The 72,089-nt window shown below is 39.5% G+C and overlaps 1 protein-coding gene and 1 pseudogene across 2 annotated transcripts; both read right to left on the bottom strand.

The window, feature by feature from the left end:
* Nucleotides 1–28,318: 28,318 nt before the first annotated feature.
* Nucleotides 28,319–29,792, bottom strand: LOC306654175 (ribonuclease pancreatic-like). Its single transcript, XM_079127484.1, has 2 exons — nucleotides 29,662–29,792; nucleotides 28,319–28,880 (listed from the first exon to the last, which is right to left on the bottom strand). Exon 2 carries the CDS (start codon nucleotides 28,850–28,852, stop codon nucleotides 28,382–28,384), a length of 471 nt encoding a protein of 156 aa, XP_078983610.1. The 5' UTR covers nucleotides 28,853–28,880; nucleotides 29,662–29,792; the 3' UTR covers nucleotides 28,319–28,381.
* A 14,486-nt stretch (nucleotides 29,793–44,278) lies between these two features.
* On the bottom strand, nucleotides 44,279–46,550 carry LOC306654754 (heterogeneous nuclear ribonucleoprotein H2-like; annotated as a pseudogene). Its single transcript has one exon. The product of its transcript is annotated as a heterogeneous nuclear ribonucleoprotein H2-like (transcript).
* Between the last annotated feature and the right edge of the window lie 25,539 nt (nucleotides 46,551–72,089).

The following is a 72,089-nucleotide window of genomic DNA, read 5'->3' as shown; positions in this document are numbered from 1 at the left end:
GATAGAAGATTGGATTAAAAAGAAAGAACCAACAATATGCTTCCTTCAAGAGATTTATCTCATAAAAAAAGACACCCCCAGACTAAAGGTGAAATGGGAAAAAACATACCACACACATGAACTCAGTAAAAAAGCAGGGATTTCCATCCTTATTTCAGATAAAGTGGACTTCAAGTCAAAGTTAGTCAGAAGGGATAAAGAAGGACATTTCATACTGTTTAAGGGAATCATAAATCAGTAAGACATAACAATCATAAATATTTATGCCCCAAACAACAGCACATCCATGTACATCAAAAAAATCCTTCTCAATTCTAGGAATCAAATAAACCATAGCACAATAATTCTGGGTGACTTTAACACACCACTGTCAGAATGCATGAGAAAATTCTTTCCCCTCCAGAGTCCTACCAATACAGTATGTTAGCTAACTTTGGATTTTTGCCAATGGAGAGAGAGAAAATGGTCTTTCATCCACAGTTTTAATTTACATTTCTCTTTTTTAATGAGTGCAGTTAACTGTCTTGTTGTTTATTAATAGCAAATTTTATTCCCTTTTTCTATGTTTCAAAAGTGTTATGACTTTGTCAATTTACATGTTAGGAAGGATAGCTCTTTTTGATATGAGCTGTTAATATCTCCCTTAGTTGTCTTTTTTTTTTTAATGATTGTTTATGATGCTTCTTTCAATAAAAAATTGATTTTTTTATAAAAAAAAGCATTTTATTTTTATTTGTCTTTATTGTTTTTAGGTATACATGAAAATAGAATGTATTTTGACATATTATACATACATGGAGTATAACTTCCCATTCTTGTGGTTGCACATGATATGGAGGTATATGAACATAGGAAAGTTATGTCCCATTTATTCTACTGTCTTTCCTATTTCCATGCCCCTTAACTTCATTCCCCTTTGTCTAATCCAATGAACTTCTATTCATTCATATTTGTCTTCCTCTTTTTGTGTGTTAGTGTCTGCATATCAGAGTGATATTTGGACTTTGGGTTTTTTGGGATTGGCTTATCTCACTTAGCATGATAGTATCCAGTTACATCCATTTACTGGCAAATGCCATAATTTCATTCTTCTTTATGGCTATACCACATTTTCTTTATCTATTCATCTACCGAAGGACACTAAGGTTGGTTCCATAGCTGAGTTATTGTGAATTTTACTGCTATAAACATTGATGCTTATGTAATGGCTGTGTCACTATAGTATGCTGATTTTAAGTCCTTTGGATATATGCCAGGGAGTGGGATAACTAGGTCAAATGGTGGTTCCATTCCAAGTTTCTGAGGAATCTCCCTCCATCTTTAGAAAGTATTTTTAAAAGTATTGTCTCAGCCAGGTGCAGTGGCTTGGGAGACTGAGGTAAGAGGATCACAAGTTCAAAGTTAGCCTCAGCAAAAGCAAGATGCTAAGCAACTCAGTGAACCCTGTCTCTAAATAAAACAATATAAAATAGGGTTGGGGATGTGGCTTAGTGGTCAAGTTCTCCTGAGTTCAATCCCTGGTACAAAAAATAAAAAGTAATGCCTCAATAATTTTTAAAATTTTTGTAGGTTTTTCATTTCTTGAGTCATTTAATTATTTTCCCAGAAGAAGCTCCCCTTTGCCTAAATCAGTGATTCTTAAAGTACAGTGTTCAGATCAGCAGCCATCAGTATCACCTGGGATCTTGTTGGAAATGAGAATTTAGGATATACCATCTTAGACCTAATGAGTCAGGTTTTATCTATATGAACTCTGTAGATGATTGGAATACTGAAGTTCTAGATCTTCAAACTTATTATATTAAATTGTATACATTTACCTATGCTTTAAAAATGATGTAAGTCAGACTTCCCCAAGCAACCCGGCTCCCTCCGGTGGGAAATGCCTTTCTAGGCTAGCTTCTTGGAGCATACCGCCCAGTGAGAGTCTTTCTACACAGAGCCAGCCACAAGTCCCCAAGCCAGTGGACACCTCTGACTCACAAGCAGCCTCTGGGACCAGGGCAGGGCAGCCAGAGACCTCTCCAGGCGGCCTTGCCCCCCTCCAGCTGCAGGCTTTTTCCACGGGGCGATCCAAGATGGCGGACTAGAGGGTGACTGCATCTCGTTGCTCCAGAACCCAGGATTCAAGAAGGGGAGGCATTGAGAGACTCAGACTAAAATAGAACCACAGGGTGAGTCTCCCCCACCCGGTGAAGCTCAGATGGGCAGCAGGCCCAGATTCGAGCAGCTTATTAGAGTAGGGCAGGGCAGATAGAGTCTCCCCCAGGCAGCCCTGAGCACTCTGGTGGTGGGCTCCTCCCACAGGGCCAGATTCTCCAGCTTTGTGGAGCAGGCCCCCCAGTGAGAGCCTTTCTGCACAGAACCAGTGCGCGGCCAGCTCCAGCCTGCCCACAGGTTGTTTCAGAGACCAGGACAGGGCAGCCAGGGACTTCCCCAAGCAGCCCGGCTCCCTCTGGCGGGAAGTGCCTTTCAAGGCTAGCTTCTTGGAGCAGACCGCCCAGTGAGAGTCTTTCTACACAGAGCCAGCCACAAGTCCCCGAGCCAGCAGAGACCTCCAACCCGCAAGCAGCCTCTGGGACCAGGGTAGGGCAGCCAGAGACATCTCCAGGTCTCTCTCCCTGGAACCAGTAGTGGGCTAGGGGCAGCGTTCTTCAGAAGAACTGCATTATCAAGTTACTCCAAGACTTCAGGCTACCGAAGGCTGGGAGGTGATACACTGGAAATCTACAGGGACACTATAAGCAAATAGAGGAAATCTGCAATATCACAGAGTCCCACTGACATCTGACCAATATGAGAAAACAAGGGAAGAAAATGTCCCAAACAAACCTAGATACTATATCAATAAAACCCAATGACAGCACAGCAGAAGAAATGTCAGAAAGGGAGTTCAGAATGTACATAATTAAAATAATCAGGGAAGCAAACAAGGAGATGAAAGAGCAAATGCATGCATTGAAGGAGGAGACGAAAGAGCAAATTCAGGCATTAAATGATCACACCAATCAACAGTTAAAAGAGCAAATACGGGAAGCAAAAGATCATTTCAATAAAGAGTTAGAGATACTGAAAAAAAAAAAAAACCAGAAATCCTTGAAATGGAGGAAACAATAAACCAAGTTAAAAACTCCATAGAAAGCACAACCAATAGGATAGAACACCTGGAAGACAGAACCTCAGATATTGAAGACAAAATACTTAATCTTGAAAACAAAGTTGACCAAACAGAAAAGATGGTAAGAAATCATGAACAGAATCTACAAGAATTATGGGATATCATGAAAAGGCCAAATTTAAGAATTATTGGGATTGAGGAAGGCTTACAGAAACAAACCAAAGGAATGAACAATCTATTCAATGAAATAATATCAGAAAATTTCCCAAATCTGAAGAATGAAATGGAAAACCAAGTACAAGAGGCTTATAGGACTCCAAATATACAAAATTACAACAGACCCACACCAAGGCACATTATTATGAAAATACCTAACATACAAAATAAAGACAGAATTTTAAAGGCTGTGAGAGAAAAGAACCAAATTACATTCAGGGGGAAACCAATAAGAATATCAGCAGATATTTCAATCCAGACCCTAAAAGCTAGAAGGACCTGGAACAACATTTACCAAATCATGTCAAAAAACAAAAATGAGTCAAATGACTGGGAATACAAATCATATCACAATAATAACCCTGAATGTTAATGGCCTGAATTCATCAATCAAAAGACATAGACTGGCAGATTGGATTAAAAAGAAAAATCCAACAATATGCTACCTACAAGAGACTCATCTCATAGAAAGAGATACCCATAGATTAAAGGTGAAAGGATGGGAAAAAACATACCATGCACACGGACACAGCAAAAAAGCGGGAGTATCCATCCTCATTTCAGATAATGTGGACTTCAAGCCAAAACTAGTCAGAAGGGATAAAGAAGGACATTACATACTGCTTAAGGGAAGCATAAATCAGCAAGACATAACAATCATAAATATCTATGCCCCAAACATCAGCTCATCCATGTACGTCAAACAAATCTTTCTCAATTCCAGAAATCAAATAGACCACAACACAATACTACTAGGCAATTTTAACACACCTCTCTCACCGCTGGATACATCGTCCGAACAAAAACTGAATAAAGAAACAATAGACCTCAATAACACAATCAACAATTTAGACTTAACCGACTTATATAGAATATACCATCCAACAAAGAACGAATACACTTTCTTCTCAGCAGCACATGGATCCTTCTCTAAAATAGACCATGTTCTATGCCACAAAGCTACTGTTAGCAAATACAAGAAGATAGAGATACTGCCTTGTACTCTAGCAGATCATAATGGATTGAAATTAGAAATAAATGACAGAATAAAAAACAGAAACTTCTCCAACACTTGGAGATTAAATAATACACTATTATATGATGAATGGATAACAGAAGACATCAGGAGGGAAATTAAAAAATTCTTAGAAGTAAACGAGAACAAAGACACATCATATCAAAATCTCTGGGACACTATGAAAGCAGTACTTAGAGGAAGATTTATTTCATGGGGCGCATTCAACAAAAGAAGTAGAAATCAACAAATAAACGACTTAACACTACAGCTCAAAGCCCTAGAAAAAGAAGAGCAGACCAACACCAAAAGCCGTAGAAGACAGGAAATAGTTAAAATCAGAGCCGAAATCAATGAAATTGAAACAAAAGAGACAATCGGAAAAATTAACAAAATAAATAGTTGGTTCTTTGAAAAAATAAACAAAATTGATAAACCCTTAGCCACACTAACAAAGAGAAAGAGGGAGAAAACTCAAATTACTAAAATTCGTAATGAACAAGGAAATATCACAACAGACACGATTGAAATACAAAACATAATTAGAAGCTATTTTGAAAATCTATACTCCAACAAAACAGAAAACCTCAAAGACATCAACAAGTTTCTAGAGACATATGAATTACCTAAACTGAACCAGGAGGACATATACAACTTAAATAAATCAATTTCAAGCAATGAAATAGAAGAGGTCATCAAAAGCCTACCAACAAAGAAAAGTCCAGGACCAGATGGGTTCTCAGCCGAGTTCTACAAAACCTTTAAAGAAGAGCTCATTCCAATACTCCTTAAAGTATTCCATGAAATAGAAGAGGAGGGAACCCTCCCAAACTCATTCTATGAAGCCAATATCACCCTGATACCTAAACCATACAGAGACACATTGAGGAAAGAAAATTTCAGACCAATATCCTTAATGAACATCGACACAAAAATTCTCAACAAAATTTTAGCAAATCACATACAAAATATATTAAAAAGATAGTGCACCACAATCGAGTGGGTTTTATCCCAGGGATGCAAGGTTGGTTCAACATCCGGAAATCAATAAATGTCATTCACCATATCAACAGACTAAAAGTTAAGAATCACATGATTATTTCGATAGATGCAGAAAAAGCATTCGATAAAATACAGCATCCCTTTATGCTCAAAACACTAGAAAAAATTGGGGTAGTGGGAACATTCCTTAACATTGTGAAGGCCATCTACACTAAGCCCATGGCCAATATCATTCTAAATGGTGAAAAACTGAAAGCATTCCCCCTAAAAACTGGAACAAGGCAGGGATGCCCTCTTTCACCACTTCTGTTCAACATTGTTCTTGAGACTCTAGCCAGAGAAATTAGACAAACCAAAGAAATTAAAAGGATACGAATTGGAAAAGAGGAACTCAAACTATCCCTGTTCGCTGATGACATGATTATATATTTAGAGGAACCTGGAAATTCCACCAGAAAACTCTTAGAACTCATAAGTGAATTCAGTAAAGTAGCAGGTTACAAAATCAATGCTCATAAATCCAATGCTTTTTTATACATAAGTGATGAATCTTCAGAAAGAGAACTTAGGAAAACTACCCCATTCACAATAGCCTCGAAAAAAATAAAATACTTGGGAATCAATCTCACAAAAGAGGTGAAAGACCTCTACAATGAGAACTACAGAACACTAAAGAAAGAAATTAAAGAAAACCTTAGAAGATGGAAAGATCTCCCATGTTCATGGATAGGAAGAATTAATATTGTCAAAATGGCCATACTACCAAAAGTGCTATACAGATTCAATGCAATTCCAATTAAAATCCCAATGATGTACCTTACAGAAATAGAGCAAGCAATTATGAAGTTTATCTGGAAGAATAAGAAACCCAGAATAGCTAAAGCAATCCTCAGTAGAAAGAGCAAAGCAGGGGGTATCACAATACCAGATCTTCAACTCTATTACAAAGCAATAGTAACAAAAACGGCATGGTATTGGTACCAAAATAGACAGGTAGATCAATGGTACAGAATAGAGGACATGAACACAAACCCAAATAAATACAATTTTCTCATACTAGACAAAGGTGCCAAAAATATGCAATGGAGAAAAGATAGCCTCTTCAACAAATGGTGCTGGGAAAACTGGAAAACCATATGCAACAGAATGAAACTAAACCCCTATCTCTCACCCTGCACAAAACTCAACTCAAAATGGATCAAGGACCTCGGAATCAGACCAGAGACCCTGCATCTTATAGAAGAAAAAGTAGGTCCAAACCTTCAACTTGTTGGCTTAGGATCAGACTTCCTTAACAGGATTCCCATAGCACAAGAAATAAAAGCAAGAACCAACAACTGGGATAGATTCAAACTAAAAAGCTTTCTCTCAGCAAAGGAAACTATCAGTAATGTGAAGAGAGAGCTACAGAGTGGGAGAATATCTTTGCCAATCATACTTCAGATAGAGCGTTAATTTCCAGAATCTATAAAGAACTCAAAAAACTCTACACCAAGAATACAAATAATCCAATCAATAAATGGGCTAAGGAAATGAACAGACACTTCACAGAAGAAGATGTACAAGCAATCAACAGATATATGAAAAAATGTTCAACATCTCTAGTAATAAGAGAAATGCAAATCAAAACTACCCTAAGATTTCATCTCGTCCCAATTAGAATGGCGATTATCAAGAACATAAGCAACAATAGGTGTTGGCGAGGATGTGGGGAAAAAGGTACACTCATACATTGCTGGTGGGGTTGCAAATTAGTGCAGCCACTCTGGAAAGCAGTATGGAGATTCCTCAGAAAGCTTGGAATGGAACCACCATTTGACCCAGCTATCCCACTCCTTGGCCTATACCCAAAGGACTTAAAATCAGCATACTATAGAGATACAGCCACATCAATGTTCATAGCTGCTCAATTCACCATAGCCACATTGTGGAACCAACCTAGATGCCCTTCAGTTGATGAATGGATAAAGAAACTGTGGCATATATATACAATGGAATATTACTCTGCCTTGAAGAATGATAAAATTATGGCATTTGCAGGCAAATGGATGAAATTGGAGGATATCATGCTAAGTGAGATAAGCCAATCTCAAAAAACTAAAGGACGAATGATCTTGCTGATAAGCGGATGAGGACATATAATGGGGGGTAGGAGGGGTTACGTTATGGTTAGGGTTAGGTTTAGGGTTAGGGATAAGGAGGGTGGTAAGAATGGAGGAAGGAAGGACTATATAGAGGGAAAAGAGGGGTGGGAGGAGTGGGGGGAAGGGGGAAAAAATAACAGAATGAATCAAACAACATTGCCCTATGTAAATTTATGATTTTTAATAAAAAAAATGGAAAAAAAAATGATGTAAGTCTGTCCCACATATTTAATTGTATTCTCTTTCTAATTTATATTTTTTGGTATATTTAATCATTTAGCTTAGTAAGAGTTTATTTTTCTGACTTTTCAAATAATTTAGATTTATTTATCAACTGCTATATTATCTAATGCTACATATGAGAATCATTAATACCAACATTAAATAAACTTTAATTTTTAAAATGAAAAATAAAACAATGGGCAAGATTTGAGTACTCATCCCTCAGGATCTGGAATCTTATCTCCCCAGATAATAATGAGTTTCAACCTTTTTACAGCTACCCTCCTAAGTTTTAACCTCTACAACTAGCCTTGACTGTCAAAACTGCATGTCTGCAGTCTCCAATAAAACTATAAAATCCAGACTCCTTCTGTAACTCAGGGGTTAGCTCCATACCCAGAAAACGGACCCTCCTGTGCCTGATGGATGAACTTCACTACAGAATAAAGGAAAGCTTGCTGATCCGAGGTTTGCTTCCCATCTCCTGCCTCCATCATTTGTGGGTCATGAACCTTTGCCAGTGACAGTCCAAAGGAACCCTGAAGGGAAAGAGATAAGCCCTAAATGCTGACCCCCACACCCTCCATTCTTCTCCAAGTAGAAACATTGTCCAGTAAAAACAAATTTTCAGATTCTCACAAACCTGTTTCCTGAGTGCCCAAACTGACCCTCCCATTTTGCCCAGTAAAATGGACCCCAAATTCCTGAGTGCCCAAGTTGACACACTCATTAATTAAGTCACCTCTCAGTATAACCTATGTAAGCCTAGACCCCTCCTTTGTTCAGTGGTTCATTTTCCACCAGGAGAATGGGTCCATTTCCATGGGTGTAATCCCATTCCTGAGTTAATGGCTGAGATGATGAAGCCAGAATTGAGGACAGGCTGTTAGTGTAGAATAAGGAATCCAGTCGAATAGGGGAATGAAGGCCATCAGAGTCTGGTGAGTTGTTGACCGCCCTGGGAAATTGGAATGTGAGTGTCTCTAGAGTCCTTCGGATCACCAAGGTTACCTGCCTATACAATCCCACTCAAAAGGCTGCAGACAGGGAGTGGCTAATTAACGCCCCCTGGACCCCTACCTACCTGAATCACTCCATTTGGCCCTTCCCCCTGCCCTTATGTGTCTCACTTTTTTGCCATCTCACTGGCATCTCCTGGACCTAGTCAGTTAGGCAGGAAGGAGGAAGATAAGCGGGGAGAGAACAGGAGAACTAAGGAGACTATAAAAGAAGCAGGGTGCTCTCGCTTCTTGGGATATCAGAATCCCAGCCATGGCTCCCTTCTCCCTCCCAGGAGAAGTCTGTGTTACTACCTTTAAATAAAACCTGCTTTATATGCTTGCCTTGGAGTGCTTCTCTGATGTTCAAACTTCAACATTTGAGGAAGCAGAACTTGTCACCTGAGGTTGGCTGTATCAATGATCCATGAAGTTTGAGTCTGCCCCTGTCTTTCTGCACTAACATTTGGATCCCTGGCAGGGAAGGGGAGTAAGATGAAAGTAGCCCCCCCCCAATTCCTCCCCTTCCTCTGCAGTTAAATTAAATGACCTGAGGGACCTGGGAAGTGGCCAGGCACCCCCAAGGATCTCTGAGTTTGGGGAACCCCCAGCCAAAGCTCATGCAGCTACAGCTGAATCCACAGACTAAGTGCTTCCCTCACCTCCCTCCCCATCCTACAGAAAAAGATCCTTCATACCTTCTGAGTCCACTTTGGCCGAACAGCTGCCAGTAAGTGACTTATAACTGACCCCAACCCTGAGCTAGGTTTTCATGGCCTATGCTACATGGACAAAGCAAGGATTTGTATTGAATCCTTTATCAGTGCTGAAGGCTCCCTCTTTCTAACCCCCTTCCCCACCCCTCTTTCCCTCCCCAACCTTCTTTCCCTTGCACACCCAGCAAAACTTGACAGATCAGGGACCTCCTTGCCATTTTTTTTCTGCATCCACTATCAGTCTTCTCATCTCTCTGAAGAGGTAAGACCCCCATTCACCTGGTTTCTACCAAGTAGATATCCCGACCTTTTGGCTAACTGGGACCCCAAGTGCTCCCCAGCACTGAAATTGGGGAAAAGACATTTCCCCAGTCCCCAGTGGGAAAAGTCCTGTCTGGGACTAGCACACCTGTGGCATAAAGAGTGCAGAGTACACTTTACCCTTAGCTGTCACCTCTGTCAAGTCTCCATAAAATATGGGAACTACCTAGTCAGTTCCCAGAGACATCACCTTGGGTTGTCTCTCTACCAATTTTAAGACCCTCTATTCCTACGCTGACCTTGAAATTAAACACCTCATTAGACTCCACCCTCAAATTCGGCCACAATACAAATGAGATAATCGGCACCAATGGCCCAAGTAAGAAACCTCTGATCAAGAAATTCTCCAAAATTAAAAAATTACCTATTACTAGTTGGCAAAATTGTCTGAATATTACAGAATGGCAAGGCCGTCTGAGGTTCCCACCTCTAGGCTTTCTTTTTTCCTTCACTCAATTACCAAATATACCAAGCCTTGTCTCAACTGTGGGCAGCAGGGACTCTGGAAGGTGGACTCTTCCTGGGGGAAAATCCCCTCACAGCAGCCACCAGCACGAGATGCAGTGTGCACCCCAATGGCGGGGGAACAGTCTGGGGGATGGTCTGAGCCCCTTCCCAGCTTTCCACAGGCCCACCACCTAATGGGTGACACCCCTAAGGTCTTTAAACCACCAAGATGCACTCGATACCTAGAGGGGATGCCCCTCCCCGCAGTGCCGCCTGCTTCCCCAGTCTCCTGATACATCCTAGGAGCATGACATAACAGCCTCATTCCTCAAAGGTAATGGGAGATAATGTTTCATAATTTTCTACATCCAAACCTAGCCTGATTACCCACCAGGAAAATAAGGGTTAAAAAGTCCGAGGCAGGTGGACAGGCTGTGCTGAAGCTTGCATTGGAATTGCATTGCAAAGGGTAGACTCAGTAGGAGACAGAAACTAAAGGGAAAAATGTCAGTTTACTTCTCCCTGGCTTCCACACAGAAAAGTCATTTCAGGACTCTCTCTCCCTCTCTCCCTCTCACTCACTCTTTCTCTATTTCTTGCTCTCGCATGCTGCTTTACTGAAATAATTAACGGCCATGTCCTTTTTTCTAGGACCCTTTTTTAAAAAATTATATACATATATATATATATATTTTTTTTTTTTTTTTAAACTCATGATTTTGGTCCAGTGTACCTAGGTTAATGTGGTTTTCTGATCAGATATTTTATCCAACTATAGAGAGTTTTTTACATCTATTTTGTTCAGAGGCCAATTTACAAAGGTTACCTCTCAACCTAATGTTTTAATAAATATCTGTAACATTGCAATGGAGATTCACCTACAAAGCTACAAGGCCTTTGCCTTTGTCTATGTGTGCACAATTGTATATTGTGTTGTATGTCTATATATGTGCATGTGTCCAAATGTCACATACATGATATCAAAATTGGCATATAGCTAATGAGTACTTATGAATTAAATTTTTTTAAAAAGTGGATCCAAATACCTCTACTTCTCATGACTTAAAAGGATCAATTTAGATTGGATGGACAAATGAAGGTAAAGATGGCTTTAAAATTACTAACTCACAAGTTTCTCTGGGTGGTCAAACTAGTAAGATGTCTATTATTAAATGTTTAATATTCATTGTTTACACAAATGGTGTGCCTTTACGCCATGTATAAACAGAGAAACAACATGTATCCCATTTGTTTACAATTAAAAAAAAAAGATTGGAAGGGAATTCTATGGGCAACTTTGTGCCAGTGAAGTAGACACTGTGGATGAAATTAATCAGTTCTTAGAAATAAATTACTGAAACAAACAAACAAAAAAGATTATATAGAGGTACTAGACTGCAGGATGAGTGAAAGCAGAATCAAAAGAAGTTGGTTGTTAGCATGATAAAAAAGAGAAAGACACTCTGAGGAAACAGGTAAACAAAAGGAAAATAGAGTAAGAAAAATACAGAAATAAAAACTTCCAAATATTAAAAAGGAGGATAAAAAAAATCTTACTATAACAGTCATGTACTATTCAAACCTCCCAGTTTTCAGTAGCCTGATGCAGGAGGGTACTTCACAATGAGCTTCCAGTCTCCAACAGGCATCTCAGGAGGGGATTTGCTCCACCTGAAGGGCAGTTTCAAGATGGCTGCACTGGCTTCCAAAGTATTGGCAAATGAGGAGCCACAGCATGGGCACCAACCAGCAGCGGGTGCTGAGTCTACATGGGTATGGGTAGGACAGGAGTTCTGAAAGCAGGGTGTGGCCAGTTGAGCTGGGGGTCCTGAAAGTCCTGGTTGTCGTCCCAAAATGACGGGAACTGTGACAAAGGACTTCTAGGCAACTGTGGACAGCAGGTGATCCACTGGCAGTCTGTGGGTGGTCTGGGGAGCAGTCTATAGGCTACGGGTGGACCTCAGGCGGTGGGTGATAGGTAGGTGAAGGGCAGGTGATGGGCAGGCAAACAGGAAATGATGGATGCTAGGCAGCAGTCAGTAAGCGATCTGCATTCAAAAAGTAGGCAGTATGCTGGCAGAAGGCTGGTGACTGGGTGGACAATTTGGGAAAACAGCAGGGGATTGATGAGTACCAAAGACAGCCTCAGAGAGAAAAGATTTTCCTCTGCTTGAATCCAGAGTTATGGAGTGACAAGGAATGCGGCCTCCCTCTAGTCCACCTTCTTGAATCTTCAAGAGATTAATATTATAACACATAATACTCATCCTCAATTAACCATGAAAATAGGCATTTGTATTACTATCAATATGAGCCCTTCTCAAATTCTTTATTTTCAGGATCCACTGGTGCACCTTGAAAATTATAGAGACCTCAAAGAGATGTGCTCCTCTCTTTCAGAATATAGACATTTGCTATATGAGCATTTAAATGAGGAAGTTTTAAACATTTATTCATTAGAAGCACACATCATTGAAATGAAGTTATTACTTTTCACAATTAGGAAATGTAATAAAATGTAATTTCATTTATAACTAGAACAATAATAAACAAATATGATGTTTCCAAAAACACGTTGGAAAGTAAAAAATAAAATACGTTGAAATAAAAAAAAATATGCATTGTTTCTAGGACTTTTCTTCAATAAGGGAGAAATGACTAGTACTGTTCAATACACTTGTCTGATATCTTGTTTTTATAAGGAAAATTAAGTAAATTAGATTTGACATATATGGGATCAATCAAAATGTGTTTGTTAGAGACATTTGATTAACTTACAAAGTTAAAAGGCTAACTCTTAAATATAACATCAAGTACTTTTTAACTCCTTGAATTCCATAATGTAACATATTTAAATATTATTGGTGTTTTCATAGATTGATAAATTTTTTTAAAAATGGTTTAAAATTGCTTTCTGTCATCACTGAAAACCAGGTTACTAAGAGTTAAAAGTTCCAACAGGTGTAATTCTATATATAGAGGGATCCAAAGTTTCAACCGCATTTCAATTAGAGTACTGTAAATAATATAAAGTATTGCATTTTATTGAAATGGAGTAATTTATCTAAATTTAGAGATTTACAAGCGTTGTTTCAAAGTGTGAATTAAAAAAGGGGGTCAATAACTAAAGAAAATTAAAAGGTTCTAGGTATGAAAATAAATTTATTAGAAGGGAAAGGTGTTTCTGGATAAGAAAGTCTTTGTGTGATGAAATAAACACCATGAGGTTCTAAGTAAGTGACAAGAAAGTCTACATAAATAAAGAGCAAACTTTAACAAATGTATGTGTAACTAGGTTGATTATATGTATGTGGAACAATCAGTTAAAGCTATTTAATGTTTTTCCCTAAGGTCAAATACTAATGTACTGATATAAAAACCAAGGTTTAATCTATATATGAACCAGACAAGAATTTCTTAAAACATTAATTTACTCTAAACATTGTGTCTGTTAAGTTTTATTCTTTAAAGCAACTAGTCTTGAAGGAATTAGGATCTATACAACACTCTTTACACAGCAACAACCACTACTTTCGAGTATTACATTACATTACAGAGTCTAAATTTTCCTTTAAAAACTAAAGTTGATTAATATGAAAACATCAGTATAGCATACTAAATATATTCATGTTTTCCAGCGTACCAGTCTGTAGATTTGAAAGAACGTTTTAACCAAGCTGAAGTTCTCCAAACTTAAGTTGCCTGTAATGCTAATTTTAGACTTATAAGAATAATAAACCTAATGGGGGATTTATTTATATTATTTAATGTTCTATAACTGAACCTAAGCCTTATGTTGTTTTTCACACTGGGGTAAAAATGTAAACGTATTTCTGAAAGATAATGAGATTCTAATCTGTTTAAAAGTTAATATCATGAAACATGAAAGCATGTTGCCAGTTTTCCACATAAGAAGAAAATTAAAAGCTCTCTCAGCCTTTCTTTGATTAATGTTTCACAAATGTAATGTTATATTATGTTAACTAATGTTCATAGAGACTCAAGAAACAATATACACAAACTTTGTAAAATGACATTTAAGAAAGAGACAAATACCAGCTTCAGAGCTAGAGCACTTTGCCTAAAATTTGTCTAGTCCCACTTTACCTGAGATAAAGCTCTGCCTCCCACCTTACTACATGTTAGAATGGCTCCAAAATAGCCTGAACTTCAGCTCACTTAAAGTTGTGTTCAAAAGATTGATTCTTATGATAAAGATTACTGTGATCTCAAACAGAGGGTATAATGTATAACTCAGCCAAAATTCAAGATAGCTATCACACAAGCTGAATATGTTTTTACTCTGTTAATTTCACTTTATATTTTCCTTATAAACTCTATAACTATTGCTTATTAATGTTTTGCAGAGGCACTACTTCAAGGACACACAACCTGGGTCAATTTGAGATAATACTCCATCACATACAGGACAGATAGGATACAAGGCTAATTTCTAGTACTAATGCAGACCCCAATTAAATAAAAGGGATAAATGACTGTAAGGTTATAGGCATTAAAGTTAAAGCCTAATACTCTTACTTTAAGACTGGTGGGACTGGCTTGCTGGATGTTTAAGACCAAGGCTTTCGGATTAAGGTTAAAATAAAAGGGCCAAGGAAACCAATATTTGGCCCTTGCCCTCTGAATCAGCCTGAACCCAGAGAATGAGAGAACTTCTCTAAGGAGCTTTGCAACTCTGGGCCACATGACCTCCCAGGGAGGTCAGGGAGATTAATGACACCACTGAAGAATGGAAAGCCAATCAGTGCACCTGCTGCAAAGAGGAGGGTCACTGGGAAAGGGAGACTCCCTGATCTTCCAAGGGAAGTCACCTCATCAAGGAGACCCTAACCCATCCTAGCAAGTAGGTGGCACTAAAAGAGCTAAGAAGCTGCTCTCAAGTTCCCCATGAGTGTTCCCCATGGGAACTTAGCTGACTCTTAACAGCAGATAGGGACAAGGTCAGTTTGACCAGCTTGGTCTTGAACACGTAGCAAAAACAGTTTTAACCAAAATACAGTCATACCTGGGCATTTTAGAATAAAAACAATAGTACTTTTAAGTATGCTCGTGTCAGTCCCACAGCCCTGATGCCCCCAAACTTCTGAGTTTTTTTCTTTGTGAGGTTTATACTTATCCCTGCCTGCCAAAATTGAACTGGCTTCTATACCTTAATTTTTCTTTCTCATCAAACTGACATTTTACCCCACAGACAAAGTCCACTCACTCCAATAACAGCACACACCAGACATAGGAGAGCCCCCCCCCCAAATTACTCCCTTTTTCATAAGGCTAAAAACATTCACTGGGATTAACACAGGAGCAGTGGTATTAGGAACCAGTATTCACTATAAAAATAGTCAGCACGTGTTATTGTAGATGTCCAACAGGTCACTGATTTGGTACTGACTTTACAAAATTGGATTCCCTGGCACCTGTCATCCTGCAAAACCAGTTGAGGAAGATTGCTATTTCTATGTAAACCAATCAGTAATGGTAAGATATAAGGTTAAATGGCTCCAGGACCACCTGGAATAGGGAAAACAGATCAATTTACTATTCCTGTTAACAGGGTTATCATGTTGATTCTCATAATATGCACAACTATGAGCATGGATAATGGCACAGAGATTTTTGGGGGGCCCAAATTCCATAGCCCACTATTGCTCACCCAGTAACATAATTTGATATTCCCCTTTCAATCTGTCTTAATTCCACCACTTTTCATTGGATCCTTTATTAATTACTGGGTCCACCCAACAGTTTTTGTTTAATTACTCAGGATTGTCCTCCTGATCTCCACTTTGCATTTCTCTCACTAACTCATATTGTTACCACACCAAGCCTCAAACTCGGTTTCATTACGTCCCTAAAAAACAGGATCAAAAGGTCAGGCTTACTTTTCTCATGAGTAGAGGTTCTCCTGCCAGGCAGGAAGTTAATGTTAACTATTAAACAGACCCCTATGCTTTCACCATAATCACAAGGATCCCCCAATACAAATTGTTCAGATGGACTGAATATGTTACACATTATCTACAAAATCTTACTGTTTCAGGAAAACCAGTTATAGATTGCTCAATCTAGAGATAAAGGATGGACATTCTCTCATGGAAATGATTTAACTCATGTTCATAGAACTACCTTCACTTCCAACATAAACAAGTACTGATACAAAAGGGAATTATCACCTCCCATCCTGAGAATGGATTTGGGGCCAATTCAGGACTCCATATGGAAAATAGACTTAACTGAGGAGCCTTTTTGAGTCTATAATGGTAAGTCTTAATATGGGAAATCAAAAACTGGGTTTTTTTTTTTTTTTTTTTTTTTTTTGTCTTAACTGTTCCCTTCTAAAAGAATTCTACCTCACAGCATGTGTATTAAATCTTTATGTTTTATTATCTGGGTCCATCCAAACACAATATAATGCCTCACAAAATATATATTATATTAAATGTGAAAACTGTATGTTGCAGCACTGTATCAATTGAGCCATATGGCAGAACCCAGAACAAACATGATTCTCGAAAGGCCAATAACTACCTGACTTCCTGTAAAACTGAAAGAACTGTGGCAGGAAATATCTTCAGTAGCATTCACGCAAGAGTTGCTAAGACATTTAAAGCATGAGGCTAAATGATTTATTGTGTTAATAGCTAGGCATAATTGCCTCTGCCTCCGTGGCAGCAGTGGCCTTACATGAAGGAGCCCAAACAACACATTACGTTCAGCAATTTCATAAGAACTATACTGAAACCTGGCAAACTCAAGTACATATTGATCAGGAAATTCTGAGTGAGGTCCAACAACTTAAAAACTCTGTTATGTGCCCAGAATAACAAGTACAAGATTTATGGTGGACTCAGAGCGTTCAATGCCATTTTAATATTACTCACTTTTGTGTTACTAGAGTTCCATGTAATGACACTGAGATTCAATGGCAAAGTGTACACAAGCATCTAATGAAACTTCATCTTTTTATAATGTTTCTTTGGGTATGTTAAAATTACAATCTCAGGTCTGGCCATAGTTAATGCCAAAACACCTACTTTTGATAATGAAGGGGTTTGGGGCAGTTTAACTGAAGGAATTTCCTCCCTTAACCCTTTTAGGTACTTTTCTACACGTACAGCTGGATTATTAGCCTTAACTATACTGTTAATCATATTCTTGTTCTTGTTTTGTGTAATTCATTGAGAAAGATGGAAAAGACTAAATCACCAGGAAAATATGGTTCAGAGGTTACTCATGCTTGCTATGCTCCAAAGGAACCAGACTCCTGAAATCATGGAAAGAATACCACAAATCTGATTAGAAAACACCTAATCTTAATTAGAAATAATATAGTCCCCAGCTATATTACATGCCAAAAATCATTTTCCTATTACCAACAATTTAGTTAGTCTCCACCTTTCATGCTAGAATTATTCTCCTAACCCTATTAAGCTAATTAGTTTTCATCCTATATACTATGATTGTCTCCCCTAACCTAAAAAAACAGTTTATCTTCATGTTATTATAATATTTTTTCTTCTTCCTATTTTTAGTTTTAGTTTCTTAATAAAGAGATCGACTCAGTTACAACTGCCGGGAAACACCTCAGAGCATCTCCCCTCCTGCCACTCACTGCCTGATCTTCTGGAGCAACACAAAGATAATTGACATCACTCACAATGGCTTCAGAACTTCCCCCACAATCCACTTCTGCGTGACTCCCATTCTCACTTCCAGGACTCTGAAAGGAAGCTCCCCCTCCCTACATTAACCCTCCCAGCAGGAAACAGCTAGAGATTTTGGCATCCATTTCCCTCCTTCCTTTCAAAGTCTGGAATATTAGATATGGAAAATGACAAATCCAAAAATAGTGAGGCCTGGGAGAAGGGAGAGAAAAACAAAGCCATACCTTGATAGCATTGATCTTTCCCAAGTAAGTCCTTTCCCAGTGACAGTACAAGGGAACCCTGAAGGGAAAGAGATAAGCACGAAATGCTGACCCCACACCCTCCATTCTTCTCCAAGTAAAAATATTGCCCAGTAAAAACAAATTTTCAGATTCTCACAAACCTGTTTCCTGAGTGCCCAAACTGACCCTCCCATTTTGCCCAGTAAAATGGACCCCAAATTCCTGAGTGCCCAAGCTGACACACTCATTAATTAAGTCACCTCTCAGTATAACCTATGTAAGCCTAGACCCCTCCTTTGTTCAGTGGTTCATTTTCCACCAGGAGAATGGGTCCATTTCCATGGATGTAATCCCATTCCTGAATAAAAGGCTGAAATGATCCATGAAGTTTGCATCCACCCAGTCCTTTTGTGCTAACAATGTTCATGTACCATCATTTCTTTATTAATTGTAGAATTTCCAAATTTTCATTCAACCAGCCTCAACTTAAACAACTAATGTAGCAATGAAAATCTTTGCAATGAAAATCTGTAAGCACATGTGGAAATTTTTCACTAAGGTATATCTAGATGTAGAGTTACCAAGCCATACGCATTTTCAATTTCATCAAACACTGCCATGTTTTCTTCAAACTAAGCATAGCACATTGTACTTTCCATGTCCACACCAACAATTTCCATTCTTTCCTTTTTATAGTGTGATGTCAACACTCTTTTAAAAGGTACATCTATGTCCCCTTCCTCTGAGTGTGGACAAGCCTTAGAAACTCACTTTAATAAACAGAATGCTGTGAAAGTGACATTGCCAGACTAGGTCATAGAAGGTGATAGAGCTGTTTCTCTCTCTCTCTCTCTCTCTCTCTCTATCTCTATCTCTATCTCTATCTCTATCTTGGGACACACATTCTTGGGCCAATCTTCATGCTTTGAGAAAATGTATGCACCCTGGCAAGATCTTGTGTAGATATTCCAGTCAACAGCCCTGTGCCAGTCTCAGCCAGCACTAGCTATTCAGCAAGTGAGTGAAAGAACCTTTGAGTATTTTGGGCTCCCAGACTTTGACTCATCCAGTCACAGCCTCAGTCACTGGAGCAGAGACAAGCTTTCCTCACTGTATCCTATCTGAATGTCATAAAAAGTATGTTAACTGCATGGTTAGATTCTCAGTTCCTACCATAATGCTTGACACTAGTAGCTTTCCAAGAAATATTTGAGGGTAAGAGTCAATTGGTGTCTACTCTTTGCTGAGTTATATTCAAAGTGGTTTAAATGACCTGTTTTATTTAATTTACACAAATTGCAATGAGTGTAATCATCTTCATTTTATAAATATCAAATAGCTTCCAAACAATGAAGTGAGTGTGCTGTGAATTGGACCCAGGGGCACTCTATCACTGAGTTATATCACAGCCCTTTTTATTTTTTATTTTGAGACAAGGTCTTGCTAAGTTGCCAACTTGTGATCCTCCTGCCTCAACCTCCTGAGTCACTGGGGTTGCAGGCAAGCACCACCATACCTGATTCCATGTTCATTTTGTAGTGGTTCCCACCTATTCTCTGTCGCATCTCTGATGGATCACCAAAAACTGATATACGGGTATTTAATGTGGTGATTTTGTAACTCCAAAGGGAAATGGAGTGCGGTGTACGTTCTGTGTCTTTATGACAGTAGATAAAGGTAAAACTAAGCAATGAATGGTGTCAGTATACAAAGGATAAAGATTTTCTTTTTGTAACATGGCTCTCTCCTATCCTCCACCTCCCATAAGAGTTTGCCTAGGTCCCTGTCCCCACACCACTCTGACTCAACAGTTGTTTCATATTTTGCCTCAAGAGTAGATTCAAGCTGTTCTTCCTCAGCTGCATCAAGGTGCTTAGTTCTGAGGAACCTAAAGCCACACTGGAGCAAGGTCATTCTGTGAGACCCAATCTCCCAGGCACCATATCCTCTCTCCAAGCTCTCTTCTACTCTCCCTCAATCTGCATGACAATGAGGTGAAGTTCAAGGAGGCTAAGATCAATGTCCTCCTTAGAGCAGTTGGTGTGAATGTTGAACCCTTGGACCTGATTTGTTTGCAAAAGCCCTAGCCAACAGCCACATTGGGAATAGCATCTGCTTTCGGGATCAGTGGACCGACCAAGCAGCAGGTGCTGCACCAGCAGGAACTCCCCCACCCCCACTGCACTCACTGAGGAGAAAGTGGAGACAAAGAAAGAAGAATCAGAGGCATTTGCTGAGAACAAGGGCTTTGGTCTTTTTGTCTAAACCTCTTTTGTAACATGTCCAATAAAAAGTTGAACTTTTAAAAGTAAAAAGTAGGTTCAACTGTGTTTCTTTGGAGATCAATACAGAAGTGCCAACCAAATTACTTTTTCTACCATCTTTCTCCAATACCTTATCCTAGAGAATGTCAAGACCCACTCCTGGGTTCCTATCACTCCCTAAGCCTGGAGGCTGCTCATCTCCAGGAGACACACTCCCTCTCTGCTCCATACATTTCCTTCATTCCTTCTTTCACAAATACTAGATACTCTTTCAACTTAAAAACTTCTATGTTCAGACATTCACTAGACCTAAAAAGGGCAGATTTTCTGGTAGATCTATACATTACTCTATGTTTACTAATAGTAATATATCAAGAATGTCTGAATTGAATTGTGTTCTAACAGTGTAACTGAGAACATAAACAGCTCAGAGCTTAGCTGATGGTGAGGGAAAGGTCACAGTGGAGGAGTGAGGACTACTGGACACTCTAAGGGCATCAGTAAAATTGTATTAGCGCCCACCCTAGCATAATCATCTAACTTTAACCTCATTTCATTTTTAAAGGCACTATCTCCAAATACAGTCACATTTTGAGCAGTTGAGGGTTAGGGTTTCAACATATGAATTTGTGGGAAGCTCAATTTAGCTCACAAGAAAAGATATAAAGAGAAGTATTTGAAAAAACCCCTCCAAGGACTCAAACAGTGTTGTGAGGCATCCATATATTTAAATCTCTGAAACTGCATTTTGGCTACTTTTATGAGTTGAGGGTATAATGGATAACGTTAATCAGTCCCCTGGTCTTATGACAATTGTTCTTTGGAACCCACCAGTGGAGTTGGGTGTTTCCCAGGAAGCTACTACATAGAGAAAAGTACTGAGAAAAGAATTAATGGTTTTATATCTTCCATTTTCTTGAATAACTGAAGAAATTGCAAGAGTACATGGAAACTGTAAAAACTACAAGTGCTAGACATCAAATTGTTCAGCTTAGGTAAAATATTAATGTTTGCAATAGAGTGGTACTACTCTAAAGCCCAGGAATAGAAGATGAAATTCTGTAAGAGTGGAGCTGCATTTCCTGTGAGAAAAAAAAAAAAAAAAAAACTAAAAAAATTTTCTCTTTCTGAGTAAGCTGATTAATTATACATCCTATCAAACCAGATAGCTAATAGAACCAAGAGAACTATGTCCAACTAGGTCATCCTTTCCAATCTCGTTTTCCTGTCCTTTTTTACCTCTGGGTTCTATCCATACTTAATTCCTTGACTCCATGACCATAAATCCCTCAATTTCTTCCTTGCAATCTTCTCTGCTCTCTTCACTGCCTGCCCTATTCTAACCTCAAGGTTCTCCCACTAGTTCAATCTCTAGCTCAGCATGTATCCAACTGGTGGGCCTGAGAGTTAGAAGCATCTCACAGGTCTCTCCAGGGATAGAAGCTGCCTCTGTGGGAAGAGTGGGCAGGGGAAGAGATTTGAGGACTGAAAGTCTAGTAGGGAGGGATGTTCATTTGCTCCAATACCATTTGTTGAAAAGACTACCTTGCCAAAGCCTATAATTCCAGTGACTTGGGAGACTGATGCAGGAGGTTCACAAGTTTGAGGCCAGCCTCAGCAACTTAGCAAGACCCTGTCTCAAAATAAAAAATAAAAAAGACTAGGGATACAGCTTAATGATAAAGCACCTGTGCATTCAATTCCTAGTGCCAGAAAGGAAGATGGAAAAAAGGAAGGAAAAGAGAGGAAATGTTTACAGCAGTTCTCTCATAATCACACAAAATGGAAAGAGATGAGATGTCCTTAAATTGGTAAATAGATAATCAAGCTGTGCAACATCCTAGAATATAAAGAGAAATAAACTATTGATACATTCAACAACATAGATGGATTTCAAAGGAATTATGCTGAATTTAAGAGTTAACAGTCTTGAAAATGTTTACAGTGTGCAATTCTATCTGTGCAACATTTCAAAAAGAAAAAAATACAGTGAAGGAAAACACATCAGTGGTTGCCAGGCAACAGAGGCAGGAGGATGGAATGACTAAAAAGAGACAACAAAGGAGATTTTTGAGGCCAAGTAATTGTTGTGTTCTGATTGTGGTAGTGGTTACCACACATGTTAAAATTCATATACTTGTATACCAGACAGTTTTACTATATGATAATTTTTAAAAATGAAAAAAAGGAAGAGTCAACTTGGAGAAAGAGAACTTGGAGTCATGCATAAAACCACACACTCTCAGAATCAACAGACCTGGTTTTGGTTTTCTTTCTTCTATTCTTGGTTTTACCTCTTTTTTTTTTTTTTTTTTTTTTTTTTTTTTTTTTTTTTGGTACTGGGAATGGAATCCAGGGATGCTTTACCACTAAGCTACATTCTCAGTCTCTTTATTTTTTTAACTTAATTTTTATTTTGAGAAAAGTTCTCACTAAGGCTGAGGCTGGCCTCAAACTTGCAATCCTCCTGCCTCAACCTCCCAAATCACTAGCATTATAGGCATTGGCAAGGTAGTCTTTTCAACAAATGGTGTTGGAGCAAATGAACATCCCTCCCTACCAGACTTTCAGCCCTCAAATCTTCCTTCCCCTGCCCACTCTTCCCACAGAGGCAGCTCTCTATCCCTGGAGATACCTGTGAGATGCTTCTAACTCCCAAGTCCCTGGTATCACAGGCATGCGCTATCATACCTGACCATTGTTTTACTCGTCTTTATGATGAAGATTTTTTCAGTCAGATCACAAAAGGCCATTCCCAGATAGATGTTTCCTGATTCCACAGTTCTACAGACAGAATCACATGTATATCCAGTCACGTGTGCGCGCACACATTCCCATGGAGATTGTGTCCCTATGTTGTACGATCCCAGGTCTCCTGGTTTGGTGGTGTCTGTGGGAGAGGAAGGGGAGGTGTATTAATCAGGGTTCTCTAGAGGAATAGAATCAACAGGAAGTATGATTATAAAAAGGGAATTTATTTGACTGGCTTACATGACCAGAAGCTAGATAGTTCACAATGGCCCTCTGCAGGCTAGAGAGCTGGAAGAAACAGAAGCTGCGCAGTCCAAGAGGCAGAAGTCCCAGAACAAGAAGGATCAACAGTGCTACCCGAGTCTAAGACCAAGACTTCTGAAAACTACCTGGAGAATCACTGGCAGAGTCTTCTTTGGAAGAATGAAGAAGCAAAAGTCTGATATCCTCAGACAATCAAAGCAGCAGTCAAGAACCCTTTCAAGAAGAGCCGAGTTTGCATCTGCATCTGTTTCCTGTTCTTCCCACTTTTATTCCATCCTATTGGGCGGTGCCTCCCATACTTAAGGAGGGTCTCTACTTCAGTTCACTATCACACATGCCAATCATTCCTAGACAGGCCCTCATTGACACATCCAGAAGCCTCTTAATCATAGGCATCTCTTAATCCAAGCAAGTTGACAATTCAAATTAACCCTTACAGGAGGTGAAGAAGAAAGACTGCCTTCCTGATCTGAAGCAAGGCCTAGTCCTTCACTTCTTTAGACATGTCTCCAATAAAGCCAAGGGAATTCCTGATCCCCCTTCTGCACTTTCTCATTGCTGCTCTGATCTCACCTCCACATCAGACTCTCCCTCAGTGAGCTTTGAGCCAAATCAAACTCCCTATGGGCTCTGGGGGACTGGAAAGAACTACAGGCCCTGAGGGAGGTTAGTTGCCAACACTGACTCAGAGGCTATCTAAAGTCGACTGAGGAAAATCTGCTCTGACAGTGTATTTGAAATCTGCTAGAGTGATCAAGTCCTCTAAAGTGGCTTTGTGTTGAGATGAGCACTCTGAACTAAACCTATCTCAATGATGTGACTTTTATAGAAATGACTAATCCTATATAATTAGAAATTCCATACCACTGCCCAACACTGGTAAAAAGTAGGTGGACCCTCAATTGGAAAGTCATAAGCATAAGGGGACTTTGGGATTATCAAGCCTCTCCCCCTGGATTAGGAGTCGTAGTCTAGGGAACTATATGGCCTTGCCTTAGGAGCACAGGGAACTGATAGTAGGGCTAGAATTAAACCAGGGAACCTGGCCTAATTATCCACATCATGCAGACTCAGAAGGTGGAAGGGGAAGGAAACAGACCCTGGGTTTAGGCCCTTCCCAAGTTTGTAGCAAGAAAAAACTAGAGAATGAAATATGGGTGTTATGAGCTTTAAAATACAGGCCCTATGCTTACTAGTACAACAAGCTCTATCCATTCAAATTGACCACTCATTTATTGTTAATTATGAAGACAATCATGGACTAATTAGCATGGGAATCTAATACTGCTCTAAAGAATAAAGTGTATTTTATTTATAACAAGGGAATGGAAGGAAGCTAAATCTGAAGGGAAAAGGCTCTACACTTCCACAAAAGAAACCCCAAATATATCAAAACATATTGAATGATTTGCAGAGGAACTATGCAATTTGTCCCCTAGGAAGCAGTTACTAAGAAACAGTTTTAAGATATTTAGAAGTGTACCTGTGGCTAGTCTTAGCGTTAGGGAGGTACACCTTCATTCTGTACCTTCTATTTAGGACCTCCATCATGAGTCATGCATTATGCATGCATTATGCTTGTGACAAGAGCTGTGTCACCTGTGATACCTCTATGTCACTGAAAGTGGAGGGACAAAACAGCACCAGAGAATGAGGGAGGGATGAACTCCCTTTTATAATAAATCCACTCCATGATATGACATTAATCCATTCATCAGAGCAGAACCCCCATGACCTACTCATCTCCTAAAGGTCCCACCTTTTGACACTGTTGCACTGGGGATTCAGTTTCCAACATGTGTACTTTGGGGGGCACATTCAAATAGCTCCTGTTCACTGAAAATGCAGAATTACAAAAGTTTATTTGGTTTGAAGAATCTTTTGGAAAAATCACACTGTTCTCAGAAGACTTTTTTTTTTTTTTTTTAAGATTCAAGATATTTTATTAGTAGCTACTACAAAGAGTAAGACAGCTCAATTGGATTACCAAGTACAAAATCAACATACAAAAATCAGTAGTTTACATATATTCAAACAATCTTGTGGAAGATTTAATGGAAGAAAAGATTTCCTATATAACAGTAACAAAAAATATATTAATATGTTTGTCAGTAAAAATGTGAGACCTATTAAAAACATAAATTAAAATACCACTGAAGGCAAAAAATAGCCTTTCTGCAAATAAAAGTACCATATTATTGTGTAAATAAATTTGTAAATTTAACAAAATCTCAATGAGAATTTAACAGTTTTAAGCTACATCACCTGATGCTAAATTTGGTGAAAAAAATAAATAGAAGTGGGACCAGCACTAAAACACATGAAGGCATTTTTAAAAACCTAAATAATTTAAGAGTATCATACTGGTCTATTAGCAAAGCAGAATGCCCAGATGTAAGCACACTCAGATACATATAAAAATTGAAAGTATAAAGAGGACATCATCTCAAATCCCTGGGAAAAAGAAGTAGTCAATAAATGTTATAGGGATAAATAAAGTAATATCCCTGCCTTACCTCATATACCATGATAAATTCCATATGTACCAAAGATATTTTTTTAAATAACACAACCATTAAATAATAATAAGAAAACTTGAAAATTTTTTCTTTACAAATCTGGAGTTAGCAAGAACTATCTAACCTTTCATGATTCAAAATTCCCAAGTCATAAATGATTTCACTGATATTTTTTGTCACATAAAAATCAATTTTTTTATGGAAAGAAGCATCATAAACAAGCTTTTTTAAAAAGATAACTAAAGGAGATATTTACAGCTCATATCACAAGGAGCCATCCTTCTGTCATGTAAATTGACAAAATCATAACCCTTTCAAAACAGAAAAGACAATAAAATTTGCTATTAATAAACAACAAGATAGTTAACTTCACTCATTAAAAAAGAGAAATGTAAATTAAAACTGTGGATGAAAGATCGTTTTCTTCCTCTCCATTGGCAAAAATCCAAAGTTAGCTAGCATACTCTATTGGTGGGACGCTGGAAGGAAAAGCATTTTCTCATGCATTCTGACAACAGTGTGTTAAGCCACCCAGAACTCAGAAGACTCTTCTGGCTTCAGGCAGATACCATTATTAACATGTTAGTTCCTCAACTTTAAAATCAATCTACGTTGGTTAGTCTCCTGAAAGTGTGTGTGGGGGGGGTGCTCCTCTATTCATGGAGTGGTAATTGTCTCCCACTGATCAGGGACCTCATTTTTCCATGGACAACTGAGTTATTTCTCTTTGTGGTTGTGCCTGGCCCTCTGCATGATAGGATTCAGTCTCTCCTCCCTGCATCCTCCTGTTCAGGAATTTTCCTGTCCCATGGGTCCCCTGGCTGCACATTCTGTACCTGGATCACCATCTTCACCTATCATTTCATTCCCCAGAAGGAGCCCCCAACTTTCTCTAGCTGGGAAGGTATGGGGAACCTGGAAAGCAGAGTTAGTGAAGGTGTAAATATGTATGTAGCAAAAACCCAAGTGTTCTTAAAAACTCCACTGAAACATTCTCTTAGGACTAAAGGAAAGCAGGAGCTGGAAACCAGGTCGAGATGAATTTAAGAAAAAAAATTGATTAAAGGAAACATATTTAGAAACTTGAAATTTCCTTTTCCTCCCCAATTCTCATTCATAACAATTGAGATTCTCCACTACCCCACTACATGCCGGCAGGTCTCCTTCCTCTTTCAGAGACTTTAGGGCTAAGGGTTCACAAGAAAACCACAGTCACTCCCAACATCTACAAGTGTAGCATAAAACGGAAATGACACAACTGGCGCCTTTAGTTCTATGACCCTGTCTAATGTCAGATGCAACAGTAAATAGAGAAGTAAATGTGATGATTAAGAGAAGACAGAAGCTTAGTCTAGTCCTTTTAATGGCTCTCAGGGACCATTGCCAAGAACCATGAGGGTCAATTCACAGGCCAAGTATACTAGAAATCTGTAGAAGAGGTACCACAGCATTTAGCAAAGTTCATGTCAGTTTCTTCCTCAATTAGACTCCAGAAGCAGAAAGAATAATGCCAGGGAGGCCAGGAACCTGGATTCCAATCCTAGCTGTGCCACTAGCAGTGAGCCATAAACAAATCCCTTAAAAAGTCAGGGTCACGTTAGGTCAGGGATGGCCAGTGTGTAGTATGTACATGACAACTTCTCTCGTGCCTCCAGTAGAGACTGTGGTTCAACTATAGTCCAGTTTAGAATATTTTTCTACAGCATTTCAGTCAGGCACTTCCAATTAGGGTTGGTTCACAAGCTGAAATAATTGTTATCCTTCAACTTCAAGACTTTCAAAGTCCCTTCCATTTCTATAGTTTAAGGTTCTGTCTTTTCAGGTAAGAGAATCATTTTTCTGACTCAGTAATGGCTCTCTCAACAAAAACATAAATGAAAACTTTAGGATGATAATTTCATAGACTCCTCCTCCCCACCCTGAGGTTAAGCAAAGTCTTCCTTCCATCACACTCTCCTTCCTTCTGTGCCAGAGAATTACAATATTTGAGCTTGATCCTCTGTCTGTCACCCAGCATGAGAGTGTCCCAGGCTGTAACTCCCTTTCATTTAAAACAGTCCACACTTACAAGTTTTACACTTGGCATCAAGGAATCTACAAGGAAAGGAATTTTCCCGGGCCACTGAAATCCAAGAGTCAGAAGGGAAGGTATTTAACTACTCTATTTGCTTCTCACCAGTCAGATTTAGTTCTTAGCTCCCGCTGAAAAGTAACCACAGAAACAGTCCCTGGATAAAATACTTCAGAAATCAGGTGGTTTTGCAACTATGTTTTATTGGAAGAAGCAGTGAAGGAGTTAACATGGGGCCACAAACCACTCCTCACCCCCAGAGTCATGCAGGAATAAGACAGCAGAGAGAAGCAACCAAGTGTTGGATGGAAGCCCAAACTGGAGTTATTTCTTTTAGGACAAGGAAGGAAGAAGGGAGAGGCAAGAACCATGAGGTGGTGGGGAGGGGGACATCCCACTGCTCTGTCTTAAGTGGACTCCTCCACAGAAGCATCGAAGTGGACGGGGACATATGGGTTCCCTTCACAGGCCACGATGATGTGTCTCTCTTTCTGGCTGGTCTTGTATGCACAGTTGGGGTACTTGGAGCCGCGTGTCAGGCGGCAGTCTGTGATGTGCATGTTGGATCTGCTCTGGTAGCAGTTGGTCTGCCCATTCTTGCACGAGACATTTTCCTGGGTGCAGACCGCCTGGACATCTACCAGGGACTCATGCACAAAGGTATTCACCGGTTTGCAGTGGCCCTTTGTCATGTTCCGGCGCCTCATCATTTCGTTGCAGTAGGTGGGGCTGATGCCGGAGGAACCGCTGGAGTCCATGTGCTGCCGCTGGAACTTGTTGGCCGCGGATTCCTTGCCCAGGGTAGGCGGGACCCACTCCAGCACCAGCAGCACCAGGACTAACAGTGGGAACAGGACGAGGGACTTCTCTAGAGCCATGGTGGCCTCACTGCCTGAGAGAGCCTACCTGGAAAAGGAGAAAGAGCACGACCTCAGAAAGAGACCCCTAGCTCTCCCCTGCTGCTGTCCTGGTGCAGTTTCCTTCTCAGGTCCCACAGAAAGACATTCCTTTTCCTGAGAGATTCTCCACATGATGAGGCACTCATACACACACACACACACACACACACACACACACACACACACACACACACCTTCTCCAAGTGTGTTTTACTCCCACTCACTAGAGAGAGGCCATCCTTTCCTCTGCATGGTGATCTATGATGCCGCCCCAAATCCTGGCAGTACTGTTTGAATACAATAGTTTCTTTCATCTAAAATACATCTGAAAAATGAAATATGTTTGTACCCCGAGCTCAAGTGGCTCATCAGAAAATCATTTTTTAATAAACCATGAGCCAAATTATATTCCTGCATTATCACGTGACATCCAGGAACATGACTGACAGAGGCTTGTTGTCTTGTAACACAAGGGAAACTCAGTCCTGTGCCTGACACTGGCGTCATAAAGGGATTCCATTGTATTCCAACAAGAGATGCTTACCTCCCCCAACTTGGGGGGGTCCTTCTTTTCCAGCCTAATGTGTTCTTTGCACCTGCCTGCTCCTGCAGTCCCCTCCCCAAACTCCACTGGTCCCCTCTGCCCCAGCTAATATTTGTCTGGCCCAAGTTTTTTGATTGCTAGTGTCAGCCCAAGCATTCTCAGTGCAAGCATCACCCATCTTGGCCCCCTCCTCTCTGACCCTCAAGCAGAAGCATATCCTGAGACCACCTCTTAGGCCACTTACCTGATCTCCAAGTTGGGTTCCCTGATAGAGTGGAAGGCCAGTTTCTGCAATCACCCAGTCCCTGGGCAACCAACCTTATATAGATTGCAAAAGGGTTTGGCTTCCAAGAAAAGTGGGAGGAGCATCTTGGGTCTCGTTCAGATAAAAACAAGGACATTGTGAAGAAAAGCTGAGGAACCACCCAGACCAACCCCTTTCCAGGATTGCTGTGGAGTGAATCTTTGCAAGAGACCCTTTCTACTATGTGAACCTCATCTGTCTGCTGATTCACAATGAGCAACAGAAACAGCCACTATAGCACTGGCACCCAAACCCTGCACACCCCAACAAAGTTCTTGTGACATCCTTGCCTGACATTTTTACCAAATAGTCCTTTTGTTAATAACCTGTTACTGCAGGGCTGGGATGTAGCTCCGTGGCAGAGCACTTGCCTAGCATGTGTGAGACTCTGGGTGCAATTCCAGCAGTTGGAGTTAACAAAGGGCACATAAGATGACCATGGAAGAGGGAAGCCCTCTTGCCCCAGAGTCCTGAAACTACTTTGTCAGAATTCCACATTTCTCAACAGTATCTTTCCTGGGAGGAAAGTGGGACAGAACCAGCTATCTGCTCCCAGTTAGAAGAATTCTAAATCTGGGGAAGAAAGGGAGAGGTTCCTAAAAAGAGAGAAGTCCTCTAGATGAGCTCACCCAGTTCTGGCCACTGCCCACCACTCTCCACCCTGCTCTGGGGCATTGATGATACTTGCCAGTCCATAACCACAAGGACCACTGATCCTGCAGGTGAGAGTTGAGTCCAGTTAGAATTTGTTCATTCATTCCTTAAACAGTGGGTACAGAGATAAACGAGGCTCAGGTCTTGTCAAAAGGTGCCATACGGTATGATCAGTCAGATGAACCCTGATATGGATGGAATAAGGGTGAGCCTGATGCACATAGAAGCCAATATTCTAGCACTGTTTTTTGCAAAAAAAAAAAAAAAAAAAAAACTTTATTGTGCAGTTATCATGCCTCAAGAATCACATATTTCTTCCACATGTTTCTTTCTGGGGGAAGTTAATTGTGTTCTCTGGGGAATTTTGAGCTTGTGACATCAAAAAGTCATTGATCAGATAAGCTGGTTTCTTCTGCATATGTTCATTCTTAAAAAGTAGGTTCCTGAAAAACAACTTAAGCACTTCATTATTCAAGGAATTTTTGTTCAGGTGTATTCAGCCCTTAGCTGATTTCAGTTGCACCAAGACACTGGCAGAGTTGCACAAAAGTGGCCATTCTTTTTTTTTTTTTTCCTTAACACTTCTGAAGCCTTTACAAAAGCTTTAAAAACAAATAATACCCTCTGTTTTGCAAATAATGTTTTGTTTAAAAAGGACCACCCAGTTACAGCATTGTAATATCATGAATAAAGAATGTACAAGGGAAACAAACAAATGTGTCTAACGTTTGAAGATTTGCTAATATTACTGATTGAATTGTAGATAATGCATTATAACCCATAGTCCATCACTTTAGGGTAGAATTAATGATTACCAAAAGGTCTTCCTACACATGTTCTTGTCTGGTCACACACACATTCTGCATGGCTAAATATTTCACAGTTTCTTTTGTCAATATATATAAAATAGACTGCTAAGATATACACAAAAAAAATAAACAAGCATTACACTTCTTAGGTAATTTTATTGGCTATATATATATAGCCAATAATATATATATATAGCCTATATATATACATATTGCATTTTGTTGTTTTGCCCCAGATCTCTCCAGTATTTCTTTGTAGCAACTATGAAAGCACAATTTTTGTCTTTTAATTTGATACAAAATATACCTAAAGACTTGTTATCTTTGGATTTCAGTGAAATTGATTTGTATAATCAACAAATCAAGAGCATCATAAGTATGGTTACAAAATAAAAAGGGTTACCAGTGATGAAATAAAAAGCAGATCAAGGGAAGTGTGCTGTCATAAAACAAGTGTAACCTCGATCTCTTAAATGCCAGTTTCCTGGCAGATACTAAATATCCAATCATAAGGGGTTTTTTTCCCTGAAGAGTGTAAAGCTGGTTTGAAAACTCTTCAGTCACAGAGCAGCCTACATATGCCAATTAGACACCAACAGACACTAGAAGTGCTTGGAAGATTAAACAGTACATACAGAAACAGTAGTTATTAAGCTCCTCAGTAGTTTGTTGTTGTTAGTCTTGCTGAATTGACAATTTGCATAACACCTGTGCAATTATATTCTGTAGGTCCAAAACAAATACTGTAGAAAACTGGCAGATGGTCGTTTTTCTAGCTAAGAGCAAGAAAAATCACAATTTCTGATAAAGCAGAGAATTGGAATCACTCTCTAAAGTGCACAATTGATGATCCACAATCTCAAACAGCTAAAACTCCTGCAGAATGGAAGGGAGAGACACCAAACAGGGAAATAAATTACAGTCAGTGATAGTTAATTTAGGAAAGGGGCCCGTGGACAAGCTCAAGTAGGTGAAGTTTACCAAGTTTCCAAAAGTGGCCATTCTTTAGGCACCTTCCCACTACCAAAATAATTTCAGGAAGTTGGCCAGCAAGATCTCAGAACCACAGATATAAACAGACCCTCTGCAACTCCTATAAAATCTCCTCAACAGCCTCCTTCCTAGGCATCCCTAAACTACAAGAAACCATGTAACTTATTTCTGCATGACAATATAACAAGCCCTCAAAGTTTTAATTCAACTTCATGAGGAACCATCAAAACCACTATTAACCTAAAAGGCTAGTTGTGAGAACAAAGAGTTTATTTCAGCCAAAATGAGGATGGCCATCGGAAAGATCAGAATAAGTTGATCAGAATAAGTGCCCCTAAAATGGTGTCCAAGGGGTCTGGCATTTTATGGATTTTTTTTAAAGGACAAGAAGGAGCCTAGAGAAAACTCGTTGTTATAAGGTTGGGTGTGTGGCTCTGGGTTCAATTCCCAGGACTGGAAAAAGGAAAAAAGAAAAAAAGAAATAAAAGCCTGTTAATTTCTCCTTCTCACATTACTATTTACAGTTTCCATGGTCTGAATCCACCACTCTCCTGCCCCTACCAGAAAAAGGGGAATCTCATGATAGTCTTACCTCAGTTAGGGAACATCCTCTATCCTAATCAGATTTGTTAGCGACTCTGATGAGAACCCTGAACTAATATTATTTGTTGATGGATGGGACCTCAAAATTGAAACCTGAGGTTATTACAGGGAGAAGAAAAGATCTTCTTTTTCTGCCCTCCTATATTTTAAGATTGCTACCCTGCAAATTATACTAACAAAAGACAGGTTAAACAGGAGGTGTACAAATTTTATTTATTAATATTTTTACACAAACATGAAAATCCTCTTAAGAAATGAAGACCAAAGATGCAGTTAACCTGAGAAATTATGTACACTTCAACAAAGAAAACTGGGTTGAAGTGAGAAGACACACTTTCCACTGGGGAGGTTGGGGAATGGGAAGATGACTAGGAAATGCATGGTAGATGGTTGTTTAGTAAGATCTATTATGCAAACTCAAGTTGGTTGCCTTTTTCATCTCTCTATTGATAAAGAGTCTCCTATGAACTAGAAAAAGCAATCATGAAATTAATTTGGAGAAATAGTAGACCCAGAATAGCCAAAGCAATCCATAGCAAGAAGAGTGAAGTAGGGGGCATCAAAATACCAGACCTGAAACTATACTACTGAGCCATAGTAACAAAAATGGCATGATATTGGCACCAAAACAGACACATAGACTATTTGGTACAGAATAGAAGACACAGAGACAAACCTACATAAATACAATTATCTCATATTAGACAAAGGCACCAAAAACATTCAGTGGAGAAAAAAATAGCCTCTTCAACAAATGGTGCTGGGAAAACTGGAAATCCACATGTAGCAAAATGAAATTAAATCCCTATCTCTTACCATGCAATAAATTCAACTCAAAGTGCATCAAGGACTTAGGCATTAGAACAGAGATTCTGTGCCTAACAGAAGAAAAAGCCCAAATCTTCACCATATTGGCTTAGGACCTGACTTCCTTAACAAGACTTGTAAACCACAAGAAATAAAATAAAAAATTGATAAATAGGATGGATTCAAACTAAAAAGTTTCTTCTCAGCAAAGGAATCAATCAATAACATGAAGAGAGAGGTTACAGATTGGGAAAAAATCTTTACCACATGCACCTCAGACAGAGCATTCATCTCCAGGATACATAAAGAACTCAAAAAACTTAGCACCCCCCCAAAAAAATAACCCACTCAATAAATGGGTTAAGGAAATGAACAGACACTTCACAGAAGAAGAAATACAATCAACAAATATATGAAAAAATATTTAACATCTCTAGCAATTAGAGAAATGTAAATCAAAACTACTCTAAGATTTCATCTCAATTCAGTCAGAATGGCAATTATAAAAAATACAAGCAATAATAAATATTGGTGAGGATGTAGGGGAAAGGCACACTCATACATTGCTGGTGGAACTGCAAATTGGTGCAACCATTATGGAAAGCAGTATGGAGATTCCTCAGAAAACTTGGAATGGAACCATCATTAGACCTAACCGTCCCACTCCTTGGTTTACACAAAGGACTTAAAATCAGCATACTGCAGTGACAGTCACATCAATGTTTGTAGCAGCTCAATTCACAATAACCAAACTATGAAACCAACCTAGATGCCCTTCAATAGATGAACGGATAAAGAAAATGTGGTATACATACACATGGAATATTACTCAGATTTAAAGAAGAATGAAATTATGGCACTCACAGATAAATTGATGGAGCTGAAGAATATCATGCTAAGTGAAATAAGCCAATCCCAGAAAAACAAGGGCAGAATATTTTCTCTGATTTGCACATGCTAATTCATGATGAGGGATTGGGGGCTAGGGAAGAATAGAGGTACTTTGGGTCAGACAGAGGAGAGTAAAGGGAGGGGAGGCAATCTGGGAGTAGGAAGGATAGAATGAATCAGACATTATTACCTATGTGTATATGTGATTATACAACTGGTGTGGCTCTACATCATGTACAACTAGAAGAGTGAGAAGTTGTACTCCATTTATGTATGATGTGTCAAAATGCATTCTACTGTCATGTATAACTAATTAGAACAAATTTAAAAAATAAAATAAAATAAAATCTTTATAGCAAAAAACTTAAAAAAAGAAATTCCAAATTAAATATGCTATTTGTGGTGGTTATATCATAAGGATGTTATGATTTTAATCTTTTTCCATATTTATATAAAAAGCAAAATATCTTTAATACTTTATTTGATACCCTCCATATGCTAGTCATGATTAATGTTGGTATGTATAAATTGTTTATTTTGCATATAAGTTCACAGAAGCAATAAGGAATACTTACAAGATTTAGTTACTCAAACATAGCTCTCTCTTAGACAGAAAGTACTATTTGTGGCACTATTGTAATCATCCCTCTTGGCTCATATATACAGTTTTCAAGGCAGAATGTAAGGTCACTTTGAGACATATCCAAAAGGATTAACAAGTGAAAGATGAATTGAAAAATTATTCAATCATTCAGTATTAAAAGTGCCTGATTCAAGCTGTCAGTTGTTTAAGTGTGGGACTTTATGCAATGTAAAATTACTCACATAGGATTTTGATTTTACAAAAGAGAACAACAAAAGGAGAAAAATCAATTGAAAATAATAAAAGGGTTCTTTTGGTACAATGCAAAACAAAAGTCTCCTATCATTAAGTCCTCCTCTTCCTGGTACAGAAAATGGAGACATCATTGCAAATGGAAATTTCCATTATAAATTTAAATTCCTCCTATGAAAGAGCAATATGTGCCCTGTTTTTAGAACTTTTCTTATGTTTGCTGTTTCCCAAAATAATTGACTCATATTATTGAGCCTGCAATATTCTAATCCCCTACATTATCAAGTAGGATGTGCTGCCACTATCCTAGACTCTCCTTCAGAATATAGCCCACTACCTGAGATAAAATCAGCTCAGACTGCAAAATTTGTTGCATTTACACAGCTTATCAACTAGATAAAGACCAGAGAGCCAATATACATATGAAAGCAAGTATGTCTTTGGGGTAGTATATGACCTTGGGATGCTTTGGAAACAAGCATCAGAAATAAACAGCACGTTAAAGAACTTCCAGGTGACCATTCCAAAATGGAGGTACATGCAAAATAGATAATATAGAAGCTTAAGGAAAGGCCCCAGTAGATCATTATGCCAAATGCCACACTGCTTTAACCAAGATTATGATTCTAAATCCTCAAAGGATAAATCTCTGGAGGGATTCAGAAGCCATTATAAAAAATCAACATTTAGTCCCTGATTTTGTAAAAATAGAAGATTTGGTTGTACTCTTCATTCAAATAATCCCCTCAATAGCAGCTGCTTAGTTACACCAGATGATTTCATGTGGTGAAATCATCAATTATTTAAGGGGTTCAGAACACATCGCTCCACCCAGGTGTGGTGGCACACACGTGTAATTCCAGTGACTCAGGAGACAAGCAGGAGGATCGCAAGTGCAAGGGCAGCCTCAACAACTTAGCAAGATGCTATCTCAAAAGATTAAAAGGACTGAGAATATAGCTCAGTGGTAGAGCAAGCACTCTGGGTTTAATTCCCAGTACCAACAAAACAAAACCCATCACCCCAAAACATGCCACTCTAGCATATTAGTTATGTTGAGTTAAAAGCAACTGAAAACCAGCAGATACAAGAAGGTACTGTGACCTTCCTAAAAGGAGATAAAATCCCTACACAAAAGGTATCTCCCTGCATTTGGAGGAAGGAAAACATTTTTCTAACCAGAGACGATGGAAGAACTGATGCTGAGAGAAATCTGTACAAACCAATCTTGTTAAACCAGCCCTATCTTCTTCTCCATGATTAACTGCTCTAGCCCATACCCCTTTGTTTGACTAATCTTTGTCAAACTTAGGGTATGCAGATCCAACTCAAACAACTTCTTTTCCTTCTCCTTCTTCTTCTTGGTGCTGGGGATTGAACCCAACTTCTTGCACATGCTAGGCAAGTGCTCTATCACTAAGCTATACCCACCCTGACCCATGTGCCCCTCAAACTGCTTCTTTGGTCTTCATTTCCTTAAGAAGGCTCTCATGTCATGTAAAACTTACATTAAATAAATTTACATGTTTTTCCTCTTAGTAATTTCTTTTGTTACAAAACAATTGAGTAAGAAATTTTTCCTCCCCTACATTTTTTAAATTTCTCCATGAAATACTCATCATGGAATAGACAAATTGACTACATTCTTAAATCAACATTGGTGGGAAAACTTTGAAAAAACAACGCAGGCTATTTTTTGGTCATGTGTCAACTGTCAAAAATATAATCCTGAAAAAACTGTAAAAGTTGGAGATGTCCAGGAACACTTCTCAAGGACTACCTCCGGATACCTCCCGTCACTTACCCAGCTTCTACCTTTGTGATATTTGAATATGACTTTGGTATTGTATGTATGTGAGTGTGAGTTGAAGAATTTCCTTGCCAAAAAGTTACAGCCCTTACAGTCACTAAAAGGTCACTTAATTTTGCGTTTTCAACCTGGGACGTTCCTGCTTTTATATTAAGTGATCTAGGTACACACTTTAAGGGAACCATTTTGAAAAAATTTTTACTCAAAAACTATGCTATCCTTACAATGCACAATTTTTTGGAAAGGCTGAAAGGACCAATTGCATCCTTAAATTAAAATCAACAAAAACTTTCAGAAACTCTTGAACTCCTTGCCCAAAGGTACTCCTACAATCCTTTATTGTCACATTGACCTTCTTGGGGACTCATAGGTTTATACCCCTGCTTACTGAGGAATGTCTATTCATGGAAGGTCCATGCATTTAATGATTTTACCTCCACATTCTATCCTCCTGCGTGCAGGCATAGCAAAACATTGCAAGGGATATCACATACTATATACTAAGTTCTTTCACCAATAGGTTAAGCCACCTTCCCACATCTTCCTGAACAATTTCTTCATGCTCATTAGAAGGGACCTTGTGAAATGCTGTTAGCAACAAATCTCTAGAGAGATAATCCTTGGGTTCATTATTGACACCAATGAGGCAATTCAGAATTCCACAAATTGGAAGGCCATTCCAATTGTGTCTATGCCATTAGTAACACTTCTTGTGGTACTCAGATCAAGAAAACACTCAAGATTTTTAAAAAGACTATACTTTGCCTTAAAACAACTCTTTGGATCTGTAAGCTTGATTCTCATGATTTATTCCCTTAGCCTGAGTTGGACAATTGAGACTCGTGGTTTTGAAACATCTCAGAATGACTACTAATTTTTCTTAATTTTGTGATAGTGATCATGATGCTGTTCTGTAGCATTTTTAAAATTTCCAGAATTTTAAAAGTTTCTGTGCAGTCATTCTCTCATCACATAATTGACATAAGGATACAAAAAGAAAAGATTAAAAAAAGATCTTGCAAATCAGTCAACTATGAAGATGACTGAACAATTTCCAAGCAGTGAAGATGTGGAATTCCAGTTTTCCCCAAGTAGGTCAACCTCTTAGGAGTAAGGGAATGACCAAAAGGGGGGAACTGAGAGACTAACTATATAAATGGACAATAGTCAGACCATTTATGCAGATAAATCTCTGATCCATAATCTACAAGTCCAAGAAACCAATTCACTATGTACAGCAAGACAACAATCCCTGTAGCAATTGGTCCAAAACAGCTAGGATTTGATTAATAATTGAAAATTTCCCTAATTTTCTCCCCCTTCCCCAACTACCAACAAAGAGAAAGCCAAATTTGAATCCCTAATCAATCACATAGAATGCACTGCTGCTCATTAACCTGCCTACAACTCCCCCACGCTAACAGTCTCCAGTCAGAGAACACCTAGAGCCTTCCCTTTTTCTACTCTGGAGCTCTCCCACCTCCCTGCCTTCCTTTGAGTCTCTGTCAAATGCAAGCGATGATGGATGATGAAGAGTACTTCTTCCTCCACCTTTGACTCTCCCTCCTCTGCAGAAAGCTCAGCCATGACTTGCAACGTCCTCTTCCCTGATTCTTCTGCACTCGGGCTACCTCCTGGCTAAAATTGACCCACCACAAGGAGCAGATGTGGACAATAGGCTGCAGGAGAGAGAGGTGAGTCTGGAAATTGACTCTTCCTCTTTTCTCCCTCTCATTGGCCTCAGACACTAAAAGAATTTGGGCCAGGTAGTTAAAAGTTGATTCTCAGTCACGCGTGAAAAAGTACTTCTGAATCTGAGGGCATTTGGAGACATGTGAAGAGCAAAGAAGCCACTTCAGCAGAGCTGTGCTTTATCTTCAGGTCTCAGTCTCTCCTTCCTGAACTTCTTCCCCTCATCTCTTCCACACATCTGCACACAAGCTCCTACCCCTCCTAGCCCACTAGTGTAGTGTTCTCTCTCTTTCTCTCCTCTCTTCTTCTTCTTAAGAATCCAGAACTACCTAGAATGCAGAACAAAATGTTTCATTTCTGGTTATTATCTCACTCAGTGAAGACGGACTGTTTTCTTTGGAAGAGAGGGAAGCATTTCCTGTCTCCCTGAAATCTCTCTAAGGAGACTATTGATGAGTCTGAATGTGACAGGAAGGGGAGAGGGGGGACATCCAGTTGCAGGCAGGTGAGAAACAAGGAGGTGGAGTCCATTGTGTTCCAGAGGGTGACCAACTACAAAGAGCAAGAAGCACAAGTCTATGCTGGTTATCATTCCTCTTGATTTTTCCTCTAAGACTTCGCACAGCAAGGAGGAAAAGGAAAAGGCTTGACAACAGAGTTCCTAGTTGAGATCAGTCAGGCACAGGCTCTGCTTTCCCAGAGGGTGGCCCTGACTGGCCTGTGAGCCCAGCAGGTGCAGTCAACAATCCAGCTCCAGAACACACAGAACAAGACAGCACCCGCCCTTGGCACCGCCACACCAGGTTTCTGACACTATCAGTTTTCCTCAGTCCCAAGAACAGGACTCATTCTCTGTGTGTCCTTTCCCACCTCTGTACCAACTCAGGGTCTTCTTAAATGGAGAGCAGATACTGCCCAGGGGTCTAAGGAAAGATAGAGTTTTGGTTGTCTGTGGTTCCTGGATTATAGAAGGACCTAGATATCTTACAGCCTAGTAGTTCATCGGTCTCTTGATTTCTTCCATTTTAGAAGAAACTTCCCTGTTTTCCCCCTCCCATATTCTCTCCAGTCCAGGCACAGGTGCCTCTCATCCCTTACCTCTGGGGTAGCTCACTTGCCCCACCTCCCAGACAACTTATCACTCAGATATAAATATTGACCAGGACTCCTATGTGAATGAAAACAGCTGTCAAGAGAAGGTAAGGCAGCTGAGGGACCTGGGAGCCTGGGCCACCTTGTCTTTCTCCCAAGACATAATTAAATCCAGGATTCTGAGAATTCTGGGCAACAAAAGCAACCCATAAAATTATAACACAAACCAGACTCTGGTACAAGGTACAGTAGAGGTGAGCACAAAGGTATAGGAAGCAATATGTGGAAAGGGGTGGGGGTGGAAGGAAATCAGAAAGACTTGAGAGCAAGGATATCACCTGGAGAAGGACTTTCAAGGATAAATACATTGTTATGGGAAAGGCAATTTGAACAGAAGAAAAACTAAAAAGAGAAGCAGAGGCACTGAGCAGAGAACTATGTGCCATGATGAGGCAGCGTAGATACACACACACACACACACACACACACACACACACACACACACACACACAAATGCAGAGAGAGAGAGAAAATTGAGGCCAAAGGAGAAGTGTCTTGAATGTCATGCAAAAGACTTTTAATTTCAGCATATAAAAGATATAGACATTTGTCTCTGAACTCGAGCAATGGAAGGCAACTTCTTCCACTCATCCCACTCTACACACAAAGAGACCAGGGCCAGAGCAGCTCAAGGTCAGACAGCACCTTGTCCACAGAAGTAGAAACCAGCCCAGGGACCTCAACTTCCACAGGCGATATGCTTTTGCCACCTGCCTGGTACTCCATGACAACTACTTCTGGAAGGTGCATTCAAAGAGCTGCATTCCTCATCCTGAAACTGACCTCTTCTAGTTCTGGGTATCTCTTCAGAGTTCTCCCACTAAGGGAATGAGTGCCTTGGTCCTGAAGTGAGAGAATCAGACCATGCACTACAGCATCCACTACACCTTGTCCTATCACTTCCTTGGCATAAACTTCTAGAAGCATTCAGAGAACATGGTATTTTGACAATGTTTAGGTCAATTTTCCTCAATGTAGGTTATAAACATTTCAATTTTAATAGATCAAGAGACCATTTTTTCCTCAGCTAAAAACAGTACATAATGTGTACTGTAAATCCCTGCCTAATCCTTTATCTGTGATTTCACAACATCTTACCCATACTCTATTATACCACTTTCCACATGCGATCAGAATTCTTTCCTCTAAATGTCCTCCATTATACTGTGTGCTTTTGAGAACAGAGACCATGTCTTAGTCATATTTATGTCACCTGATCTCATGCCATGTCCGCAGTAAATCTCCAGTAAATGCATCTTAAAAGAATTAACACCTTATCATAGAAGGCTAGGGAGTCATGGGAGAGACTGGCTAGAAACAGAGTTGTCAGCCTGATGCAGAATCAAAAGGTGACTGCAAGAAATGAACTATGTTTTAAGGAGGAGGAAGGTGTCATGATATTCACAAATAAGAACAAATAAAAAGAAAAAAGAACAAATGAAAAGTCCAATTCTCCAATAAAGGCAATAAAATATGTAGTGGTTACTACTGTTGAAGGGGTGAATTATCAGATGCAGAGAAGTGGTAAAGTAGATACAGCTCAGATAACAGAAAAGGTCAGAGGAAGAGTGAGTTTTTCCCCCAATTCTGCCACTTAAAATCCTCTGAGATTTTCAGTAAACTCCTTTGGAAGCTGTTTAAAAAATTTAAAAAAAAAAAAAAAAAAACCAATACCTGGATTCTACCATCAGAGATTCCAGAAGTAGAAGTCTGGGGTAGATCTGGTAATCATTATTTTTAAATCTCTCTTGGTAATTCATATTGTTCAAATTGAAAAAAAAAAATCTTCACTAATGTGTATTAACTCTCAATATTCTCATTTGCAAATGAAAGAGGGAATAAAGGAATTTATAAAATGAGGATTTTATTTGGGATCTTTAAATTCTCTTAAAACCCCTTTGTTCCCCAATTCTTTTGACCTAAGAGAGAAAAGAAGCAAATTCCCAGATCCATAGAGCTGCCTTGGAGCTGGGTTTGGGGAGACAATCTGACTTAGGTTATATCTCCCCAAGTCCTCCCTCTACTGAGGGAACAGCGAGCTCATATATCAAGTTTGGCCTATCACAGCAGAGCAGGATTCTGAAATTCTTCCCAGCACCACACAAGACACTGTGAGACTAGAAATAAAACCCATCCCACCAATGCTTGGTGAAAGAAAAAAATGAAAACAGGTTTTAGAAACACAAAGACATTGCCTGGTGAGAGCAGACAAGTATAAGTGTTGACAAATATATTTGTATTGTTTCAAGGCTCTTAATGGATATGATTTCTTGAAAATAAACTTTTCTCTTCAGTTGACATATAACTAAAACCATTGCTACTGATTATGAAAAATGAATCTTACACCAAACTATGTACTTCCCACATAGGTCAAATACAGTTGTGAAAACAGAGTGGGTGGTGCTGGGGATGTAGCTCAATAGTAGAGCATTTAAAAGAAACCAAATGGGTAACATACTTTTTTCAAATTAAATTGAAGTTTACCTGTAAATGCAACAGAGTAGATTAGAAGTCAAGGTAAATTATGAGTCAGACAATTAAACATGGCAATAGCTGTAGTTTAGACCAATTTAGTTTTTTCTTTGTTTTTCTCCTTTGGGACACTAGCTTAGTATGGTTTCTGAAATTGTATTCTGGGTAGGGCTGGGTTGTATTAATGATGCTCTGTGTGAGCTTCTCTGAGGTCCTCCCTTTAATAAACATACTACAGGTAGCACTTGATTAACAGATATTATTGACCAGTTCTTTAAAGGAATTGGGGAGTCCCAGGAGTTCATCATCCTCAGAAAAGACAAACTCATCTTAGAGTACTACATTTGGTCCTGATTTGTCTACAAATCTCTCCTCTCGAAATGTATAGTAGGAAGAAGGCTTGTTTTCTCTCTCTCTCTCTCTCTCTCTCTCTCTCTCTCTCTCTCTCTCTCTCTCTCTCTCTCTTACAGTACTTGGGACTAAACCCAGGGGTGCTTTACTGCTGAGCTACATACCCCCAGTCCTTTTCATTATTTATTTAGAGACAGGGTCTTGCTAAATTCCCCAGGATGACTTGAACCTGCAGTCCTCCTGCCTCAGTCTCCTGAGTAGCTAGGATTACAGGCATGCACCACACCTGGCCTATTTAACATTGATCTATCTAGACATACCCTCTTGATGTTAGAAGCAGATAATGACACCAGCAATGTTTATTATTATATGATATTGTTTTGGAAAGCCTCTTCAAATTAATAAGCTATGAAAGGAAATGATGGTTAGAGAATTTGAAAAGGAAGAAACTGTTATATGTTGCCTATAAATGATGAAGTAGGGAAAGAAGAAAACATGGATCAATTTAAAACTTGTAGAATCACAGCAAGTGTTTAAAAATAGTTTGATATAAGTGTGTGTTTTATTACCGTTTTAAAAATAGTTCTATATTTGAAGTGGTTATACATCACCTAGGGAAGAGAATGAACACACATATACACACACAAACTAAATGTGACCTGTGTTATAAAAATAACATTTTATTTGGAAATTGCTGATATTTGAAAGCAAACAAGATAAGCACAGCCAATGAAAATGCCTGCTGACTCAGTGCTGATCATACAACACAGCGTGTACCTTGGTGAATTCATCACACATCATGGACCCCAGGTTGGTTAGTTTGAAGTGTGATTTTGTTTTTAGAAAAATAGAATGTGACTTCAACCAAATTCATAGGTCACCTGATATAACCCAGGATGATAATTTTTAACATGTTAAGGATATTTAAACAGTCACATTTCCTGATGTGCAAATGTCATCATGACCAATGCAACCTAACAAACCAAATCATAATTAGTAGGTTGCTTGGGGAGTATAGAATTAGAGAGAAAGGCGACCATGGAAACATTGAAATGTCTATAGTCATTAAGCAATAATGGAACTCTGACAGGTGAAATTTTGTGTCAAGGTCCAGCATTCAATGGACACTTAGTCAATTCCGCCTTTTGATTTCTTCTTTTTAATGTTTCATTACTGACTATCTTGGCCCTTTTATTCACACATTTTTTATTTACTTTATTTTTTGTAACTCAGGGTTTAAAAACAAATAGTGTACTATAGGAGAGGAAAAATAATTTTTTCTTCATCCCTCATAAGTTCACAGTCAGAACAGACCACCATAACAAAAGACAGATTAAAAAGAGAAAACAAAAAGAAATGTATTAATATATGCATTATATATGTATATAGGAAATACCCAGAGAACAAGTTATTTCTCAAAGAGGTAGCTTTGAATTCCAGCTTACATAGCACCTTAAACAAAGAACAATATATATTTTTTTCCAGTTTTTAAAAGGAAGATTTATTTAACAAATTTCACTTAGTACAATACATCTAAATGGAAATCACAATACAAGGAAATATTTAAATCAAAGCCTCAGAATTTCATACAAATGACATGACCAAACTCCTGAAGTATTGTTATTACAGCTCAAAATTGTCCCAGATCTTAAAAAAAAATAAAATGAAATAAAAGTGTATACTCACGTGTCTTACAGGATATTAAATCAAAAGCTAGAATTAACAAACATGCCAAATGTTTTCACTTTGAATCGTAGATACAGCTCCTATATTTGAGTTTTACAGAAAAGCATGTTTCTCAACATGCATCTGAAGTTTTCAATATACTGTGGTATAAGAGCAACATTTAACATAAGTGAAACTGCTTTAACCTAAATATGCTTACTTCTTAGGTATACTCCTACAACATAACTAACTTGAGGAAAGCTGAAAGTTGTTTTAACAGTTATGGTCAATACTGAACTTTGTTATTACATCCTAGATGAATGTTTCAGTGTTCAAAATTACTGAGCTTAAAGTTTGAAAACAATCTTGACTTCCACTTTACAGTAAGCATGAATCACAAGCCTGTAATGCAGAACTGTTAAACTTAACTTTTGTTTTCTTAAAAAAGGAGAAAGAAAGGAAGAAATGAAAGAAAACTGACCAAGAGTGATCAAAATCAATTTTATTACCCGTTTACCAATCATACTGGATATACTAGACATCCCTCCCATTCTATTCAGCTCCCATAAATGCACAGCTTTTATTTCTGCAGTAGCTGTTTAGTACTCCTTCTTTACCTAAGCAAGGTTTGACTGATAGTCTCTGGAGTTTTCCTGCAGAACTTGGCCATAACCACTCATACTGCTCTGACCACCATAACCACCTCCATAACCACCACTCAGCTGCTGGCTAGCAGGACCCCATAACTAGATTGGTTGGATAAGCCCATCCCTCCCATCATTTGGCTACCATAAGCATCACCACTTGCCCCTGCTATAGAATTCAAAAAATGTTCTACATAGCTGTGATGATAAGCCCCTCCACTTGTTCCTGCAGTAGAATTCAAAAAGAGCTCCACATATCTGTGTTGCATATTAGCTTTATCTTTTGCCACAGCTGCCACAGCATCTTCATGAGTAGCAAATTCAATGTCTGCCTCACCAGTAACTCTGCCATCTGGTCCAATTTCAATGTCTACTCTCATGGGGTTAAGAGGTGAGGAAAATTGTAAATATCGTTCTCAGTGGCTCTGTAAGGTAACCCCCTCATGTGTACACAATGCCCTGTGGTGCTCTGGAAACTGGACCCACCATCTCCATACCTATGATCAGACATTCCTGAGAAACAGTAATTGAGGTCTCTTCCAAATCTATCAGACCCAAAGCCATACCTGTCATTATAGCCACCATGGTCATCACAGCCTCCATACCCTCCACCATATGCACCCTGCCTCATCCTCTCAAAACGGGCTCCTCTGCCAATGCTATTATACCCTCTGCCAGCTCCTGGCCTGTCATAAGGACCTGGCCGCTGCATAGCCATGAGCTTTCTAGAGGGGTCATAGTGGGTTCAGACTTCAGCTGTGCTACTCTTGAAGATTTCAATGTACCTGTGCCCTATCCTTTCCTTGTGTTTCTTTAAGGCCTTTTCAGCTATCTCCTGTGAAGCAAATTGCCCAAAAGCCTCCCCTGTGCTCCGCCCCTGAAAGTCCACCGGCAGTGTCATCCCATTTGGCACAATTTTCAACCCTGAAAAGAACTGAACAATCTCTTCCTTGCTACAGCCAAATGGGAGTCCTCTAAGCAGGACGAAGCCATCGTTGGCAGTATCAGGACTATTTGGACCTGTACGCTTCAACATCCAATCCATTTCAACACTGTTGGACTTGAATACTTCAACATATCTATGCCCCATGGTTTCTCTGTCCTTCTTCAAAGCCAATTTCTCTTCATCTTCAGATTCAAATTCAACAAATGCTTCACCACTTGGTCTGCCTTCTCTGGTGTAGATGAAACGAATACCTGATGTGCCATTTTGGATTTTGCAATCAGAGAAGAAGCACATCACTTCATCAGCTGAGCAAGACCAGGGTAGGCCCCTGACCTTCACCACGAACCCTTCTCTGTCCTTCGGTGCTCAGCATCATGGTGACTGTTGGGCTCTTGGTGGCAAGCTTGGCTCAATGCAATTTCAATGTGACTCTAACAATACCAGGTAATTTTCCTCCTTCTTCCCTCAAACAGCTATAGCGAGACAGTAGACAATGACCAGAACTACTTCTCAGAACAATATATTTTTAAAGGAGTGACATGACAAAGGAAACGAACTTGAGCCTCTAGCCAAATTGTGGAAAAACAAATAAATGACAACTAAAAGCTATTTAGTAACACTTATTAATGTAGTTTCTTATGGTACCATCTCCAGGACATATAAGATGTTTTCTGTGTTTATCTTTGTCCTCTCTGGTAGGGAGGGGAGGAGGAATACCTTGTGTCTTTCTAAGTTCACATCCTGATTTTACTCAAAAAAAAGGGAGAGTTTTCCTGTATCTGCTGCTTCTCAATATTTTCAGCTCAAAACGATCCTTATGCCAAAGAGGATCTAGTCTCCCACAGGAGATATTTCTCTGATATTCCTATCAAAGATGCAGCACATGAATTTAATCATGAAGAAGCATAAAACCCTAAATCTACAAAAAAAAAAAAAAATTGACCTGTAAGATTCAAAAGTATCAGGAAATGAAAGTCAAGAAAAGACTAAGAAAGGCCGGGTCTATAGCTTAATGTTAAGGTGCTTAGCAGGCACAAGACCCTGGGCTCCATCACCAGCATTGCAAAAGCATAAAACAAAAAATAAAACAAACAAACAAACAAACAAAAACTAAGAAATCACTCCAGACTAAAGGAAAATGAGTAGATATACAACTAAAAGCAACATGTGATTCTAAACTGGAATCTTGTGCTATATAAGACACAACTGCAAACTTGAATATGAGACCTGAGGATTAGATGGTAGTAACATATGGATGGTCATTTCCTGATTTTTTTTTTTTTTTTTTTTTTTTGACCAGGGATTGAACCCAGGGGCTCTTAACCACTGAGCCACATCCCCAGCCTTTTTAAAAAATATTTTATTTAAAGACAGGGTCTCACTGAGTTGCTTAGGGCCTCACTATGTTGCTGAAGCTGACTTTGAACTCGTGATCCTTCTGTCTCAGCCTCCCGAGCTGCTGGAATTACAGGCATGCACTATTGCACCTGGCTTCTTTCCTGATTTTTGATGGCTGTTTCCTAATGTTTCATTTTGCTCAACTAGAGAAAATGCCCTTGTTTGTATGAAATAGATAGTAGTGCATTGAGGTCGGGAGAGGATAATGATACCATCTGTTAGGTCAGAATTTGGGTGACTATATGACAGAGAGCGGAGCAACTGAGGCAAAGTGCAGCGCGCCGCCTGGAGACCAACGGGGCAGGAAAACTCCACTGACCCTTACCTCCACCTGTCACTCAGCAGGACCCCCGCCCATTCCAGCCTATAAAGACCCTGGGCAGCTGGGGCCTCGTGCGATTTTCTCAGGCTCTGTACCCTGACCTGTACCCTGGGGGCTGGGAATTTCACCAGAAATTCCAATAAAGCTTGCTTCAGCCGCTTTCTGTCGGATTTTATTTGGCCACTAGCCTGCCCCGAGCTTATACCATCGGTTATCAGAACAAGTTCTGCTTCCTCAAATGTTGAAGTATAACACCAGAGAAGCACGTCAAAGCAAGCATATGAAGCAGGTTTTATTTAGAGGTAGTAACAGACCTCTCCTAGGAGGGAGAAGGGGGCCATGGCTGGTGTTCTGGTACCCCAAGAAGTGAGAGCACCCTGCATCTTTTATAGATTAGAGTCTCCTTTGTTCTCCTGCTCTCTCCCTGCTTATCTTTCTCCTTCCTGCCTACCTGACTAGGCCCAGGAGATACTAGTGAGATGGTAATAGGTAAGAAGTAGATGGACAGGGGGAAGGGCCAAATGGAGTGATCCAGGCAGGTAGCAGCCCAGGGGGCATAAATTAGCCATTCCCTGCCTGCAGCCTTTTAGGAGGAGGCAGGTAAACATGGTGATCAAAGGGCTCTGGAGACACTGATATTCCATTCTCCCAGGGGCAGTCTCCAACTTCCCAGACTCAGATGGCCTCCATTTCCTTGATTCGACCCAATCACCTATAATTTTGGCTTCAATAATGTATCTGCAATTTGGTTTATGTCTCAATTGGTTCAAGAAAAAGAAAACACTTGGGCTAAAACTCTACTTGCAATTTTTAAGTACACTTGAAATGTTATTTCAAAATGCAAAGGAAATCTTATTTTAAAGTATCTTAGTAGGAAATACATGAAGGATTTCTAAATATGAAGACCAGTTGTAAATTTTCAAATGCAAGCTTGTTGTAAAATATTCAAAAACAGAGACATAAGACTGAGCACAAGAAAGTCTGGGACAAAAGGACATGAATGTTCTTGAGTGATACCCTAAGATACTTGTAAAGACAGGCTGAGAAGACACCTGGGTGCTCTGGCCTCTCAAAAGATGAGGAAGTAAAAGCAAAAGAGATATAGGTGGAGTCAGAAACAATACACTAATCGCAGGAAACACTCAGGTGAGCCTATAAGACTACGATGAACTATTTGGACTTTAAATGGAAGAGATAAACAACAACACAGACTCACATGGAAATCATTTTAGACAAATCCTGCATCCTTCCTTGACAATTTAGAATTAGGAAATTCAGGAATATTTTGTTTTGCTTCAACAAAGCATTCGATAAACTATCTCAATACAGTGGCTACCCTTCTAACTGATTAAACCAGGTCTTATGATGCTGTAATGTGCCACAGATCTGTCTCCACAAACCTGTCTTTTTTTGTGATATTTCCAAATGGATAGAGAAGGTGAAATACCATTACAATAGATGACATAATATATAGAAAGAGTAAATAACGTGGATGATAGAGTCGAGACCCAAAAAGGTCTTACCACACTGAAGCAGTAGATTACATCCAACAAGATAAAAGATAAAATCACACAAGAACAATTTTTTTTTTTTTTTTTTTTTGTCCTTGGAACAGAAAACCAGTTGCATATGTACAGGACTGGTGTTGGGTGGTAATAAGTAGCTTATCAGCAGAACTTTTACTCACTCAGCGTTGAGAGTCTACCCATGTGGGGCTGTGTTAGGCACTGGAAATTCAAGAGCAAGTGCAAGCGTTCCTTCCTTCAGTGACTTTGCTGCCTAGTGAGGGATAAGAACAAGTAAACAGGAAATTATGTTACATGGCAAAGACCACCAGTACCACTCAACTTTGGTGGGATTAGGAAACTTTTCCGAGAGCAAGTCACAACCCAGTGGGGACCCAAAAAGTAGTTGGTGTTATGTAATGTTGAGGGTAAGAGCTTTCCAAGCAGATGCAGTGGCAATGCAATGACCTGTGGATAAGGGAAAGAGAGACTGGCTGGGCTTGTAGAGCCCTGGGGAGCCTTGGGACAGCAACAGGGGTCAGAGGAGCTGGAGAAGGGAGTGGTCAAGGAGAGGGTATCAACTTGAACTTTACCCTGAGGATTGCAGGCTTTTAAACAGAATGTCAGATTTATTGTTTTTAAAGGATCACTGAAGCCATAAGGTAGGGAATGGATTAAAGTGGGGCCAGCCTGGGAACAGGGAGATTATCAAAGAGCCAATTATAGTAAATAACCTAGCAGAAATAATGATGGCCTGAAATAAACAATAGTAATGAAAAGCAGTGGACAGTTGAAGATATGAGAGAGGGAAGATCTACAGAACATGGTGATTGATTGCTTTATGGCAATAGGAGAAGGGAAAAGTAAAACAGAGAATTGCATTGTCCTATGTAGCAATTAATTTGTCATTTGACGCTTTTAATAACACTATTAGATAGATACGATTATTATGTCTACTTTACAGAGGAGCAAATTCAGAGAAGTTAAATAACTTGTCAGAGTTCAGGATAGAAAATAATATATTTGATATTCAAACTTATAAATTAAAATGCAATGGACTGGGCACTAATTTCTAATATTAATTATTAGGCATAAACAAGAAATGATATTTTTAAAATATTAATTCCAGTTTAAAGATATGTAACTGTCCTATTTTCTGAACTTCAAGTCTTTGTGCATAGACATTCATACAGAAAGGATGGTAAAGCAACATTCAACATCTCCCTTTGTTACTAATGTAATGTCCACCAGCCGAGGAGGCACGAAGGTACTTGGCAGTGAAGACTACAGGGATTATGGCTTACTTGACTTATTTACAAAGACTTAAAAGACACAGGAGGGTATTCAGCATAATGAGAAAGACAGACTGCTAAATTTTATGATTGTCTTCAAAGGAATAACAGACTAATAACTGACTTCTCAATAGAGATGTTGTAAGCCAGTAAAAAGTGGGCTATTAAATTTAAAGTACTGAAAGAAAATCATTGCCAACTTAGAAGTATCTAAAAATGTCACTTAAAAATGAAGATCAAGTATGCATTATGAATATGTAATTCATCCCACCATTATGCACAACTATAACGCACCAAAAATACAGAAAAAAATTAAAAAGTTAAAATTCTTCTTTTAAGAAAAGAAGAAAGCCAAGGGCTGAAGATATAGTTCAGTGGTAGAATCCCTGCCAAGTATGTGCCTGTGTTTGCTCTACAGCACGCCAAAAAGAAGGTGGTCAAATAAAACATTTTCAGATAAAAATAAAATAAAACTCTAGTAGAGTTTATAACTAGCAGTCTCTCACTAGAAGAAACTTCAAAGGATGAATTTCAGGCTGAAGAGAAAAGTCATCAGATGGAAATTGGAAATTCAGGAAGGAATGAAAAGAGCAAGATAAATATGTAAGCAAACATTTAAAATTTTTGGTGTTCTAGAACATTAATGTCTTATGAAATTAAAAGCATAAAATTATACAATGTTATTAACAGAATTTGAGTCTTATAAATTCAATCAAGTGTTCAAGAGATGGCTAAATGTATTGATTACTTTTAGACTTTATTTAGTAAGCAATTTCAAATTTCTAGAATAAACAATTAAAAGAATAGGTACACAGTGTATGAATTCCAAGCTAGAAGAGATATTAAATGAAACATGGATCAGGTAGGGTAGTCTAGGTTGTGCTGCAGTAGCAAAGCCTCAAAATTTCAGTGGTTGAAGGTTTAATTCTCATTTCTTGCTACATGTTCATGCTGGTCAAACAAAGGGTTCTGCCACTGGAGTTACTTGGGAACACAAGCTGACTCAGGCCGAATGTTGGCACGCAGTTTCACAGTCACAGAGACAAAGAACAGAACACAACAAACTAGAGACCGGCTCTTTACCCTCCTCCAGAAGGGCCATATGCCACTTCTACTCATTTTGCTGACCAGAGAAAGTCATATGGTCACATCTAAGTACAAGGGACAGAGACTGGGGTCCTTCTAGGTGTCTGAAACAAGAGAACTGATCATTGTGACTAGCCTTCAAACTTTTATAGGGTTATACAAATACACAACTAATCCAAAAGAAAAAAGGAAAAGGAAATACCAAATAAAGGAGATATAAAAAAGACAAAATAAGATGGTAGATATACACTGAGGAAGATGGTGATGAATTACAATAAATGTAAATGGTACAGTTAAAAGGTAAGATTGATGAGTGGGGGAAATCTAACTCTGTGTTTACAAAAAAACTTCAAATTATTCATGAAAACTTGATAATGAAAAGGTAGATAGTAATATACCATAATATTGTAGTATATCCATGTTTCAGAATCCTATAGAGCATAAAAATTAATGAAATATGCCTATTGATAGCAATATGAATGAATTTAATAAGCATAATGTTGAGTTTAGTCATGAAAAATACATAGAAATTTTTTTTAATAATGTATTTTTTTATTGTAAACAAATGGGATACATATTGTTTCTCTGTACATGGTGTAAAGGCATACCATTTGTGTAATCATAAATTTACGTAGAGTAATGTTGTCTGATTCATTCTGTTATTTTTTCCCTTCCCCCCACCCCTCCCACCCCTCTTTTCCCTCTATACAGTCCTTCCTTCCTCCATACTTGCCCCCCTCCCTAACCCTAACTCTAACCCTAACACTAACCGTACCCTCCCCCCATTATATGTCATCATCCACTTATTAGCGTTATCATTCTTCCTTTGACTTTTTGAGATTGGCTTATCTCACTTAGCATGATATCCTCCAATTTCATCCATTTGCCTGCAAATGCCATAATTTTATCATTCTTTATGGCTGAGTAATATTCCATTGTATATATATATATATATACCACAGTTTCTTTATCCATTCATTAATTGAAGGACATCTAGGTTGGTTCCCCAGTCTGGCTATTGTGAATTGAGCAGCTATGAACATTGATGTGGCTGTATCTCTATAGTATGCTGATTTTAAGTCCTTTCGGTATAGGCCAAGGAGTGGGATAGCTGGGTCAAATGGTGGTTCCATTCCAAGTTTTCGAAGGAATCTCCACACTGCTTTCCAGAGTGGCTGCACTAATTTGGAGCCCCACCAGCAATGTATGAGTGTACCTTTCTCCCCACATCCTCGCCAACACCTGTTGTTGCTCGTATTCTTGAAAATCGCCATTCTAATTGGGGTGAGATGGAATCTTAGGGTGGTTTTGATTTGCATTTCTCTTATTACTAGAGATGGTGAACATTTTTCCATATGTTTGTTGATTGCTTGTAGATCTTCTGTGAAGTGTCTATTCATTTCCTTAGCCCATTTGTCGACTGGATTATTTGTATTCTTAGAGTACAGTTTTTTGAGTTCTTTATAGATTCTGGAGATTAACACTCTATCTGAAGTATGATTGGCAAAGATATTCTCCCACTCTGTAGGCTCTTTCTTCGCATTGCTGATAGTTTCCTTTGCTGAGAGAAAGCTTTTAAGTTTGAATCTATCCCAGTTATTGATTCCTGCTTTTATTTCTTGTGCTATGGGAGTCCTGTTAAGGAAGTCTTGTCCTAAGCCAACATGTTGAAGATCTGGACCTACTTTTTCTTCTATAATCTGCAGGGTCTCTGGTCTGATTCCGAGGTCCTTATTCCATTTTGAGTTTAGTTTCGTGCATGGTGAGAGATATGGGTTTAGTTTCATTCTGTTGCATATGGATTCCAATTCTCCCAGCACCATTTGTTGAAGAGGCTATCTTTTCTCCATTGCATATTTTTGGCACCTTTGTCTAGGATGAGAAAATTGTATTTATTTGGGTTTGTGTCCGTGTCCTCTATTCTGTACCATTGATCTACCTTTCTATTTTGATACCAGTACCATGCTGTTTTTGTTACTATTACTTTGTAGTAGAGTTGAAGATCTGGTATTGCAATACCCCCTGTTTCACTCTTCCTGCTAAGGATTGCTTTAGCTATTCTGGGTTTCTTATTCTTCCAGATGAATTTCATAATTACTTGCTCTATGTCTGTAAGGTACGTCATTGGGATTTTAATTGGAATTGCATTGAATTTGTATAGCACTTTAGGTAGTATGGCCATTTTGACAATATTAATTCTTCCTATCCAAGAACATGGAAGATCTTTCCATCTTCTAAGGTGTTCTTTAATTTCTTTCTTTAGTGTTCTGTAGTTCTCATTGTAGAGGTCGTTCACCTCTTTTGTGAGATTGATTCCCAAGTATTTTAGTTTTTTCAAGGCTATTGTGAATGGGATAGTTTTCCTAATTTCTCTTTCTGAAGATTCATCACTTATGTATAAAAATGCATTGGATTTATGAGCATTGATCTTGTAACCTGCTACTTTACTGAATTCACTTATGAGTTCTAAGAGTTTTCTGGTGGAATTTCCAGGTTTCTCTAAATATATAATCATGTCATCAGCGAACAGAGATAGTTTGAGTTCTTCTTTTCCAATTCGTATCCCTTTAATTTCTTTGGTTTGTCTAATTGCTCTGGCTAGAGTCTCAAGAACAATGTTGAATAGAAGTGGTGAAAGAGGGCATCCCTGCCTTGTTCCAGTTTTTAGGGAGAATGCTTTCAGTTTTTCTCCATTTAGAATGATATTAGCCATGGGCTTAGCATAAATGGCCTTTACAATGTTAAGGAATGTTCCCACTATCCCTATTTTTTCTAGTGTTTTGAGCATGAAGGGGTGCTGTGTTTTATCAAATGCTTTTTCTGCATCTATTGAAATAATCATGTTATTCTTGACTTTAAGTCTATTGATATGGTGAATGACATTTATTGATTTCCTGATGTTGAACCAACCTTGCATCCCTGGATGAAACCCACTTGATCATGGTGCACTATCTTTTTAATATGTTTTTGTATGCGATTTGCTAAAATTTTGTTGAGAATTTTCGCGTCGATGTTCATTAAGGATATTGGTCTGAAATTTTCTTTCCTCGATGTGTCTCTGTCTGGTTTAGGCATCAGTGTGATATTGGCTTCATAGAATGAGTTTGGGAGGGTTCCCTCCTCTTCTATTTTATGGAATACTTTGAGAAGTATTGGAATGAGCTCTTCTTTAAAGGTTTTGTAGAACTCGGCTGAGAACCCATCTGGTCCCGGACTTTTCTTTGTTGGTAGGCTTTTGATGACTTCTTCTATTTCAGTACTTGAAATTGGTCTATTTAAATTGTGTATGTCCTCCTCATTCAGTTTAGGCAATTCGTATGTCTCTAGAAATCTGTTGATGTCTTCAAAATTTTCTATTTTGTTGGAGTATAGATTTTCAAAATAGCTTCTAATTATGTTTTGTATTTCAATCCTGTCTGTTGTGATATTTCCTTGTTCATTCCGAATTTTAGTGATTTGGGTTTTCTCTCGTCTTCTCTTTGTTAGTGTGGCTAAAGGTTTATCAATTTTGTTTATTTTTTTGAAGAACCAACTATTTATTTTGTCAATTTTTTGTGTTGTTTCTTTTGTTTCAATTTCATTGATTTCAGCTCTGAGTTTAACTATTTCCTGTCTTCTACTACTTTTGGTGCTGGTCTGTTCTTCTTTTTCTAGGGCTTTGAGCTGTAGTGTTAGGTCGTTTATTTGTTGAGTTTTACTTCTTTTATTAAATGCGCTCCATGAAATAAATTTCCCTCTAAGTACTGCTTTCATAGTGTCCCAGAGATTTTGATATGATGTTTCTTTGTTCTCATTTACCTCTAAGAATTTTTTAATTTCCTTCCTAATATCTTCTGTTATCCATTCATCATATAATAGCATATTGTTTAATCTCCAGATGTTGGAATAGTTTCTGTGTTTTACTCTTTCATTTATTTCTAACTTCAATCCATTATGATCTGATAGAATACAAGGCAGTGTCTCTATCTTCTTGTATTTGCTAACATTAGCTTTGTGGCATAATATATGGTCTATTTTAGAGAAGGATCCATGTGCTGCTGAGAAGAAAGTGTATTCGCTCTTGGTTGGATGGTATATTCTATAAATGTCCGTTAAGTCTAAATTATTGATTGTGTTATTGAGATCTATGGTTTCTTTGTTCAATTCTTGTTTGGAAGATCTGTCGAGTGGTGAGAGAGGCGTGTTAAAATCACCTAGTATTATTGTGTTATGGTCTATTTGGTTTCTGAAATTGAGAAGGATTTGTTTGACATACGTGGATGAGCCACTGTTTGGGGCATAGATGTTTATGATTGTTATATCTTGCTGATTTATGCTTCCCTTAAGCAGTATGAAATGACCTTCTTTATCCCTTCTGACTAACTTTGGCTTGAAGTCCACATTATCGGAAATGAGGATGGATACTCCAGCTTTTTTGCTGAGTCCATGTGCATGGTATGTTTTTCCCCATCCTTTCACCTTTAGTCTATGGGTATCTTTTTCTATGAGGTGAGTCTCTTGTAGGCAACATATTGTTGGATCCTTCTTTTTAATCCAATCTGCCAGTCTATGTCTTTTGATTGATGAATTCAGGCCATTAACATTCAGGGTTATTATTGAGATATGATTTGGTTTCCCGGTCATATGGTTCATTTTTAAATTTTATTTATTTATTTATTTGACACTACTTGGTTCCTCCTTTATTTGACAATTCCTTTAGGATAAATCCTCCCTTTGCTGATTTGCTTCTTTGTTTTTCATCTCTTCCTCATGGAATATTTTGCTGAGAATGTTCTGTAATGCTGGCTTTCTTTTTGTAAATTCTTTTAGCTTTTGTTTATCTTGGAAGGATTTTATTTCATCGTCAAATTTGAAGGTAAGTTTTGCTGGGTATAAGATTCTTGGTTGGCATCCATTTTCTTTCAGGGCTTGAAAAATGTTGTTCCAGGCCCTTGTAGCTTTTAGGGTCTGGATTGAAAAATCTGCTGATATCCGTATTGGTTTCCCCCTGAATGTAATTTGGTTCTTTTCTCTCACAGCCTTTAAAATTCTGTCTTTATTTTGTATGTTAGGTATTTTCATTATAATGTGCCTTGGTGTGGGTCTGTTGTAATTTTGTGTATTTGGAGTCCTATAAGCCTCTTGAACTTGATTTTCCATTTCATTCTTCAGATTTGGGAAATTTTCTGATATTATTTCATGGAATAGATTGTTCATTCCTTTGGTTTGTTTCTCTAGGCCTTCCTCAATTCCAATAATTCTTAAATTTGGCCTTTTCATGATATCCCATAGTTCTTGTAGATTCTGTTCATGATTTCTTACCATCTTCTCTGTTTGTTCAACTTTGTTTTCAAGGTTAAATATTTTGTCTTCAATGTCTGAGGTTCTGTCTTCCAGGTGTTCTATCCTACTGGATATGCTTTCTATGGAGTTCTTAATTTGGTTTATTGTTTCCTTCATGTCAAGGATTTCTGTTTGGTTTTTTTTCAATATCTCTAACTCTTTATTGAAGTGATCTTTTGCTTCCTGTATTTGCTCTTTTAACTGTCGATTGGTGCGATCATTCAATGCCTGCATTTGCTCTTTCATCTCATCATTCAGTGCGTGCATTTGCTCTTTTGTCTCATCGTTTGCTTCTCTGATCATTTTAATTATGTACATTCTGAACTCCTTTTCTGTCATTTCTTCTGCCATGCTGTCATTGGGTTTTATTGATGTAACATCTAGATTTGTTTGCAGCATTTTCTTTCCTTGTTTTCTCATATTGTTCAGGTATCAGTGGACCGCTGAGATATTGCAGATTTCCTCTATTGACTTACAGTTCCTTGAAGATTTCTATATATATCCCCTCTTAGCCTTCAGTAGGCTGAAGTCTTGGAGGAAGTTGATAATGTGGTGCGCCACAAAGAAGCTACCTCTCTAGGAGTGGTGGCCTTCAGGTGGGGTATATTCCCTGCTAGTGGTCAGAGGTGCCTCCACTTGTTGACCAATGGTCGTCTAAAGGGGAACTAGGCTGCAGGCTGAGGCAAGGCTTGTTTGGGCCTGTGTCTCTGGTTTTACCGTCCTTGTGGGGAATCTTCACCCACCAGGGAAGACTCACCGGGTGGGGCGGTCTCGCTGGTCAGTTCCCCTCTTAGAGGTTCCCCTCAATTTACAGCTACCGCCTGGGCTGGACTGCCTTCCTCTGTAAAGTTCCCAGGGGCCCAGCCCTACCTCCTGGGCCTGGGAGCCTCACCCTTCGCAGATGAATCTCCTTAGACTGCCCCTCCTCAGAGAATCTACCCGCAGGCCTGGAACCTTCGCTCCACCCTAAGCATGTCTCTGTGCGGCTCTTCCACCAAGAAGCCTCCTAGATCCTGGGACCCTGTTCTGCACCTAATCGCCTGGCTATGTGGCCCCTCCTCTGAGCAGCCACCTGGGGACCCGTACAATCACTCTGCGTCCCAGAGACCCGCCGCACGCCTCTTCCTCCAGACAGCCGCCCAGTATTCCGGTGCAGTCACTAGGAGTCTGAGCAACTCACTGTGTGCCTCCTCCTCCCACCAACCGCCCGTAGCCCTGGGCAATCACTCCGAGTCGAAGTGACCCTCCCTGTTCCTCCTCCTCCTCCAGGTAACCCCCTGGGTGTTCAGGAGCGGTCACTCTAAGTGGCTCTGAATCTACGTGACCCGCTGCACGCGTCCTCTGGGCAGCCGCCTGGATCTCTGGTGCGGCCACTGGAGACCAAGCGACCCACCGTGCTTCTCCTCCAGGCAGCCCCCCTGTGTTCAGGAGCGGTCGCTTTAAGTCCAAACAACTCACCACTCGCCTTCTCCTCTGAGCAGCTGCCTGGAGCTCTAATGCAATCACCGAGAGTTCAAATGACCTGCTACGTTCCTCCTACTACTACTACTACTCCTCCAGGCAGGCCCCGGTGTTCAGAAGTGGTCTGAGTCCAAACAGCCTCCCGGGCCGCTTCTCCTCTGGCAACCGCCTGTAGCTCTGGTGCAGTCACTTCTAATCCAAGCGGCCACACTCCTCCTCCTCCTCCTCAGGGCAGGAGTGTTCAGAAGTGGTCACTCTGAGTCCAAACAGCTCTCCTCACTGCTCCTCCCCTGGGCAGCCACCGGAGCCCCAGTGGTTGCTCCGAGTCCCAGCGCTGTGCTGAGCGGCCTCCTCTATGACGCTCCCAGTTGTCCGAGTTCACTGCTCCAGCGGGGGGAGGGGCATCTCGCTGGCAGCTCTACTTCACAAAGTTCCCTGCATTCCGGGACTACCACCCCATCCGGGACGCCTCCCCAATGGGAGAGACTCACCCAGCTGCTTTGAGTTGGTCCCAAGTCTCTCAGTATCTCCTCTTTTGACTCCTGAGTCCTGGAGCAACATGAAATGCAGCCGCCCTCTAGGCCGCCATCTTGAAACCCCCTAGAAATTTTATTTATATAAAATTCAACAACAGACCAAATTAAAGAGATATATATCTAAATGGTACAACTATAAAAAGAAAAGAAATGTTCCTTCAGAAAAAAAAATTTTTTTTCCTCAAGGAAAAGAAGGGACTTTGGTCAAGGGGAAAAAAGCACATGGTTGGTGCTTTAGAAATGTTAGCATTCATCTATTTCTGAGTGGCAGAAGTTAGAAAGGTGTTTGCCCCTTGACATTATTTAAACTTTATGTGCATGCATGGTTTTGGCATTCTGCTATGCATGTGTATGTGTGAGAGAGAGATGAGTTTTAAAAGTGCTTAAGTAAAGGATTTATTAGATGATTAGATGTGAAAATTGATCACCAGGTTATTTGCTAGAATAGCTTCAGAGCATACTTACTTCAGTGAGTTGAAGAGAAAGTGAGAGTAAAGAAATGGAATCAACTAGTCAAACTGGCAAAGAGGAGAAAGAGCTCAATAGTTCAGTAGCATGGTGTGGGAGGGTTGGGGAGAGGGTGTGTGCAGACCCTGAGGGAAGTCTGTGCAGAAGACTCTGAAAATGCAAGGCAGAGATGGAGCATGGCCCCAGTTCTTGGGCAGAAATGGGATCCAGCTCATAGGTAAGGAAAAAACAAACAAACAAACCCAGGAGATCCTCCTACCTGTGAGAATAGTGGAAAGGGATGCGGTTGAGAAACAGGGAAGTTGCCCAAGAATATGGACAGAAGAGGAAAGCCCTTTCCAGCTATAGAACCTACTTGTACAAGTGGGACTTGAGTCACTTCTTTGCCTCAAACCTGTTCTGAAAAAGGTTCTGATAATGTCGACCTCCCCTCTGTTTCTGGGTCTTTGGGAAAGATATCTGGTATGGAAGGACCCAGTATCAAGAAGGCTCATTACCCTATGTACACGTTTGATTACACAAATCGTATGAATCTACATCATGCACAACTATAGAGATGAAAAGATGTACCCCATTTGTGTATGATGAATCAAAATGCAGTCTATAAAAATAAAAAAATAATTTAAAAAAAGAAGGCTCATTTCTTATGCATTCAATCATAGCTACTATATTTGCTTTCATTACTAAAATGTGATATTCATCTCTAGGAATTTTTCTCAAATATTTCAATGTATATCATAACTGTAGTTTCTTTATACAAATAAAATGTGTTGTTTATCTCCATATGTCACTTGAGTATGCAAGTAGCACCAGTAGAAAGAGAAGATCAAATGTATGAGTAGCAGCTTTACAGTAATTTTGTGGCATTCAAGGGAAATTACCTCACCTCTCTGTACCTCAGTTCCATCATCTATGATATAGGCTGGATAACTGGCAAAACAATAACAAAGAAAAATTTAAATTTTCCACCCCAATGGATAGATGGATGGGTAGATAGACAGCTAGGTATCAGATGGATTTAAACAATCATACAGAGTCACTTTTTTAATTATTCCTTCTGCTGCAACTGGTATTTTTCTGGATGGGTGCAGATTTATACACAAAGTCCTGATCAACTATTTTAAAGATCAGTAATATTTGAACCTGTATAATGTGTTTCCTTATCTATAAATTAGAGATAATGTATCTTACTCAAGGAACTATTGCGAGACTTATAAAGAAATCCATGAAAAGCATCTGGAACAGTGGATTATAGCCATGAAATCATGTCCCAGTTTGCCCAGGACCATCCCTATTTATGCTGCTCTGCTAGCATATATGTTCTCCCCTTTGAAAGTACATGGTAATAATTGTATATTATCATTGGCATTATAATGATGTCACTGGACATTATTATATTATTGCTACAGTGTTGGTACTGCTTTTTAAGGAGCCACAATTAAAAGTTAAGTTTCCATTCTGAATAGGTAAGAGTAACAATGATCGAAGTTTTTGTTTGAGCAGGAAGGATACACTGGCAGGTCTCTCATTCAGTCTTCATAGAGCAGCACAGAGTGGACATATAGGGAATACCAGGCAGGCAGAACCCATCTAGAGGCACTGGCAAAGGTTAAGGGTGGTAGAGACACAGATTCACATGGGGGAATGTGCAGCAGGCAGGGGATAGTTCAAAGTGGTGCCTCTGAGACAGGCTTGGGAGGCCTTACACAATTGCTTGTGTCTCGAAGGGGGCAATTATGGGAGCCCCAGCAGGGCCTGCGTCCTGAGGAAAAAATTGAACCCAGAAGATGTAGAAAGGAAGCAAAGAGGGTAGGAGTGGAGGGAGAAGGGTCTAAACAGTGAGACTTTTCTGTCACTTGAAGGCTGTCTTTGGAGGGACTCACTGTGTGGGACATTGAGGTGACCAGCAAGAGGAAGGGAGCCCACAGAGAGAGAGCATCACCCTGTGCCCTGTTCTCTCTCACTCTCAAGAACCCTTAATCCACATCAGGCTCTGAGGGGGGCTCACTGGGCAGCCACAAATCTCCCTGTGTGCCCTGGCCCCAGAAAGCAGGGTTTTGCAAATGCCATTTCTGAGCTGGAAACTAATCAGCAAGCTCAGATGACTGAAACTGCAGCTCCAATTCTCCTGAATAATAAAACCATTGTTGACTTGAGTTCTTAGCAAACAGTGGGGTATTTGTTTAACATTTCTGAGCTGCTCCTGGTTTCTCAAATTCCAAAAGAAATGCTCTCTTCCAGAGAAAAGTATTTAAAATTGGATTGGGAGTGGAGAGTATGGGAAATATTGCCATTGAGGGGAGGTCTGTGTTGTGAGTTGATCTTTGACTACCTGCCAGCTCTCGAGAACATACTTCCTTATCTGTCCTTCATGCCCAATGGTTAAGCAAAGGGAAGAGAACGAGCGTTCTCTCTCCATAGTGGCCTGCACATGGATGTTTACAGCAGTTTTATTTATAACTGTCAAAGTTTGAAAGAAACTAAAACAGCCTTCAGAAATTAACTGAAGTACACCCAGTCAACAGAATATTACTTATCACTAAAAGGAAATGTGCTACCAAGTCAAGAAAAGACATAAAGGAGCCTTAAATACATGTTGCTAGGTAAAAGAAGCCAACCTAAAAAAGCTAGCTACTATATAATTACAACTACATGACATTCTGGAAAAGTCGAAACTAAGGAGAGAGTAAATAGATGAAATGGTTGTCAGTGGTTGGTGGAGAGGAAGAGAGCAGTGAAATTATTCTAAATGATACTACAATGGTGGATGTATGTCATCATACATTTGCCAAAACCTATAGAATGTACAACACCAAACGTGAGTCCTAATGTAAACCACGGATTTTGGGCAATAATGATGTGACAATGTAGATTTATCAATCTTAACAAGCATACCACTCCCATGGGGGATTTTAATGGGCAAGGCTGTACCTGGGGACTAGGTGCATTTAGGAACTCTCTGTACTTTATGCTGAGTTTTGCTGTGAACCTAAAACTACTATTTAAAAAACAAAGTCTATTTAAAAGAGATGAGGGAAAGTCTCCTCCTCCTCTTTTCCAATTTCTTAAAAAATGTCAAGGAACAAAAGACACAAAAGTTGTGAAAATGTAATAAATTCATGGTGGCTGAAGAGACATGGCAGTCAAATGTGATACCTGATACTTGACCTGAACTGGTACTGGAGGGGGAATATACTATCAAGGATCTTTTGGGGGACTGAGGTTATAGCTCAGTGGTGGAGCACTTGCCTCGCAAGTATGAGGCACTGGCTTCAATCCTCAGCACCACATAAAAATGAAATAAGTAAATAAAGGTATTGTGTTCATCTACAACTAAAAAATTTCAAAAAAAAATATTTGGAGATCAATTGACAAGTTTGACCAAAAACGGTAAATTTGATAGAAGTATTGCAACTGTGGATAACTTATGGTTCCAGCCAAATTTGTCTGCTCACCATTGTCTGAATTTTTCTTTTGAATCACTTTTGCCATTCCTGCTGTCTAGAGTGTCTCTTCCCACCTATCTTAGGTTCTGCCCACCTACAAGCCTCACCTAAACTCCCAGGACCACCCAGAAGACTTGTCCAAGCGTTTCTCCCCTGAGGGCCGTAGTCCCTCTCAGAACTCACAGAACTTGTTTCCAGACTGCTAACTCTCTGCTCCATAGCCTTGCATTCTCTGTTGCCTCCATATATATATATATATATATATATATATATATATATATATATATCCTCCACCGAAAAGGAAAGCAAACTAATAAGGGGAATGTTGTTTTAGGCTTTCTTTTACCTCATAGATCTTGCTTATGATATTCACTTTAATTCATTTATTTGACATTTACTACGTTCCCAATATAGAAAGATGATAGGATATGGTCCCTGTCCTCAAGAGACTTATAGTTCTACGTGGGCAGCCAAACTACATATACAAAGTTTTTAATATGCAAGGTACATAAGGTAAGCAATAGGAATTGTTCTGAAGCAGGTTCCATGGAGTAGTTCCCATGTAGACAGGGAACTGTTGACAAGGTCTTAATATGGTGCACAGTTAAAGGAGAAAGCAGAGGGGACACAGAAAGTCTCTGCAGATCCGTCTGTGCTTGCAAGACTTTTGCCTGAGAGCCATGCCTCACCTTATCCCATCCCTGGCGCTGGAATATGCGTGAAAGAGGGGTGGTGATGCGTGACCTCAGGAGATTAGAGAATTGCTGTAGATAGAGGGAGGTAGAGTGGGGCGGGGGCCGTGCCGGGGTTTGCCAAGGGCAGACAACTGAGAAGTAAGCCTTGATATAAACCAGGGATTGGTGAGTCATCTGTGAGATTGATAGGACTCAATCAAGCCATCCTAGGAACAAACTGTCATGTGCTTAGGAGGCTTGACCCAGTGACCACACACACGGGAGAGTAGATTGTGTGCTGTCTGCAGAGTCAGACCGGTCAGATCATGATAAACCATGGGAGGAAGTCAGACTCAGTGCAGACCCTTTCCATCTTGTCAACCATCCCCATCACAAAGCACAGAGGTCTTTATCGGGCAAAGAGAAGGAGTAAGTTTTCATGCTTCCCCTGAGGAAAGAGCTAGACCAATTTTCTTCATGGTAGTTTTATGGGTCTTTGCACTGTGAAGGTAAATGGTACCACCGCTCCCTCGGCTTTCGAAAGTTTCTGCCTGGCAATGCTCTTGTGAACTGCTGGCATCATAAATCCTGTTCAGAACTGTGTGTTCTCCCTAATGTTCAGCTTCACTAGCTAGTGTGACATCAAGATTACCATAACACTGAAGAGCGAATATGAGAAGGAACACAATTCCAGCTCCCAAAGGAAACCATAAAATGTTTCAAGAGCACTTCCTAAAGTTTATTAGGAGTTATTTACGGGGGAAACAATTCCAGGGCCCAAACATTTGGGAATAAAGAATGAAGTAAAGTTAAATAAAGTTTACTAGAGAGGCTTTTTTGTTCTAATGTGCCTGGTAAATGTCTTAGAACCAACTATGATAGGCGGATTTCCTAAACTTATCTGACCCATAGGAGTCATTCTTTCTCCTCAACAGAGCATCCAGTAAGATAGCGTTTATGCACAATGATCTCTAAGGTACCAGAGGACTAGAGATCCTGAAAAGTCACTATCAAGACACAAAAAAGAAAAGAAATGAGGGTCAAAGGGGAACATGGCTTTATTTACTTTCACCTTCTCTGAATAGTCCCAGTGTTTTGATTAATCTTTTTAAAGCCTTCTTAATTATATAAAGAACTCAAAAAATCATTAAAAAACCCCAAGTAATCCAATAAATTGGCAAATGATCTAAACAGACACCTCTCAAAAGAAGAAATACAACAGGAAAAAATGCTGAATATCATCAGTCATCAGGGAAACATAAATCAAAACTGTAATGAAAGTCCATATCACCGCAACCAGAATGGCTGTTACCAAAACACACACACACACACACACACAAAATAACAAACGCTGATAAGGATGTGGAGGAAAAGGAACCCATATACACTAATGATGGTAATATAAATTAGTAAACCTCTGTAGAAAACTGTATGAAGCTTCCTCAAAGAACCAAAAAGAACTAGTAATGATCCAGTCATCCCTCTCCCAGGTTCATTAAGTCAACACAAAAAAGAGATACTTGCATGCTCATGTTTATTGTGGCACTATTCACAATAGCGTGCCAAGATTTGGAACCAGCCTAGAAGCCTGTCAACACATGAATAAAGAAAATACAGTACATGTACACAATGGAGTATTATTCACCCATAAAGAAGCATGAAATCCTGTCATTAGCAGGAAAATGGATGGAACTGGAGGTCATCATGTTAAGTGAATGAAGTCAGACTTGGAAAGACAAATATTGCATGTTTACTCTTAAATGTGGTGGGGTTGGGAGAGAGACCTGAAAGTAGAAGAGGAACTCTAAGGGAATGGGAAGGGCAAGGGAAGAAAGGAAAGGAGGGAGAGTGCAGAAGGAAGATGGATGGATACCATCAATGCATGAAATATGCATTATAAAAATATCATAGTGACCTCCTCAATTTGTACAATAAATACGAATAATTATATTTTTCAAAAGCCTTCTTTAAAGGTGCTAACTATTGGCTAATGTGAATCAGTAAACTTATCTGACCTCTTTCTCTCCCTTTAGAGCACCTGGTAGGATCAGGATCAGCATTCAGGAGAAGAAAGGAAATGCAAACCAAATGACAGAGAGGGTTCCATTTTCACTTCTCTGGATGATCCTGTGGCTTTTCACGTTGACTCTGTAATTCTTTCCATAGTAGCTGTGCAGAGATGTAGATTAGAGTCAAACATTCCACCACACCATCAGTTTCCAGGGGATTTTTCCTGATGTGTAAGACACACAGGCACTTTCCAGCACTCCTGTCATGTCCCCACCCACTTGGCTTTGGTTGCTTGGAAATTCCTGAGATAGGCCACTGAGCAAAAGAGGAAACCAGTTCTTGACAGGATTGACTGAACTGGCTAAAGAGCTCACTCCCAAGGAGGGTAGCCAGAAGTCCAAGATAAAATGAGCAGTTGATTCAGGCTGATGTCAGAATCCTAAAAGAACCAACCAGTGGGAGAATAGGTCCCACAGGAAGTTTCAAGTACTGGATGGTGCTGTAAGTCCATGGGAGGCACCATGATGTTTCAGTGAACAGTCCATTGGGAGGAGGACACTGTCAGCAGCAAGAGGACAAGGGAAACTGCGCAAGAAAGCACTGGGGAGAGACTTGAGTTCCTAGGGTTCTGGGTGGTGTCAGTCCCAGAAGACAATTGGAGTTCAAATCAAGAAAACTATACAGATGATCATCGAGATAGAGACCAGAGATAGTATAATATAAAATTGGGGGAATATTCCAATGTGTACATTCAATGACTTCCAGGAAACCTGGTATATTACATGTCCCTCAATTCATCAAACATTGACCAAGTGTGGACTCTGTGCCAGTCAGAGCACTATCTACTGAGGACACAAGTACATGTCCCAGGCCCAGAGAGTCTCTAGCTCAGTTGACTCACTGGATACAACCACTCATCTGCCTCCATGCACTGCCCCATCTCAGGCATCAGGGGAGGAAGAAAGCATCTGCTACACTGAGCTTCATCTTCTCATGGAGTTTATATTCATATACCTTCTATCCTTCCTCTCTCCCTTCTTCTCTTGTCTCCTTTTCTTCCTTCCAAATATTTCATATCTCCTGGCCAATTTCATTACACAAGTTCACACTTTACTGTCTTCAGTAATGTTTGCTGACCTGAACATCCTGGAAACAATAAAAAGTGGACCTTCACACATTTTTATACTTTTACCTAATAGTCTTTTAGATTATTAGAGAATGCTAATTCAGCCCCCTTTCCCACCTTGTGGCAAAAACAGACCAGATGGTAGGGAAAGCATGGACAAACATGCTTAGACCTTTGTCCTGACGATCTCTTAATTCAATTGAAGCAGAGACTCTGGAGATAACAGACTTAGGATATTCTCCAAAGAATAATAGTCATACCTTGTAGTTACATCTTTGTCCCTTAATCCTATAGAAAAGAAAGTTCATAATTTTTCATAGGAATTTAAGCATGAAATGCATCAGATCTGACAATAAGCTTAAACTTGCTGCCTAAAAAAATAATAAAAAACTGTCATGATTACCCTTCCACATCTATAATGTTGTCTCCATTACATCATGTTATTTTGTATACGTGGTTTTATTTCTTATCTAGTCATAGGTCTTGAGAGGCAAAATTTCCTGGGTTGGTTTTTCCAATTGCCTGCTGCAGTGGCAGCTTAACAAATTCCTTCACCTTTTCTGGTACCAAGGGACTTAGTTTGTAAGGATCTTTCTGTACCTAATACTGGATTGCCTCCCTGCACTACTCCCTGGTAGCTCAGAGGGGACAAGCACCTTGCTTGAAGTTCCACAGTTTAAAAATACTAGGGATTCCTGTGTTTGTTTTCACACAAAGCTCATGCTTTCTTCCTAACACCAAGCTGTGCTTCTTTAAGAAAGAATGGCAGGAGACCTAGGAAAAGTCAATGATGACGATTCTTGAAAGGGAAAAAAAAAAAAAAAGTATCAAAAGTAGGCTCCCTGGACAGTGTGTATTACCAACCAGCATTCTGAAAGACACCAAAGAGAAAAGTCCAGTTATCCAAGGGCAAAGTATTTTTCTCAAGTGTGCTTGGGAGTTGTGCCTTCCCTTCTTAAACCTCTATGTTATTGCTAAGTATTTCAGTTATTTTCCCTACTCAGCACAATAGCCTGAGAGCTTTGTTGGAAATTTCACCCTGGGTACTGGTGGCCTCTTCCAGTGAGCGGGTTTGAGCATGTGTGAATACCTACCAGGGCAGGAGCTCGTTCTCCTTAAAGTTCTTATTGTTGTTTCAGTGTGAAAAAAATACATGTCGATGTTCCAAGAGTGTTAAAAACACACCTCACTGCTGACAGAAGGAAAAATGCATGCTCCTTTAACCAACAAACCTTATTATTAACCCACTAAAAGATACCTACATCACCCTGAACAACCACCAGCACTTTACAGATAAAGTCAGGGTGCAGGATGGGGCAAGAAGAGCCTCAGGCATAAAAAACCTTATTTAACTTCACCTACTTATGATTTTGTTCTAAGAAAATTCTCAAGGTAGACATAAAACCAAACGGATGTACCACTTCAGAATTTTACTTTACCTATTGTATTAAAAATATCATTACTTTCACTTCTAGATTTCCACGAAGCCTGCAGAGCTTGTCACAGTAAGTGGCGCCCTCTGGTGTACACACGCTGTAAGCCCTTGGGCAAGGGATACTCGGGTTCTTTCTCTGCTGTAGGTGAGGCACTCATGCTCTAAGCTACTCACACTCCTTCAGCGAGGTTTCCTGTAGGCTCACTCAAAGGAATTGGCCAGCCCAGGCTGTGGTCCTAGACTGATGGGAAATTGAATTAGGATAGGAGCCTGCTTACACAGCGCTAAGGCGCATGGAGACAAACCGGGGGAATACAAGTCAATTGGGCGCATTGTGTGTGATTTATGTATTTGTCAAGGATGTCTCATTCCCTATGAAAATGCATTTGTTTTGGCAGAGCGTGTTCACCCACTTTGTCAAATGTTTCTCAAAGAACATATTCATTAGACATTTCATAACCATGTTCATGTAAATTGTGTGTTGGTGTTGGTGGTGTTTTTGCAGTACTGGGGATGAAACCCAGGGGCACTCAACCACTGAGCCACATCCCCGGCCTTTTTTATTTTTTATTTTGAGACAGAGTATCACGTGTGTTGCCCAGCTTGGCCTCACACTTACAATCTCCCTGCCTTAGCCTCCAGCATGGTGTGAACCACCTCACCCAGAGAAATGTTTTGAGAGAGCTTTAAAAAAAAAAGTGGAAAACATGTTAACATGTGAAAGACAAAGAATATAAACATGTTTGTCTTTGAGAGAAAGTTTGTGAACAGCTGATGAGGATTCAAGCTGAGACTCCTATAACCCTCAATTCCTAGTGAGAATTTTAGCAGCAAAGTCTGGACAGCTGTACAATTACTGAATATCACTATTCAGTAATTGAACATTGATATCCCTGCATACTGTGACTCTCGGTCTTTTCTGAAATAAGGAAGAAAATTTTGCCGGTGGAGTAACTAAAGCACTGACTGACCATTGCAATAGCCTGACACTGAGATGCCGATTGTCCTGTTGGGATGGTATATATCTGTCCCTGTTGTCCTGCCCTACACCTGTCTGCCCTACAGGCTTGTACCCTGTTTAGCTTATTGACAGAAAAAAATGCAAATGTTGCATCAATCAAGTGTGTAGGTCATAAGTATTGTCTTTTAGTAGTGCCTGAACTTTGAAATCCTGAACCTAAGAGTTCTAACATTGAGTTATTATTCAAAATTTTTAAACAGATACATGTTCTTTCTTGCAGTTCTTGACCAGAATACCTGCCTGGATCCTTGAAAGTCATAAGAGAGATGTATAGTGACACATTCTTAGTCAATGTGGCCAATTTAGCAAGTGCTGTCACTCTAAGAGAATTTTCCCAGCCTGAAGTCTCTCTCTTGGACAACCACCACTTTGGGACCATGGTCATGTCAAATACTGAACTTAAATCTATGAAGGAATTCTTGAATAAGGATGTTGTCTATTTCTCACAAGTGGTAACCAGTGATATCAGTATCTGTGGGTCATAAAAATGAAGAGTGTATATTTCCTAAACTAGCTTCTAGCTCAGACTAGCTCCTAGCTCAGAGTGGTACTTTTTCTTTTCTTCTTCTTCTTCTTTTTTTTTTTTTTTACATTGGGGATTGAACCCAGGGGTATTTTATGACTGAGCAACATCCCTATCCCTTTTTATTTTTTAAGACAGGGTCTAACTAAGTTGCTGAGGCTGGCTTGGAACTGAGGATCCTCCTGCCTCAGCCTCTTGGGTTGCCAATTATAGACATGCACCACCATGCCTGGCCAGAGAGATACACTCGAACAAAGAAGAGAAATCCTTCCTCCATTGCAGCAGTTAGGTACACCCAGTGAGAGCCTACTCTCATCACAGTGATATCCAGGAACACTGCAAGGGAAAGACTAATCTTGCCTCTTGGCATCAAGAGATGGGAACCTCCCATATAGTCTGCATCACTGGATTATATTAGGACAAATCTTTCATCAAATCTGGAAAAGACAGAAGGTGAACATAAGATAAAAGTGTAATTCAGGTCATCACTAGATAACTCTGCTAGCTTAATGAGTAAAATCAAGATCACAGGATGATAATCAAGGAAAGTTAGGTAAACTACAAAAACTACCACAACTCATTTAATAACAGTTCAAAAGAGCTCCCTAATTTCTGTTGAAGTTACTTTAGTAAAATCACCTGTTTGTGGAAGAAACTAGAGAACTCATTGAGAAAAGTCCAATCATGCATTTATATTGAAACAAAAAGGAATTGCAAACCATTCCAGCTGGGGGGTGGGGCGGGAAAGGAAGTGAGAAAGGAAAAGAGAGATTAGCTTTCAAAAGCACATCTGAAGTAGCAGCTCAAAGACAGCACTCTGAAGGAAGCAGGTATCATACTTCAGAATGTAATATATTTATTAAACCAGAGACTTCTAAATAGTACTATACCCCAACAGAAAGAATACATGGATCCAGCAAACAAGGGGTGGAAGTGGGAGAGGTTTCACTTACCATCACCTCAATTGACCCACTGATAAATACTATGCTTTTATCTCTGTAACTCTGGGTTCAGCAAGGTTAAAAGTTCAGATCCCCAAAGAGGAGGTACCCTTGCAAAGTGATATAGGTCCCATTCAACAGCAAGCTACATCTGCTATCAGGACACTGTGGACTTCTGGTGTCTAAAAACAAGCAGATGAGGAATCACTAGGTTGTCACAGCTAAGTAACCCTGATTATCAGGAAGAGACAGGGTTGCTTTTATGCAATGTAGGCAGAAAAGAATTCATGTGGAGCCAGATGATCTACTTGGGTGCTTCCTAGTACTCCCATGCTCCATTGTAGCTGTGAATGTTCATGTGCAGTCTTCACTCAAAGAAAGATACAGGATTGGGCCCCTTGCACTGAAGGTTTGGATCACCCATCAGGTAAGTCTTTCAGAACTGAGGGTGAGGGTAAATAGAATACATAGGGAAAGGGGAGTGGATGGATGCCAGCTGCAGTGGGAAGATCAGCGGATATAGTTTGTTTGACCCACTCTCCTTCTTCTAAGTTTCCCTTTAGGAACACAGGCCCACAGGAAGGTTGGAGGGGTTCTTTTTGAAGCTGCAGGAGTAGATCTGTGTGACTCAGGAGGTAGGCACAGTTCTAACAAAGTTTCTACATGATTGTTCAAGTGGTTGCTTTTTACACTGAGAAAGTCTTTGTCTAATAAGCCTAAAAAGAGAAACATACTTTTAAGTTTTATGAACAAAAATTACAAATAAAATGTCAGAATAAAAATAAGATATAAAGCTGAACACTGTAGCACATGCCTGTAATCCCAGCTACTTGGGAGTCTAAGACAGGGTCCCAAGTACAAGGTCAGCCTGGAAAACTAAGCAAGACTCCTGTAAGGGAGCGTAACTTAGTGGTAGAGTACCTATGAGTTCATTCCCTAGTGCCACACACACACATACACACACACACACACACACAAGTAAGAAAAGGCTGTGGATGTAGCTCAGTGGTAGAGCACATGCCTAACATGCACACGGCACTACACTTGATCTCAAAAAACCTCAAAAAAGAAAAAAAAAGGACAAAAAACAGATACTGTAAATATTACACAGATTACTAATGACTTTGTGCTTTTTTTTTTTTTCGTACCAAGGATTGAACCCAGGGGCACTCAACCTCTGAGCCACATCCCCAGCCCTTTTTATGTTGCTTCGGGCCTTGCTGAATTGCTGAGGCTGGCCTTGAACTTGCAGTCCTTCTGCCTCAACCTCCCAAGTTCCTGGAATTACAGGCATGGACCACCATGCCCAACTGTGCTAATTTTTTTTTTTTTTTATTTTGATGAAATGTATAAATTCCTAGAAAAAAATACAATCTGCTAAAACTTTCTCAAGAAGAAATGGAAAAGTCAGTATCTCTGTAACCATTAAGGAAACTGAAATGCAAGTTTAAAAAAAGTCAAAGAAAATGTCAGGGCTA

The sequence above is a fragment of the Sciurus vulgaris genome, assembly GCF_902686455.1.
Source record: "Sciurus vulgaris genome assembly, chromosome: 2".
NCBI lineage: Eukaryota > Metazoa > Chordata > Mammalia > Rodentia > Sciuridae > Sciurus > Sciurus vulgaris.
The sequence above is the reverse complement of the archived record's forward strand: the minus strand, read 5'-3'. Positions and strand labels throughout refer to the sequence as shown.

Excerpts from the sequence above, each read along its gene's own strand:
- LOC306654175 (XM_079127484.1), bottom strand. The coding sequence starts at position 28,852 with ATGGCTCTAGAGAAGTCCCTCGTCCTGTTCCCACTGTTAGTCCTGGTG.